We start from the raw sequence: 68,125 nt of genomic DNA on the forward strand, positions 1-68,125 counted from the left end.
GGGGCATGGGGGTCCTTACAGCCTGGGGTCCCCAGTCCCTGGCCTTGCGCAGGGGTCCCTACTGCCTGAGGTCCCCAGTCCCTGGCTTGGGGTGGGGGTCTGTAATGCCTGGGGTCCCTGGCTTTGGGGGGGCCCTACTGCCTGGGGTCCCCAGTCCCTGGCTTGGGGTGGGGGTCCATAATGCCTGGGGTCCCTGGCTTTGGGGGGGGGTCCCTACTGCCTGGGGTCTCCGGTCCCTGGCTGGAGGCGACTCTGCTCCCCGACTTTGGGGGATGGCCCTTGACGCCTGGGGTCCTCGCCCCCCCCGCCCCCAGCCCCGCTAGGAAAGCGTCTCTGCTCCCCGGCCTGGGGGCCGCGGTGTGGGGCGCTCTGCGCGGCGCCCGGCTCTCCGCAGTCAGGGGGCAGGCGCCGCGCGGGCTCCCCGGCCGCGGGAGGGAGGCGGATCCTCGGCGGCGGTTCATTGAAGCTGCCGCGGGAGCCGGGCACAGAGGGGCGGCGGCGCCGGGCGGGCGGATGGATGGGCGGCCGCTCCTGGGCACCATGAAGCAGATCTGCCTGTGCGCGGCCGCCTCCTTCGCGGTACGTGCCCCCGACCTTCCCCTGCCCGGCCCGGCCCGGCCTGCTCCCGCTGGGCACCTGCGGCGCTGGCTGCCCCGGCCCCCCTATATCCCCCCGCCGCGGCTGCCCGGCCCCCCAACCCCCCTGCCCTGCCCCCGTCCCCCGGCCGGGCTGCTCCTGCACCCCCGCCCCCAGCTGCTCAGCCGAGCCTCCCGTGCGCCCCTCTCCTCCCCGGGCTGCCCAGCGGCCCCGGCCCCAGCTCCCGCTTCCCCGGCCCGGCTGCCTGTGCCTCTTCCCCGCCCGGCTCCCCCGGGCCAAGCGGGCAGAGGTGCTGCAGCGCCCCCGTCCGTGAGACGCTGGGTTTGCAGCCGGGCTGGATGGCTCTCAGCTCCCCCTTGCGGCCCTGGCTCCTTCTCCCGCCCGCTGGCGGGTGCATGGGGTGCCCCAGCCCCAGCTCCCTGTGCTGCTGCACTCACTCACCTCTGCCCACCAGCCTCCTCCCTGCCCCCTCCTGCTGGGAATCACTCTGGGGGCCCATGCACACAGCCCGCGCTCGCCTCCCGGGTTTCCCCTGTGGCCCCTGACCCCCAGCACCTCGGCCTGCACCTGCTGCCCCTCCGGCACAAGCCCTTGGCCCCGCCTGTGCGAGGGCCGGGGATCACATTTGGTCTGGCTAATGGGGATGACCTTATCTGGGGGCTGGCTGAACCCCAGTCCTGCTCTAACACCTCAGCTTCCCTCCCTGGCCCACCCTGTCCTCTGGTGCCCTGGCCTAGGCTCCTTAGCTTTCTCCTGCACCTGTCTGACCTGGGGGGATACAGCAACCCATCGATCTTCTCATCCCCGAGGGGCGGACCCCCCCATCATGCCCGGCCCCCAGCTACCTGCCCACGGGTCACTCTAGGCTCTTGGCATCAGTGTGCTCATACTAATGGGATCCTTAGGAACAAGGCAGCTGTGCCTGCTGGGATCTGCACCCGAGAGGACCTGGCTGCCTGCAGCTTCTTTTGACTTCCAGATAGATTGCAGGGCTCAGCACTGAGCAGGACTGGGTTGTCAGCACGACCAGGGTGCTCAGGGCTGGCCCATCGAAGGCAGCTAGTGGCAGTATGGGCCTGGTGACCAGGGGAGAAGCATAGGAACTAGTCTGCAGGGAGAGGTGACATTACGAGCTCTCTAAAGGTGACTCCCATTGTTACTGCAGCTGAATGGCCCTTCACAGGCAGCCAGGCTCTAGATTTAATTAGTGTCAGTGCTTTCCCTCCCCCGGTGCTCAGCATCATTGAATCGAACCTGCACCGCACCCCAGTATCTCCATACCCCGGGAGAACAAATGTGGAAACCTGCAGTCCTGATGGGACAGTGATCAGGTCCTGACTGCAAAGGTTTGTGCACGTGCTCATGGGCTCATGCAGCCTCATATGCAAATCTAAGCACACACCTCTCCAGGCTCAGCATCTTAATAGGGACCCGTGGCTGCATCTTGGCTACAGAGGACTCGTGTCCTGTGAATGGTGAAACCCACTGGGTGTTCTTTAATTTGGTGTCACGGATGGGAGGGGGTAAGTGACATGTTTCCATTAGATCTCCGGGGAGATTGTGGGGTAGATTCAACTCCCAGACACTGGTGGCTCCGCTCAAGGCCGATGAGTGGAGTCGTGGTGTTTTACAAAAAAGTAACGTGCAAAGCTATTTGGAGGACAGAAAGAAAACTTCTTGGTCAGAGCCTGACGTCAGCTGGGATTCCCAAGCATCACATTACCAGCCAAACCACAGAGAGTTCAGAGAAGAGCACCAAAGTGACGGAGGGGGTGGCGTGTGAGCAAAAAAGGAAAGCCCTTTCTCAGAAGTGATTCCTGATTCTGAGCGCCTCATGGGATGTTAGTGGACTGTGAAGGGTCTTTACAGATCATGGTTGCAACCGGTTATATGTTTACAACAAATATCTGTAAAGACAAATCACAGTCTGATAACATCACAGTTATTGGCTGCCTTCTGATCTCCAGAGGGGTTTGGTGACAGAAACCAATCAAATGCTGGGCAGCTCTGGCAATCAGGCACCAGATGTCGGAAGTGTGGATTTTTCACACCCCTGTGCTGAGGGGAGGGGGTCTTTTGTCAGCATAGATTCTCCAGCTTCCCAAAAGATGGAAGAATTCGCCCATCCACCTATCGCTGCTGTCTGCACAGGGAAGTAGGTGAGTTTAGCTGTGTCGCTGCAGGGGGTGTGTGGATATTTCACACCTGTGAGCAACATAGTTATCCTGGCCTCATTCCCTCTTGTGAACCAGATGTAGGTTGGTCTGGATGTTAAGCATGGAGCAAGGCTGTGGCATCCACAGTCACTGGATTGGCCCATATTTGTCTAGTTTGATTAAGTAGACCTCAGCCTGACACTGAAGTGGAAGGGGGTTTTATCGTGTGTGTTTGGTTTCTTACCCCTTGCCCATCACCAGCAACCCCCTGTGGCCAAGGACATAAACACTGAGGAAAGAGCAGACTTACTGAGACTGGCAGCAGGCGGTGAACAATATCCCGCCCCCAAGTCTTTTCCGTGTGGATTTATTCCATCTTGTGCGGAATAAATTTTATATACACTGAGGCATGCATGACTGTGCACCGCCAGTAGAAACAAACACCAAAAACACCAAGCTATGGGTGTTTTGCCAATCAGCTGGGCGGTCTTTGAATTTCTCCCCAGCAGCCATCCAAGCACACAGCTTCCTGGGAACGCTGGTGAGGACAGCACAAGGGGGAATGGGATGATGTGATGGGGTTCTGGGGTCCCCCAGGCTCTGCACCCCGTCCGCAGGCAGGAGTGACTTTCACTCAGCAGGAGAACAGCGGGTTTATTAGCTGACAGGACACAGCATTGTACAGAGGAGTCAGTACAGCAGGCAGAGACAGCCAGTCCAATTCATGTTGGGGAGAGGAGGCCCCGAGGGGCCCCCAGAGCCGGGGCCTTGCCCCCTCCTTGGTCTCTCTCTCCCTCAGCCCAGACAAACTGCTTCCCAACTCCCAGTTCCAATTCAAACCCCTCAGGCTCCACCTCCTCCTTTGTCTGCAGCCCAGAGGTGTTACCTGGTCGTCAAGGTTACCCTCAGCAGGAGCCCCACACCCTCTGTGAGCCACACACACACACACAGGTATCCCCCACTCCATCGCAGATGAACTGAGGAAAATGCAGTGTAAATACCAGGAAAATTGACTCAGACTGTGATATGGTCTTCCCAGGCACAGGGGCCCTCTGAGCCATCCCCTGTCAAACGAGATGGGACAAAGCATGCGAAAATATAGGGGGCAGCCCTGCCTTGCTTGAGGGATGTGAACCGATGAGTCTTTTGCCATCGCAAAGTGCCATGGAGATTATTGCACATGCAGGACATGAGGGTTCTTGCAGCATGAGTGGAATCCCCCTTGCTTGGGGCACGTCAATTCCCTCTTAAGATCTGATTATGCCTAAGGAAGCTCTGCAGACCAGCCTGTGAGTTGTCTCTCTGTGGTGCTCATCTGCCCCATTCCTATGAGTTAATGTCTATGAGTTAACGTCTCTAGCCTCACAGCACCCCTCTGTGCCAGGACAGTGCTGTTATCTCAGTGCACTGATGGGGAGCTGAGGCACAGAGCAGCTAAAGCCCAGAACCTCCCAGGTATTTAGGTGCCTAACAGCAGGATCTAGGCCTAAGTGAGATGCCCAAGGTCAGACAAGGAATCTGTGGCTGAGCAGGAATTGAATCAGAGGCTTCTAGGTCCCAGGCTAGCAGCCACCGCCTGTTAGATGCAGCCTTTACCCCTCCCTTTCCGGCAGGCTGGAGCAGGACTCCAAAGTCCCTGATCCTATCCCTGTTTGGGTTGCAGAGCCATGACTGGGGGAAGCATGATGAGAAGCTCCTACAGGCTGTGGACTACAATGACCCCGAGAAGGTGACATCTCTACTCCTGCGCAAGGGGCTGGTCCCCACCAAGCTGGACTCAGAGGGCAAATCCGCGTGAGTTATTTCCCCAGTTAATGTGACTGGGCCAGAGTTTTTGCCCCGGGCTTGGGGTGATAGCTTTAATGTACCGTTGTGCTCCACCTGGGCTGTGGTGTATGTGAGAGCAACCCCAGGGCTGCTCTCACACACGCTTTGCTTCTCACTGCACCCCAATTCAGAAGGGGCCGTACAGTAACAAAACAATGGGTGTGGCCAAGAGTTGATCGACAACCCTACCAAAACAAACCACAGGGGAAGAGATTGGCCAAGGAACAAATTAATAAAGAGCTGGTTGTTTTCAAGGATTTTTGATAAACATGGAGACTTCTCGGACTCTGGCCTTGTAAGCCAAGCCAGCGTCTGGAGGAGCTCTCTGGAGTATGAGTGGTGACGGGCTCCTCGGTTATGCCACAGGTTCCACCTGGCAGCAATGAGAGGCAACGTGGATTGCTTGGAGGTGATGCTCGCTCACGGAGCGGACCCCATGATCACAGACAGCTCGGGTAGGCAGCACAGCCTGACTCCCCTCCGACAGGACGTGACAGCAGGAACGTTGACTCGGGCCATTAAGGACAAAGCCATAGAAAATCCTCTGCAGGGACTACTCCTGTGCTGGCCAAGGAGCATGAGTTAAATGGGACCTAATAGGTCTCTCTGCCCTCTCTAATTTGTGTGTTTCCCATCCACAGGATCAAATCCATTCCTGTGGAGCTGCCACATTTTCCTTTCTAACTCCTAGGGGTGACTAGCTCTTCTGGGATCCTTTAATCCACTCTTCATCCTGCTCCTGGTTGTTTGCCAACCCTCCCTGGGGAGCACAAAAGTGATGGATTGCTCCAAATCCCTGTAATCTCTGAATGAGCCCCTGAATAATCTGAGTGATCCTTAGAAAGAGGTGTCAAAGCCGCTCAGCTTTCTGACTTTAAAACCTCTCCTGCAGGCTTGAGCTGAGCACGGACAATGAGAAAACTTGTGTTCATCAGGGCCTGGATGTGTGTCAGGACCCTGCATTCCCCCACAATCCTAACCTGAATGGACAGAGCGGTAGTCTGCGTTCTGGGGGGATAAGCAGCATTACACACCTGCTACTTTGCCATCATTGGGTCTGCTAGTGGAGTGTACAAGGCATGTCCAGCACTGACTGTTCCAAATACTAATGTGCTATTGTGTCCTCGGAGCAGGCCCGAGAGGTGCTGTGGAGTGGGGTATTGGCATGTGCTATTGTGTCCTTGGAGCAGGCCCGAAAGGTGCTGTGTAGTGTGTTATTGGTGTGTTCTCTGCATGCTTTAGACCCACAATAAAAATGGCCTCACTATAGTGCCCAGCGCCTGCTTTGTACTGGGATTTTGATGCATCACACAAGATGAGCAAGGTCTGGTCAGTTTCATTCTTTGGGTAAGAGCCCTCCATGAGTCACTAAGATGTTTAAGGAAAGGGGTGTTGGTGATTCACTGACTGGCCAGCTTTTTTCCCCCCACAAGCCGATAATAACATAGGCCCCAGAAGAGTCCTAGGGGTGCCATGCAGCTGGGTTTCCCATGTTGGGCTCCTGACTATCCATGTATCGCGATTCCATGGTGCTTTTCATCACACTGGATTCCTAGTCAAATTCCAACTTGGTAGATTACATTGTCTCCCAGCTTTCTTCATGCAGTTCTTATTGGAAAGCGAAGTCTCCGTATCTTAAGCCATCACATAGCACTGTTGTGCTCTGCCCCAGAGATGGCTGCAATTATTTGGTGGGAGATGTGATCCAGGGATGTTGATTACCTGCCTTGGGTAGGGGCAGGGTTAGGAATAAACTGTTTAATAATGATGGGTTTTTATATCCCTGGCTGCACAGATAAAGTATCACTGTCATCATTATTACCTCTTGACCTGTGAGTCTGTCTCTTTCCAGGGTACAATGCACTCCACCTGGCAGCAAAACACGGCCACCCACAGTGCGTGAGCAAACTGTTACAGGTAAGGCAGCTGAGCGGGAGCAGTGGGAGAGATGTGTTGTCCACTCTTGTTGTTGAGGTGCCAAGGGCTGGAGATCAGGAGGGGTATAGCTTGTAGGGAATATAGCAGGCGTCAGACATCTTGAGGTTCACCTCCTGCAGAAATCCTGGGCATCCAGGATCTTTTCAGTCTACGGAACCACCTAGGCAGGGTTGGCATTGCCACGTACAAGCGAAATCCCCCTAGCTAGGCCTGGTCGCACATTTTCCATCTAAATCATTTGTCAGTGGAAAGTTGGGATTTTGACCAAGTGTTTTGTGAAAGTGCATGCTTGCTGGGGGAGAGACTGAAATCCCCCAAAAAACCAAAATATTTGGATTAGGATATGCTGCCACAGTGCAACATGGGAGCTGTAGTTCAGTTGCCTCATGTTCCTCTTCTCCTTGGCCAAACCATGTCTCTCTTAATGCACTGCGGCCATGGACTCCCATGATGCACCTGCCACCCCTTTCCCCAGAAGGGAGACTAAGGTGCATCATGGGAGTTGTAGTCAGACCAGGAAGCTCTACCTATAGGGGAGAATGCAGGCAAGCACACCCACCCAAACTACATCTACCCTTAGGCACCATGGTGGCACTTGAGACATTTCAATATTTCAGCTAAGATCTTTCCGTGTACAAATTTTTGGTGAAGATTAATCAGAGGCACAAGGGGGAGACCAAATTTCTGACCAGCTCTGTCGGGTGACCTCCGCTGAGCTGTATAATCCTCCAGAGATTATTTCATGAACAGGCCAGCAAGACAGGTTGTAGGTCAATACATCCCCCCTTCAGCCTCTCTTCTACCTGCCTGACTGAACCCAGCACCTAATGGCTGAACACAGCAGGACTCTGCTGCTTTCTGGAAGGTGCCTGGTTATTAGTTCAGGTTCGTTTACCTGTGCCAGTTTAGTTGCCCTGCAACACTGGGAGCTTGGAATGTCCTGCTATGGCTCAGCCCTGACACAATCAGGTAGCAGAAAAGCCTGCTGGTCGCAGCCTGTCTTCTGCTGCCCTGCTACTGTTTGCGGACTGATCCCAACAGGATCCAGTCCGGAATTTTCCCCAGGCCACCTGCCTCCGTAGCATCCAGCCCTCTCCTGAAACACCGACAAGTTGTTAAACGTGATGTCCCTTTAAAGAGAGGATACAAAGAAGCCCGTTAATTTAAGTGGGGTTTGGCAAACACTGACTTCAATCATAGCACTGAACTGGGTTAGAGTAAAAGAAAGCAAGGGTATAGTATAAAAAGCCAGTCTTGTGTGATCCCCCATGTAAGGAATCAACACAGACGGGGTGACAGACAAGCAGAGTTAAAATATGCCTTTGACAGAAATTGATCTGAAAAATCTACAAACTTAGCCTCAGTCGGTTTCTTACCTAAACTTAGTTCCAAGAGCATCAGCCCCCTTGGTTGAAAGGCCAAACCTTCTGTGAAGTCAAGAGCTCTGGCTCCTTGAAACCCCCAAGTGATGGGCCCCTGCGGGATTTACTTCCGTCACAGCCACAGACCCTTCTGTCCCTCACGCAGGAAATTAGCTTGGTCTTCTGCAGGGCACCCTCACCCAGCTAAGGGGTCGAGTGTCATCACTCTACGCTCTGTGCACGCTCTGGTTTCTGGGCCCACATTGCTCCCCAGATCACAGCATCCTCTTCAGGACACTGCCCTCTGGCAGTGCCCACCACAGCCTATCACCTCCCAGGGGCCTCAGCAGTCCTGGCTCAGGGTATCCACCGCTGTAGGCAGCTGCAGTCTCTGTCTAGCCCCTCACCTCAGGGGCAAGCCACCGCTCACAGTGGTCACTCTGCACTGTGGCTGGGTGTGGTACAAGGGGGAAGGGGAGGGACTCAGGCCCACCCACTGCTCTGAGTCCCAGCCCATGGGCACTCTGGTGGTAGCCTGGCCTCTTCCTCTCTCCATTGCCTCAATTTCCCTAGGCCACTTCCCCATGACCCCTTGCACTGTTCTGGCCCTTACATCAGGGCCAGCAGCCCAGCCCCACTCTCCTGCACCTCTGAACCTGCCCACCTCTACCTTCCCCACATAGGTCCTCTCTTGCCAGGAACTGGTCCTTCACCTTCTATAGGCAGGCCCCCAAACTGCCTCTGCTCTGCTGAGCAGCTCCTTATATACAGGGCTGCTCCAGCAAGCTGCCCTCTGATTGGATCCTTTTACTTATTGGCTGGGGTGCTGCAAGGGTCCCTCCAACCCACACTAGCCCCTTCCCTGCAGGGTGGGATGATCCAGGACACTCAGGCCTGCCCGTGGGGTGGGAGGGGGCAAAGGGGGCCACTGCTCCAGGGCCTGGTGACCCATAAGGGCCCAGGAGGCCTGGACGCCGCTGCTGCTGTTACCCCCAGCCCACCCCTTCTGCCTTGGGTCACAGCCCTTCCAGGAGCTCAGAGCTGCCCCCCCCCCACCCTTGCCAAGGGGCCCAGCAATTCTGACCACTAACTCAGACCAAGGCTCGCTCTCTCTGTTCCAAGAGGCCGGGAGGCTTCCTGGCGGGAGGGAGAGGGCAGTCTCCGTTTTCCAGCTGAGTCGTATGTAAATGGAGCTTCCACTGTTTTGATTCCACCCACGCTGCTTAATTTACAATGGAGACAGGCACTGGTTGAATCGCTCTAATCCAGCACCCTCGGGACCTGACCGGTGCTAAATGAGAGAATCTCCTGGACCAGGGGAGGTCAATATTGTCTAGCAGCATCACTAACAATTCCACTGCTTACTGGGCTCTTAGAGGGCATCTAGGGGTAAATTACAGCTAATAACAGCACAGAACAGTGAGAGCCAGGACTGGTGGCTGGAAACAAACCCAGGACCACAGGAAACTTGGCCACACCTGTGATAAGTGGCTCACTGAAATTATGCCGAATTACAGATGTTGCCAGACTAGAGAGGTTCACCCTGTAGCTAGCTGCCTTCCCTCCTTTCTGGGAGACAGCCTGCTGCTGCTTCTCTACCGTTTGGTCACAGACTTCAAAGTGTTACATCAGTGAGTATCCACAGACATATCACAATGAGGTTAATCACCAGTGCGTCACAGGCTTCCATAAAAGACCTTACCTGCTGCACTTTTATAATTAGGGCCCTGCCAAATTTACAGCCAGGAATCACAGACCACGAAATCTGGCAGGGCCCTATTTATAAGACTTAGGCCGTGTCTACACTAGCCCAAAACTTCGAAATGACCATGCAAATGGCCATGTCGAAGTTTACTAATGAAGCGCTGAAATACATATTCAGCGCCTCATTAGAATGCGAGCAGCCGCGGTGCTTCGAAATTGACGCGGCTCATCCAGACAGGGGCCCTTTTCGAAAGGACCCCACCAACTTTGAAATCCCCTTTTTCCTATCAGGAGACAGGAATAAGGGGATTTCAAAGTTCCCAGGGTCGTTTCGAAGCGGAGCCCCGTCTGGATGAACCGCATGGTGGCGAGCTGTGTCAATTTTGAAGTGCTGCGGCCGCCCGCATGCTAAGGAGGCGCTGAATATGTATTTAAGCGCTTCATTAGTAACTTCGAAATTGCCATTTGCATGGTCATTTCGAAGTTTTGGGCTAGTGTAGATGTAGCCTTAACGTTGTAAACCATCCGCTGAGGCAACTGTTTCTCCTGGGCCTCATTCCAACCCCTTCTCTTTGTACTCTCCCACTCCCACTCACTAGGCTGATGGCTTTGTTTGCCTGTTCCGCAAATGCATCTTCATTGTCTCTGCCTGCTACCTGGGCTGGTCAGACACATAAACGCACATGCCTTTATTTCAGGCTGACTGGTCTGATGTATTGCTTGCCAAACACATTCTAAGCCTGCAATTCTGGCACATATAACCCTAAGGACACACCCCGGACATACATGGTGTAAGAATATTAATGATCAGTCAGCCATGTGTTCTCCATTGGTGATTTATAGGCAATCTTTTGGGTCTGTATCATGACAAGCAGTGTGCTGAGTGCATCAGGCCTCTGCTGACACAGAGTAGTAACTTTCCCATGAGTGTCTCTTCTTTATTCACTGCTACACCACTGGGAAGGCGGTTGTCACCCACTCACTGTCTTCTCTGCCCCTTAGGCATCTTGCCCGGTTGATGGTGCTGACAGCGAAGGTCGGACAGCGCTCCACCATGCAGGTCAGCAAGGGACTCTCCCTCCCACTTGTACCCCCTCTTGCCCCGCCAGCACATCTTAAACACTGCCGGTAACTGGACTTACAGTGAGGATTTCCATGGCAGTGGCTGTGCAGAAGGGCGAATGTGCATCGGAGAATGCCCTGGGTACCACAGTGAGGTTCTAGTCTGTTTAGCCAGACGAGTGCATTCTCTACCATGTACGCCTTGGGCTTTGCCCTCCTGGCAATGGGGAAAGGGAATGGGGTGTGCCGGGACAGTGAGCAGGGGTTCACAACCCCTCTCTTCCTCTCTAGCTGTCTGCGGCTGCATCTCATGCTCAGAGGTTCTCTGCGATTTCAAGGCCTCCTTGAACACCAAGGACAAGGTGAGGCGATCATTAGCATCTTTGTTGACCTTCTGGGGTTTGATTTTTCCTGCACAGACAGCCAGCGCAAGGCTAGTCACCCCTTGCATGCCATCAGAAAGCTGTAGCAGAGACACAGAGGAGCGGCGATCCCATCGCCTGTCACTGAAATGCAGCCACCTCTCAAGTGGAACGCAGCAGCTGTTGAACAGAGCACAACAATAACATAGATGCCTATTATAGCTTCAGCCCCTAATGGATGTTGCTGGATAAGTACCCAAGATAAAATAATGCCCAGGGGTCTTGGACAGGAAGCAATGAGGAATCTTGCAGCACGAGCTGTCTCCACATGTTGGCAAAATTGATGGGATGGAAGTTACACTGACATAAGCGTTCCTGTGCACAGGGAACCAGAGAGTTCCTCCCTCCGACCCAGCATTTTCTGCTCTTTCTTATGATGATGGGAGCACTCTGTCCCATTGGCAGAGAGCATCACCACCGGATGCGCTGTAGTAGGGTGGCTGTACCGATTCCCCTGCCCCCCTGTGGCACTGCCGATGTAGGCATGCCCTAAGAGATGCTCCAGAGGAAATGAGGGAGGCAGGACACGCCACCTGCTGCAGAAAGCACCCTGGAATCTTTAATGCCCACGCATGACCAGCCCTGGGGTTTACAGCTCTTTTTAATTTGTTTTCTTTGCCGGTGGTGTTCTCCTTGCAAAATAGTATCTCATCCAGTACCTGCAAGGATGGTCTAGTGGTTCGGGTACTTGCCAAAGCACTGAGAGACCAGCTGCCATTCCCTGCTCTGCCACAGACTTCCCATGTGACCTTGGTCGGGTCATTTAGCCGTCTGTCCTTCCCCTCCCCGTCGCTGTACAATGTGCAAATAGCCTTCCCTTGCCTCACCGTAGCTGCTACCCAGTGAGGAGCACTTTGAGCTCCACCTGCTGGGAAGTGCTGTATGAGAGCCAGGTCTCATCCTGCTTGTGGAAGGGTTGGAAGCAAAAGGCGTGTCCATCCCTGCCTGCCTGGGGATGGGACCGAGTACGGATAGGGACATGCTTCCCGTTGACCTTCCTTCCTTCTCCACCCCCCGCCACAGGATGGCTCCACCCCTCTGATTCTGGCAGCAAAGATGAGCCACTCGGAGCTGTGCTGGTACCTACTGCATCATGGAGCGGCGGTGAACAGCAGAGACCATCAGGGCAGGTGAGCAGCTGCTTGCGGAGGGGCCCTGGAGGGAAGGGAGGAGGGAGAGAGGGTTCGAGCACAGGGGTGGGGAGAGGTGTGGCGGAGAAATGAGTCCTACTAGGGGCAGCCACTGAGAGCCTGGCTCTGACTAGGGGCCAGAGGTCTCCAGGTGCCAACCGCTGAGGGAGCTGCTCAGGGGCTGGATCCAGCTGGGGGGTTGTAATATGACGGGGTTTCTGGGCACAGCTCGGAGAACCAACCCAGGGCATACTTGCTTAAATCCGGGCCACTTACAGCCCTAGGCCATGAATTCCTTCTCACTAAGGCAAATCCAGCCAGCCACAGTCGTACCTCTGCCAGCCCCACGGGGCAGCCAGAAGCCACACAAGCAAACCCACAGGTTCTCCAGCTACTACCCAGCCCCCTAGTCTCAGGTGAGAGGTTATTAAACCTATATCACCAACTCCACACAGATTCTTTCGGGCCCCAAAGGGTCCAGCCACAGTCCCAGGTCACTTACCCAACTCACCACGCCGATTACAGTCCTTTAGAATCTAAAGGTTTATTAACACAGATGGAAAAAGAGGGTAAGAGAGAAAAATTGTTAAAGTGAAGCATCACATACATCCATTACAGCTGTTGATGCAGCCAGAGATGTTCTGTGCTGATTCTCGAAAGTCTTTGCAAGCTTTCTTTTGGGGGCTGGGCACCCAGTCCAGACAGGCTTAAATCACGAGCGCTGAAAGAACCAAGTGGACCCTGCCAGGGCCCCTCTTATAGTTTTTCCCCGTGGAGGGAAAAAGTCCTTTCTTCTTCCCCTAGGCCCCTGTGGGTGGGGGCCATCTGAGCCAGGTAGGCTGCTGTGGCAAACTGCCATTGGCTGTATTCCTGGGGATGGCCCCAAATTCCTGAGATGTGTATTGTCGGTCTGGAAACCTGTTCCTTTGTTTAGCCCATTCCCTGGGCTGGGGAGGGGACCACACCTCCCATTGTGTTCTTTGGGCTCGAGAACATCACTACAGCTACAGAGCCAATGTGTAGAACTTCAGGTACACACATGGAATAACAAGAAGTCCTGCAGCACCTTAGAGACTAACAGATATTTTGGAGCATCAGCTTTCGTGGGCAGAGACCCACTTCGTCAGATGCATGAGTGTGGGGGAGTGGTTCAGAGGAGGATTTAAAGAGGGAGATTCAGTAAAGGGTAGGGCCAGAGCTGACAAGGTCTGGTCAGTCAGGGTGGATGTGGCCCGTTATTGGCAGTTAATGTGGAGTTGTGAACATCAAGAGAGGAGAAATCAAGCCAGTTCATCTCTTGATGTTCACAACTCCACGTTAACTGCCGAATATGGGCCACATCCACCCTGACTGAACAGACCTTGTCAGCTCTGGCCCTCCCCTTGACTGAGACCCCCCCTGTTTAAATCCTCCTCTGAACCCCCCACCCCCCGCCATGCATCTGACAAAGCGGGTCTTTGCCCACGAAAGCTGATGCTCCAAAATATCTGTTAGTCTATAAGGTGCCACAAGACTTCTGGCTGTTTTTGAAGATACAGACTGACTCGGCTCCCTCACTGATCCTTGTCACACATGGAATAGATATACGAGTAACACAAACAGGTTCAGGGCATTGCCAGCTTTCATTAGACACCTCGCTTGGGCCACCCGGCACAAGATTTGGTGCCAATTACACCCCGGGGTAATGTATATCACTTCCAGTTTCAATTTAAAATCCAGTAATGTCACAGGGGTCTGGATGAGCCAGGCAGGCTCTGGATGTGAGAGGAAACATCTCATTTAACCAGAACCCCCTGTGCGGGCGGGGGGGGGGGTGCAAGCAAGCTCCCCACCTGGAGATGGGGTTTCCACGGGCAGCCTCTGCTGGAGCCTGGAAGGGGCTCTGTCACTGAGGGATACCCTGGCTGGCTGGTGGTAACATGGCTGTCCCAAGCCTGGTTACAGACCTAGGCAGTGGTGTCCTTTGGGCACAATGGAGAGTGAGTGGGAAGCTGAGGGGGAGAGAGAGGCTTGGAGGGCAGGACCCAGCAGAGAATCAGGGGTCCCACCCATTCATTCACCAGCCTCCTGCTGCTGGCTCTGGAGGGTGAGCGGGGCCATCTCTCTCCCTCTGCTCTGCTTAGAACAGCCCTGATGCTGGCTTGCGAGAGCGGCAGCGTGGAGACGGTGGAGGTCCTTGTCCACGCCGGGGCCCGGGTCGGCATGGTGGACGCCAGGGGCCAGGACGCAGCCAGCTACAGCCTGGCCACGGGGAACGCCTTGATCCAGCATTACCTGCAGGATGTGTCCCAGTGCCACTCCTTGGCCAGCGGTAAGGAGCCTGGCCAGGCCCGGGCCAAACCCTGTTCTTCCTGAGGTCCCAGAGCACATGCAGCGTCATTCCGCCTCTGGCTGGGGGGAGGCGGTAACATCCCTGCTCTGCGGGCGGGGTCACCATGCTGGGTGGAGTCGGGGAGCGGGTGCATTTCCCTCCCCCGGCTCTAGAGCCCCTCCTTGTACTGGCCCTGCCAGCCCCCCAGGCTCCGGATGGGAAGTGCCTCTCCCTCCACTGGCCAGAGGGGCGCTGGAGAGTGATGGGCGACGCTCCCTTCCCAGGCACTGGGTGTGTCTCTGCTTTGGTCCCATCCTGGGTCTGCCCGGTGCCCCAGAGGGGGGCCTGTCTGCTCCCCCGCGAGCTGAGGGGGGCCAGGCTGCAGGGGGCCTAGTGCCCTGGCCCCTCTAACCTCCTGCTGGTTTCTCTTTCCTTCCCGCTGGGTGTCCTGCAGAAGAGGAGGCAGCTGAGCGGACATCTCAGGTAACGGTGCTGGGCCTGGCCCAGCAGAGACCCCTGTGGTCGCCACTGGGGTGTGTTTCAGCAGCTCAGGGGCTTACACAGAATCGGGCTGTCCTGGCTCAGTCTGGCACCTCCTGGGGGAGCAGGGGAAGGGCTCCCCAGGCTCAGACTGCTGCCCTCCGTGGGCCCCCAGAAACCCTGGTGGAAACGGGGTTGGGAGGGAGAGGGGTTAGGAGCCCTGGGAAATGCTGCTCTGAATTTTTGCCCCCATCCTTGTCGGGAGCTTCTGGAGCCCTCTCGCCACGGTGTCTCTGCAGACGTCATCGCCGAGCCAGCCTCTGCCCACCGAGAGGAGCAGCACCCTGCGAAAGAGAAAAGCCCCTCCGCCACCTCCCGGCACCTCCGGCCAGGTCTGTGCTGCCTCACTCCTTACACGCCCCAGCTGACAGCCGCTGGGGAGCGGCCCCGAGCGTGCTGTCATCTTCCGGCGAGTGGTGGTGTTTGATGGGAACCCTGCTGGCCAGGCCCAGCCCAGGAGGTTGCCTGGTGGTGGGGACCAGTGTTCCCTGCAAGCTGAGCTCTTGGACAACTGCCCAGGAGAGAGTCAGCTGCTGCCCAGCTGGTTAGCAGAGTGCCCACAGCTGGCAGCCTGTGTTTCTCTTGGTGGTGCACATCCACACATGCCTTGATGCATGTAACAAAACTTATTCCACCCATGGATGGAAAATTCAGCCCGTACTCTAGTGGTGTCGCACTCTCTAGTAACCGCTCCAGCTGTAGCATTAGTACACAAATGGGGGGACCTACATAGAGAGATTTAACCTTAGAGCTTGCTAAGGAACACCTCTGGCCACGATTCCCCTCAAAATCCTCAATGGATTTTCCTCACCACACTCCTGTGCAGTGGGTCCCATTTTGCAGATGGAAGACTGAGGCCCAGATCCTCAAGGTCAACTCTTCCATTTTCACAGGCATCAGTCACCAACAGATCTTTGCGGATTGGGGCATAAGTGACTTGCCCAGAGACATGCAGGAAGTCTGTGGCAGAGTAGAGAACTGAAGCTGGGCTGCCCGCACTGTAGACTAGCGCTCTAACCATTATGCTTCCCTGCCCCTTGAGTCACTTCCCCCTATGCGGCCCTGTCCAGCTGCAGAGGTGATCTGGCATGGGACGCTCCTAGCTGGGGTTTCTCATTAATTTCTCTCACCCTGGCCTAGTCACTCGTCTGCAAAGAGGGTTTCCCCCTGTGCCGGTCACTGAGTGATGTCCCCCAGCCCATGGGGGCCTGGTAGCAGCACTGGCTGCTGGATGTCTCACTCAGTGTGTTTCTAATGACAATGTTCTGATAGAGAACAAAAACCCCAGCCCCTGCCTCACCTCTGGATTTCTCAGTGCTGTCTTAGCACTTCTGCCTTGCACAGAGCGCTACAGCCTGCCCGGGGGTTCTGCGCTGTGTCTCTTAAGCTAAGCAGGGACATACCTGGTCAGTGGCTGGATAGGGAAGGCCATGGGAGCTGTTAGACACAGCACTGGTGGGTGAATGGGGTGCTGTTCTCTGAGGCTGGTTTCATAAGACTTGGTGGCAGCCTCCAAAGAAGGCCAGGAGTAGTACTGTCCCATTTTACAGCCAGGAAACTGAGGCACAGACCCACGCCGTGATTTGCCCAACATCACTCAGCAGGTCAGGGGTAGAACCCAGGCCCCAGCACAGGGCTCTGATTACCAGTCAATACTCCCAGCGGCCTGGCCAAAAGCCAGCTGGCAGGGCCAGTCTGCTACCTGAAATCCCTCTATCATCCCCTGTTGAGTCCAAGCCACTGCTTTATTCCCATAACCAAAGTGCAGTGTGAAACCGCTGCTGTGCTGCACCCCAGAGGTAGCTGCATGGGGGAAACGATCCCTGGGCGTGTCCATAAACCCACTGTGACCATTTAGAGTGGGAGGGGGGAGGTGTGTGGGGACTTCTGCAGGAACAGAGCTGGGGCTTGGGATGAACTGGCTAAGCCAGCCATCCTGGCAGCTTCTCATTCCGTCTGTAACAACTGTTCCTGTTTTCAAGTGTGTCCCAGGCTCTCCGGAGCACAGCTCCCCTGCCACCGAGCGGAGCAGCCGGATAGTCACCGCCAAGCCCACCAGGGCTCGCCCTGGCCCAGCTGACACGGTAAGGATCCCTTGGCAGGGACAGTGCGCTGGGGTGGGCTGGGTACCTACCGCTGGGCCCTGACTGCAGGATTCCTCGCAGGAGGACAGGGAGGCCTACGAGGAAATCGTCCGGCTGAGGCAGGAACGGGCTCGGTTCCTGCATAAGATCAAGGGCCTGGAGCAGCAGCAAGAGAAGCAGAGACGGGAGGTATTGATGTGATTCCCCCATACTGGGAGGAGCTGGCGTCTGGGTGCTTTGGGCAAAGGAAGATAGGAAGGGAGGGAGCTGCTGCTGGGATCGGCACGGCTACTGCTAGGGGGTCCTGCTCTGGCAAGGCGGATGGGGAGCTGATTGAGAGGGGATGACTGGGGGATGCCCAGGTGTTAACCATCTTGGATTCTCCTTGTGTTCCACTAGCGGCAGGAGTTGGAGGAGGGCTCCCTACGCTCCATGGAGAAGCAGGTAGGTCAAGTGTTAGGAGCCTGGACATGGGGAGCTCTGAGACGGGGTGGGAAGGAAAAATGGCTTCATGCGGGCGCTAAGGAGAAGGAATCCTCATGCTTCAGGGCATGAACTAGTCATCAACTGGGGGTCAGGAGGAAATTTTAGGCTGCCAGTGCCAGATTAGGAATAGAAGGGGGGTTATCGCGTCCTTCTAAGCATCTGGGGTCTGCCACCATTGGAAGAGGATACAAGACTAGATACAAGAAGTTAGACCAAGTGAAAATTACTTTAGACGAGTGAGATGTTCTTGTTAGCCTCTGAGGACAGGACAAGGAGCAATGGGCTGACATTGTAGCAAGGGAGGTTTAGGTTGGACATTAGGCGAAACACTGGACTAAGTTGCCTTGGGAGGTTGTGGAATCTCCATCGCTGGAGATATTTAAGAGCAGGTTAGATAGACACCTATCCGGGGTCATCTAGATGGTGGTCGGTCCAGCCATGAGGGCAGGGGGCTGGACTTGAGGAACCTCTTGGGGTCCCTCCCAGTTCTAAGGATGTATGGATGCGGGCTGCTCTCTGGTCGGGCCACCCTCTGGTCTGGTCTGACTCTAGGGCCTCCTGAAGGGCCTCCCGCTCCCCCCGCAGTTGTTTGGGATGGGACGGGCAGGAATCGGAGCACGTGTCCAGATCTGATGGTGCGCCCGATTGTCTGATCCAGATCCAGGAGCTCCAGCGGCAGCTGGCGGAGAGAGAGGGGGAGAAGGAGCATCTGGGCCAGGAAGTCGAAGTGCTCCGGAGCCGCCTGTCCTCGCTGGAGGTAGGAGAGCCGCCCATGGGGGGCACGGAGCTCTGTACCTTACTGAGCTGTGCGGGAGGCCAGCGAACTGTGGGTCTTTCCCTGACATGGGCTCAGCCACGGTAGGCTCAGTTCAGCCTTGTCTCAGGGCATCGGCCGCTTGCCCACCTGGCCTTGATGCTTTCCTGGTTAGCACCCGCTGCCTTGGGCGAGTGCAGGGAATAGGGGGGCTCTGGTCTCGGGGGGGGCGGTCCCTGACTCCCTGCCTGTCTGCCGCAGAACGAGAAGGACACCACCAGCTACGGCATCGACACGCTGCAGGACGAGGAGGGTGACCTGCTGGAATTCCCAGGTCAGGCACCGCGCCCTGCCTGTGCCCCCAGGCGCAGGTGCTGTTCTGCGTGGAGGGCGCAGCCGCTTGGGGGCCCAGGATTGGCCCTGGGCTCTGCAGCTCTGAGCACCAGTCCCTGCGGCCTGGGCCGGAAGATGGGGCAGGCCCTTCCCAGAGTGCCAGGCCCAGCCCCCACTGGGGTGGGAGCACTGCGGGGGGGATGGGCACCTCCCATGGGAGAAGATGGGACCTTGGCACCTTGTGGGTTTGAACAAGTGCTGGAAATTGCCTGGAGGGGGGTTTGCATTCAGCACGTGGTGGAGGGAGAAGTGGCCCGGTGGGGCTGGGGGAGGAGCAGCACTCGGGGGCGAGGGTCACAGACGCATGGGTGACAGGACCCTCGGGCTGGGGTGGGGGGCTGCTCTTCTAGGGGCGGAGCTTCTGCTGTCCAAGAAGACCCTGAGTCTGTCCACGGAGGAGCTGGTGGCCACGCTGCAGGGCCAGGTGCAGTCGCTCACCCTGCAGAACAAGGAGCTGCTGGAGAAAATTCAGGTACCGGCCCGTCTCCCCTCCAGCACGGCGCACGCTGCAGGTTTCGCCTCCCGACAGCCCCTGGAGGCCCTCAGGGTGCCCCTCCCAGAGCAGCATCTCCTTAACGCACCGCGTCAGGGCTGGGACCCAGGGGCTGGGGCTGGGGCTGGGCGAGCCAGCGGCTGCTGCCTTGTGATGGGCACAGACAGCGGGTTGTTCACCAGTCACACCTGGCAAATACCGGCCCTGCCTGTGTGTAGCTCAGCACCCCCCAGCCCGGTCTCTGTAACAGCTGCTGAGTGCGACAGGTTGGAGCCCAGAGGGCAAGCCACTGAGCCCACCCACCTGCCCTCTGGTGTGCCCCACCACTCACCCTGCTGGGCCAGGAGCTCTGGTCTCACCCAGCCAAGGCGCAGAGTTGGGGTCACAGCCGCCAGCAGAGCAACACAGACACTGAATCAGCTCAGTTCTGGGATTGGTCAGCACCAGGGCCGGTGGCAGCACCGTGGAACGCAACCCCCAGAGGGGACAAAACCCCAGGTAAATCCACCTTACTCTGTAGGAGTTTTACACAGAGGAAGCTGAGGCCAGCCCTTGGTATCTGTGACAGAGAGCAGCACAGCACAGCCCCCCGCCCCAGTTATTTACACTGGGCTTGGTAACAAGCAAAAGTGTTGTATTAGGTATAAAAGGTGGGATTTAAGTGATGGCAGTTGCAGACAGACAGACCAAAGTTACCAAGGCAAAGTAAACAACACACAACAGGTAACCTGAATCCTTACCCTAGCTGCAGTTCGGGTTACCTGGTGTTCCCTTTCCCAAGACCGGCAGCCCCCTAGCTTGGGCCTGATCCTTCCCCATGTTCAGATGTAGATGTTTCCAGCAGACATCTTCAGGAGCAACAGGGACAGGGGTGGGGCGTCCTGGCAACTGGCCACCCCCTTAAAACCTCTTACTGCCCTTTGTGGCTCAGTTCAAACTTTTCTCCCCTTGAGTGGGAAAGTACCAGATCCGTAATGGATTCCAGGAGCAGGTGACCTGGCCAGGTGTCTCTCTAGGGCCAGTCCTAGTCTGGGCTTCCAGGTCAAACAGAACCATTCGCAGGTTGTTGACGTGGTGACTGAGCCAGCAAGTTGCTCCGGGCTGTTACTGAAGTACAGGGACCAATAAACCAGGTTTCCGACTCATATTTCTAACCCCCCTACATGAAGGATCCCTCCACCGGAATGGAATAGACACATTCGGGGGATCACGGGCTCTGGGAGGAGAGGTTACATGACCTGCTTTGCATAAAGGGTTTTCGAGTTGTGCATATTCATAAGGCCATTTTCATAAAGTGGGGGCGGGGGACAGGGAGTCCTCCCAGCTCTCTTGCCAGCAAACGTTCCTGCTGCCCTCACTGGCCCAGACTCGCTGATGCCGCCGATGCTGTTCCCTTCTCCGTGAGCTCCCCAGGCTCCGGGAGATGCGGACGCCGCCACTTGCCCAGCATGTGCAGAGCCCTCAGCCCCCACTTTGCCATCGGACCCAGTTTGAATGTGCTGGGGGCTCCTTCAAGCCTCCTGTCTGCCCCCACCTTGGTCACGTCTCCGGGCCGGGGCTTCCTCCCATGCAGCTCCTGCTCTCCGGTGGTTCCCTGTGCCAACTCCAACAGTTCATATCCTGCCTCCTTTGCCTTGTACTCACCCCTGGGCTCCAAGGCCCTGCTGTTGAGTCCTGGCTCTGGAGGGTGGCCCTCGGTACGGTGAAACTGCAGAGCCTGGGTCTTCTCCCGTGCTCATGTAACTCAGGAGTGACTCTTCTCACCTCCATGGAGCTGGACTGGGCTCGGGCCCGAGGAAGCATCTCAGGGTACAAGAGCTATGGGCCGGGGGAGCTGCAGGCCGGGGGGCTGCGTATGGTGGCCCGGTGGGGGTTGTGTTGCTGCGACTCCCCTGCGTAGCGGGGGGTTCAGGGTCCTAGCGAGGGAGTCTCATGTTTGATCCCTCTCTGCTCCCTTCGGCAGATCCTGGAGAATTACGAGAGAGACGAGAGTGATATGGGCCCATCGGAGGATTTCCTCCCCGTCACCCTCTACGACTCTCTCCGGTCAGAGTTCGACCGGCTCCAGCAGCAGCACGCCGAGGCCCAGGCTGTCTTGAAGGCTCAGGAAGGTAGCGGGCCCCACAAGGCCTCCTGCGAGCTCGTCCCGGCAGAGGCTTCCAAGCAGCTGAAGGCTGACTACGAGGCGCAGATCCGGGCCCTGGAAGAGGCGCTGCAGAGCGCCCGTGCCCCAGCGGAGCCCGAGGAGAGAGGCCAGGAGCTGGGCCAGGCCGAGGTGGAGGCAGGAGGAGGACCTGCGGCTGTGGAAGAGCTGGCCAGGCTGCTGGCTGAGACGCAGGAGAAGTATGAGGTGGCCGTGGCTGAGGCGCAGCTCCTGCGGGAGCAGATGCGGCTGGGTGTCCTGTCTATGGAGGAGGCCGAGAGCTCCGGCAGCGAGGAGGCGACGGTGAGGACACCTCTGCAGGAGGCCCAGGCAGCCGTCCGGGAGAGCGAGCAGAGGGTGACGGCCCTGGAGGGGCGCCTGGATGCCCAGGAAGATGCGGCCAGTGGAGGCTGCAGCGCCGAGGAGACGAGGGCATCTCTTGGCGTCTCCTTGGGCGTCGCCGCGGAGGAGCAGGCCGTGCTGCTGATGCGGTGCAGCCAAGCGGAGGCAGCTGCGGAGGAGCTGAGGAGGAGCCTGGAAGAGAGAGCTGGGGAGCTGCAGCGAGTGATGGGCCGCCTCGCAGAGAGCCAGAGGTGGGAGGAGGCGAGCCGGCAGCTGGGCCGGCAGCTGGAGGAGCTGAGAGGGCAGCACAGGGAGGCCCAGGCCCAGCTCCAGCAGCTCCGTGAGGCTCACGGCCAGAAGGAAGAGCAGCTGAGTGCCCTGAAGGAGCAGCTGGCTGCCGAGAGCAGCTCCAGGCACGAGCAGGAGGAGGTGGTGAGGGAGCTGGGAAGGTCTCTGGCCGAGTCCCACGAGAAGCTGCAGGAGCTGGAGCAGAGGCACCGTGCCGCCCAGCAGGAGGCGGAGCGCTGCAGGCGGGAGTCGGTCCCGCTGGCCGAGCACACCCGAGCCCAGCAGGCCCTGGAGGGCAGCATCCGGGAGCTGAGGGCCAGAGCCCAGCATCTAGAGCAGCAGCTGGCTGCCAAAGCCCAAGAGGCCTCGCAGCTGCAGGGCGAGCTGGAGAGCCTGCGCCAGGGCACGGTGCCCAGGGAGGAGCACGAGCAGCTGCGGTGCAGCCTGCAGGCGGAGGTGGGTGCGCTGAGCCTGCAGCTGAGCGACCTGGGGCGCAAGCACGAGAAGACCTGCACGGAGGTGTTCCAGGTGCAGCGCGAGGCCCTCTTCATGAAAAGCGAGAAGCAGGCGGCCGAGGCCCAGCTGGCTGCCGCCGAGAAGCAGCTGCAGAGCTTGCAGGCCGAGTCGGAGAGGGTCCAGGAACTGCACGGCCGCATCGAGGACTCGGCCAGGCTGGTCAAGGAGAAGGACAGGAAGGTGGGTCTGGAGCCCGGTCAGATGTGGCCTTTTTCACTCCTGCATCTTGGAGCGTTGGCCATTGACGACCATTCACCGGCGTCCCCTGGCCTGGGCGATCGTTTCCACTTCTGACCAGGTGCATCCCCTCTTGAGTGTTGGCTTTTTCATGCTGGTTCCAGGGCCCAGCCCCAAAAGGTATCATAGACTCCTACCTCCCCTGGGAGCTAGGCTCCTAAATACTGCTAAGGATCTGGGCAAGCATGCCCTGGCCCATTGCCTTCTACCCCTCCGGCCCCCGTCACAGCAGAAGCCCAGGGGTAACCCTGGTGCTTGGCAGCATCAGGTCTCTATACCAGGTGTCCGTGGGAGTGGGGACCCCTTATTCCCGCCCCTAGGAGGGCCGCAGGCTTCGGGGGTAACATTTGCATCTGGTCAATGTCAGAGACAGAGGGGTGAGACGTGGGCTTGGCAGTCTCAGATCCCAGGAAGCCTGTGGTAGAGCCATGTGAACAGGGATGAGGTGGGTCTGGGATCCCAGGTCCCGGTCCATGATAGAGCTGGAGGTGGGGTTTGAAGGGCTGGTGTGAGGAATCCCAGCCTGTAACAGAGCCGTGGGGTAAGCATTAGACTGCAGGGCCACAAAAGGAGTTGTCTCTGGCTATGGCCCAGAGCTTCTGGAAGGAAGTTTTCCTGGCGGGAGTGAACCGTTTTCATGGGAAAGTTTCGTTTTGGTGGCAGATTTGTCAGTTTCTTTTTCCTAAATGTTTGGTAGTTTCGGAGGGGAACTGCCACGGCCTGGCACGCCTTCCTGCTAAGGACCGGGTGGAAGAGAGATTACAAACGAGGAAGGGGCAGGTCCCCCCCCGGTTGAAACACAACCAGATTTTTCACAACCTTTGGTCACAGAGTTAAAAAAGGCCCAAGAAAAGGAAGGGACAAAGCCCTTTGCGCCAGTCTCAGAGCAGCCGTGTTAGTCTGTGTCCGCAATAGCCAGCAGGAGTCCCAGGGCGCCTCAGAGACGAACAGGCTTATGTGGGCGTAAGCGTTCGTGGGTTAAACCCACGTCAGCCGATGCATCTGACAAGGGGGGGTTTGCCCACAAAAGCTTAAGCCCAAATAAATCCATTCGTCTGTGAGGTGCCGCCGGACTCCTTGCGATTGTCATCGTTTGCGGCAGAGGAGACCAGATGGCTGGTGAGCAACAGGCGTTTGCTCCTCTGGGTCGGTAGCCGTCGCTCTGCCACCCGCACCATGCGAGTACTCAGAGAAGAGGGAGCAAAAGCAGCCGAAGGGTTAGCTCCGGCCCTGGTGAGAAGGAGGATGACGGGCTGAGGCCTCCTGGTGGCTCCATTGAGGCTGCGTGTCTGCGCAGGGCTGGCTGGGGAGCCGGGTGCTGGGGAACTGGGATTTTGACTCTGTTGTGCTGCACACCCTGTAATCATGCGAGACTTTGCCCCAGATTCGAACCCGCCCCGGTGACCTCGGCTGGCCCCTCTGCCTTTGCAGATCACCGAGCTGTCCAAGGAAGTCTTCAAGCTGAAGGAGGCCTTGAGCAGCCTGTCCACACGCTCCAGCCAGGCAGAGGCTCCACCCCAGGCAGCCCCGCAGAACCCGCAGGAGGTGGTGATGCTGCAAAGCAGGATACAGGCCCTGGAGCAGCAGCTGGCCGTGAGTACCCGGGTGCAGCTGGACCTGGGGGAGGGGAGGAGCAGAGCGTACCCCCAAGCGGGTCTCTGGGCTAGCCCCGTTGGGCCTGGGACAGCTGCTGACCGAGGCGGTGCCTAGGGCTGAGTCTGGAAACTGACATGAAGCCTGAGGAGCTGGAGGGGAGCAGCGGCGCCGTCGGGGTGACAGCGCCAAGGCCTGCGTGGACCATGCTGGTTCCAGGGCCCAGCCCCAAAAGGGATCATCTGCTCCTAACTCCCCTGGGAGTTAGGCTCCTAAATACTGTGAAGGATCTGGGCCAGCCTGCCTTGGCCCGATGCCTTGGGCCCCTCTGACCCTGGTTGTAGCAGAGGCCCAGGGGTAACCCCTGTGCTGGAACATCCCCGTCTGTATCCTGCACCGAGGGCGCTGGGTACTGGAAAGGGCAGGGAACCAGCCCCCCTCGGCTGTGCCTGGTGTGAGAGCCAGAACAGGATCAGACACCCCCAGCATTGTGCTGAGGCTGGCGGTGGGGAAGGAGCAGCTCGGAGGGGCCAGGAGCGGCCCGGTCCCGTTGGTACCCTAGTGTGACCCCTGCTCTTGCCTGGGTTCCAGGAGTCGGAGAAGCACCACCACAAGGTCGTCTCGCTGTACCGCAGCCACCTGCTGTGCGCCATTCAGGTCAGTGTGTGGGGCTGGGCCGGCGTGTGCCAGGAAGTGTGTTTGCGAGTCGCTGCATGCGTGTGCTGACAGACGGGGTCAGTGCAGCTCTGTGTGTGTGTGTGTGTGAGTGAGGAAAAGTGAGTGTTTGCACACGTGTGCCAGCATAAGTGGGGGGGTGGCTGTTTGCACACGGCTGGGTGGTTGCACGTTTGTGGAAGTGGGCAGGGGGTATTGGGTGATTGTCTGAATTCGGAGCATTTCAGCCCATGGTTCCTGGCCTGATTTGGAGCTGCAGAAACCACGTCCCTTCCTCCCACTCGCCCCCCGCCCCCGAGCGCCGCAGCCTGGCAAGGACTGGACTTGGCAGTACCCTGCCCCGGGGGATGTGGAATCCTAGCCTGGTTCCTAGGAGCTCAGGCAGGAGCGTGGGGGAAGGGAAGTGGGTCTCAGCTCGCACTGGCCAGGAGCTGACGGGTCGTGCTGATTAGGCCACTTGTGCACACGCTGGAGCCTGTGACCATGTGCAAGTAGTGTATGTCAAGCACACATTCCTCACCACAGCATGCCCCCGTGCCCGGGATGTGTCAAAGACGTGCAACATACACATGACGATGTCCATGTGTGTCCATGTGCGGGACATGCAGCGTGTCACAGGCGTGCAGTGCACACATGGCGATATCTCCGTGTCCATGTGCAGGCGTGCAGTGCGCACGTGATGATATCTCCGTGTCCATGTGCAGGACGTGCAGTGCGTCACAGGCGTGCAGTGCGCACGTGGTGATATCTCCGTGTCCATGTGCAGGACGTGCAGTGTGTCACAGGCGTGCAGTGCGCACGTGGCGATATCTCCGTGTCCATGTGCGGGACGTGCAGCATGTCACAGGCATGCAGTGCGCACGTGGCGATATCTCCGTGTCCATGTGTGGGACGTGCAGCGTGTCACAGGCGTGCAGTGCACACGTGGCGATATCTGCGTGTCCATGTGCGGGACATGCAGCGTGTCACAGGCGTGCAGTACACACGTGGCGATATCTGCGTGTCCATGTGCGGGACGTGCAGCGTGTCGCAGGCGCGCAGTGCACACGTGGCGATATCTCCGTGTCCATGTGCGGGACCTGAAGCGTGTCGCAGGCATGCAGTGCGCACCTGGCGATATCTGTGTCTGTGCCAGTGAGACGCCACATGTAGCAGGCGTGTGTACCCATGACGGTGTGCATGAAAAGCAGTGGATGTAACGTCAGACAAGCCTTTTCCTCCTTCTCCTGAGCTCCTGACTTGTCCCGCTGGGCCAGCCCCAGCCCCAGCCCCAGCCCCAGCCCCCAGCACCCACCGGGACCTGGAGTGGAACTCTGCACCCTGAGCCCATTTCTCGGAGAGCGAAGAACTTCCTGTATTTCTCTGGGCACCTGGCAGGGGCCACGTGTGCCAGCCTCGGGTGTGAGCAGGAGCACATCAGCCTCCGGTGCAGGGGCCCGGGCTCTGCTCAGCTCAAGAGCGTCTCTGCTGCCAGGACCAACCACCTCTGGTGCTGGCGCCGACGGCTGTGGGCGGCCCTGGGTGGGAGTCAGGGCAGAGGCTGACCCGCTCTCAGGAAGGCTGGCGGGTCTCCCCCACTTCTCGTCTCCATCTCCATTGCAGGGCCACATGGATGAAGATGTGCAGAGGCTGTTGTGCCAGATCCTGATGATGCAGAGGCTGCAGGAGCTGGGCAGATGAGCCCCCTGAGCGAGGGAGCCCGGCCCGGTTCCAACTGGGGGGAACTTGCACGCCGACCGCCTGGGCTCTGCTGAAAGCCACTTGGCGAGGCCCTGGGGCCAGCCAGCCCCTTTCGCACGCAGCTCCTCACCAGGATCAAGGCGCACAAGTGTCCGGTGCCCGCCGGGGCAGCCCCTTTGCACCCTGTTCCTGGGCAGCAGGTGCGAGGAGATGCCCGTGGGCAGCAGGTCCAGCTCACACTGCCCTGTCCATGGGCGCTTGCACCTCAGCAGCCTCTGGGAGACCCCTGGCCGGGCCCCGGGGCGAGGGGGCGCAGCAGAGACCGGGCACTCCAGCACCCCCCGGGCAGAGGGGGGCAGGTGGCGGTAACTCACCTGCTCCTGCCTGCACCTCACAGAAGAGCACCCGCAGCAATAAACGGTTTGTACGCACTCGGCGGAGGCTGGCTGGCTTTCCTGCACGGGGGAGCGCGTGGCTCTGGCAAGGGGGAGCTGGCGCCAGGGAAGTACCAGCAGCTGCCAGGCTGAAAGTCCCACTCCACTGCTGTGAGGGGCACTGGTAGAGCTGAGCGTGGGGGAAGCCCAAGGCAGGCTGCAGTTTGGGGCTGTTCCCGTCAGGACTCTCCCCCCAGCTCAGCCCATGCACCTCACTCCTGGACTGTGGCTCCCATTGCACCAGAGATCCCAGTCCCAGCCGTCCTGCATGGCCTTCCCACACCAGTATCTGCCAATGCAGATCAGCCCTGCCCTGCAGCCATCCCAGCTCTGCCGGTGCCCCTCAGTCCCAGTCTGCAGCGCCAGCTCTCTGCCCCAGGCAAGAAGGCTTTGCCGGTGCTGCTGACCTATTAACCAAGGCTGGCTGGCTTGTTTCACTAGGACTAGGCTGAGACCCCACTAAACTCATTTCACTGGTGGCTGAGGCCAGCTCCCTACCCCAGCTTTCCCAAGGCAAAATGCTCCTTTTCTCTTGGCCAGTTGGGAAACTTCATGACTAGCATCCCCCAAAATGGCTCCGTGTGGGAAACTCTGGGGTTGATCCCGATGTCACCCAGGGACCCACTCCCAGCTGTGGATCGGGCCCCATGCTGCCCCGAGGGAGCTCACAGCTGGGGACTGACACACTGGGGATGGTGCAGCCTCGTACTAACGGAGCATGTGAGCAAGTCCAGGGGGGCCAAGCCCCAATCTGACTGGGCGAGGGCTGGGGCACAGAAGGGGATGGTTTGTGGCGTATGGTTTCACCTGGGATTGGTGAAGCGGGGAGGGAGTCATCTGGTGTGGGGGTGGGGTCGCTCAGACACACCTAGCAGGGGGGTCCCTCATACGCACCTGGTGGAGGGGGTCCCTCACACACACCTGGCGGGGGGGTCCCTCATACGCACCTGGCAGAGGGTTCCCTTAAACACACCTGGTGGGGAGGTCGCTCACACACACCTGGCGGGGGGGGTCCCTCACACACACCTGGTGGGGGGGGTCGCTCAGACACCTGGCGTGGGGGGTCCCTCACACACACACCTGGTGGGGGGGGTCCCTCACACACACCTGGCGGGGGGGAGGGTTCCACCGGGGAGTCCAAACCAACCTCACTGAGAAAAGAAGGTTTTGCAGCACCCGTGGCTGCGGTGGCCCTGGCTGGATCCAGACCCCGGGGCCCAGCTGTGCCTGCCCTGCGGGCAGCTGCGGCCCCGTGCTCTGCACTTGCTGAGGACTCTGCTCACAGATCCCGCTGACCGAGCATCCCAAGAGCCTGCCCCCCGCCCCCCAGAGTCACACCATTTACTGCCCTCGGTTGGCGAGGGGCAGGCCAGCGCTGGGCCCCTGAAGAACCAGCCGCTGCCTTGTTGAAAAGGCTCTTTGCGCAGCTGGGGCTAGGCCAGCTAAACTGCCCCCCAGCTGCCCCCCGGCGAGCCCAGGGCGCGCACACCCCGTTCTCTCCAGGCCCCGTTCCAGGGCCCCTGCCAGGCTGGGGCAGGGAGGGCACTCATGGGCTTGGTGGGTTGTCCCGAGCTGCCTCCGGGAACCTCGGCGGGGAAGGCTTGTGAATTTCCTGAGCGCTCTGTGTGCGAGGAAGTGAGCGCGGCAGTGCTGAGGTCAGACGGGGACTTCGCTTCCCGAGCCCAGGCTGCTGCAGTTGCCTCTGGTCCGGAGCAGCCTCAGGACGCTGAGCTGTGTGCGCCGGGTAAGTCTCTCGTTTCCACCGGGCTTTGGTGGCGGGGCTGGTCGGTGCCTGGCTGTTGCTGAGAAGCTAATCCATCCACTTGGCTGCGCTCCAGGTGCCCCGCTGGGCTGGGGAGAGGGGTGGGCGACATCCCGGCACCGGTGCTCAGCCGTTGGCAGCCCTCGAGCTCAGTGGGGGGGCCGGTGAGAGACGCCCCCTAAGTCACCAGCTGTTTGGATCCAGCAGTGCCCCTGGATCTCTGCTGGGCCTCGGCTCAGTGCTGGACAGGACAAAATCCCCCTGCCACTGACCCTCCCGACTGGGGCAGGCAGCGTGTTCCAGTGGCCAAGGCCTGAGACTGGGTCTTAGACAGACCCCTCCCGCGTGTGTCCCATCACTTGCAAACACAGGGATGATCAACCCCTACCTGCTGGCGGAGGCGAGATCCCCTTGAGGGTGGAGGCGCTTGGGCATGGGCTCACCCTGGGCAAGGGGGGGGCCTCGGCTGAGCCTGCGCAAGGGCAACATGGGTGCGAAGGGCTGTGGAGAGCGAACAGGGACCCCAGGACCAGAGCAGGTGCCCCAGGAGCTGCTATCCCTCACCCGCCAGGCTCTGCCTGGCAGAGACAGGAAACTGGACGCTCGCCCCCTAGCTCTGAATTCACCCCACAAAGGAACAGAGCTCTGGGCCTGGGGGGGGGGGCGGGGGGCACTAGTGCTGGGCCCCAGCACTTAGCTCCCGTTTCCCAGCAGCAGATCTCAAAGCTCAGCATCATCACCCCATTGTTTGAGTGATGGAACCTGAGGCGCAGTTGGGGAAACTGAGGCACGGATCGGGACTGTGGTTTGCCTAAGGACACCCTGCAGGCCAGGCCCAGAGCTTGGGGTGCAATCCAGGGTTCCCGGGTGCTCTAACCAGTAGGGAAGGCTGCCTCCCAGAGTGGTTTCACCATGCTCAGATAGTTTCAGTCAAAAACTTCCCCTTTTCTGTCCCTGCCTCGCTGGGCTGCCAGTAAATCGATCCAGCCTCAGAGTGACAGCTGGTGCCCTCGTGCGCCCCCAGGCTGCGCCTGACGCCGGCCCCCTTGTGTAACACACCAGATCCGCGTACATCTGCCAAACAACGGGGGAGAGGCACTTCCCAGCCCTGCCTGGGAAACCCCGGCCGAGACTGGCCCGCACTCATGACTCCAGCTGCCACTGGGTGTTGTTTCCTGAGGGGCAGTGCCACACCCGCCTTTTAGCCCCCGTTAACCCCTTGCGCGCTGGCCAGTGCCCCCTGGAAAGAGCCAAAAGCTGGTGGTGCTGCAGCCTCTGGGAGAGAAAGGGTTACATTGCAGGGCTCACTCCCCTCTGGTCTCAGGCCGTGTGAAGCCGGGGCCAGGTCTGAAGTCCCCATGGAGACTGGGGGGCTCCAGGCCCAAATGGAAAGAGGCCCCCTGTAGTTTCCTTCTAGTCTGGCCTGTCTCTCTCCCCCAGGAGATGCTACAGGGCCCTTGGGTTGAGGAAAGCCCAGCTGGGACCAGCTTTGTCCTGGGGGCATCCTTTTGGGTCCTCTTCCCCCGGCCACGCAGCTGGCACTGTGCCTGTGGGGCTCGCTGGGGCCTGACGGCAGCAGAAGCTATGTGGAGCTGTCAGGCCTGCCCCCAGGGATGGTGCCTCTCCTCTGGAGCACAACCACCAGGCACCAGTCAGGCTGGACCAGACAGCCCTTGCTGCAAATTGCTCACAAAGGGGTAGGGGAAACTGAGGCAAGGGGGAGAGCAGGGAATTGCCTGGCTGCTGGACTCAGCAACCAGGTGTGAGGCCCTTTCTTCCACCCGCTAGTTGCTGCTGTTGCCTTGAGGGGACCCAAACCCATCCATCAATGAGGTCAACCTCTTGCAGCAGCCCCTGGGCAGGTCTGTTCCCAGCCACACCCACTTCCAGGGGAGGGGTAGCTCAGTGGTTTGAGCATTGGCCTGCTAAACCCAGGGTTGTGAGCTCAATCCTAGAAGGGCCATTTACAGGTCTGGGGGTGGAGGGAAAGGGGGTGGTGCTGGGTCCTGCCAAGAGGGCAGGGACTGGACTCAGCGACCTCCCAAGGTCCCTTCCAGCTCTACAAGATGCCATGTGTGTATCTCCCAGGTCTGTTTAGCTGGATCAGCCCCTCTGTGGGGGACGGTGCTTCCTCCAGGTGCTGACCGGCTTCTGCTGGGAGATGAAGTGGATGGTGATCCTCGCCTGGGTCCTGCCAGCCTGCTCCACCCCCTGCAGCAGCACCGCCCGGAGCGATGGAGAGGAGGGTATGAGGAACAGGCCCCTGTGAGGCTGGTGTATTTCACCAGCCCTTTGGCAGTTAGGGTGTTGGCTCTGGGCTGCACGGAGCAGATGGTCCCCTCTACACCCATGTGCCATCTCGTCCACTGGCCTGACTTGGTCCCCGTCCATGGCAGAGGGAGCTGTATACCCTCTTCCCCACGTGCCTGTTGGGTGGAAGACCTCCTCCCAACCTGGCCGCTGCCCAGCGCAGGCCCGATGCTGGCAAACAGGCAGTCCTGGCAGCTCAGTCCCTGCCAGGGGATAAAAGCACATTAAGGGTGAGAGAGGGAAGGCTGCCACTGGCCCCAGCTGCCTCCTGCAGGAGCGGGAGCAGGGAAGCACATGGCTTTGCAAGCCAACGAGTCACAGCTCCGTTTAGATGGGACCACCTGCCTTGGGAACAGGGACAAAGTCCGGAAGCTAAGCCGGGTGCCCTGGCTCCCTGGTTGGTGCCCTGGCCGGCAGCCCTGGTTTTCAGAAGCAGCTAAGGGAGCTTGTTTGCACCAAACAGTAATGAAGATAAACTTCACCACGGGGAAGGTGGGGGCTTGAACCCACAACTCCTGGCTTAGGAGGCCAATGCCATAGTCATTACGCACTGAGTTAGGTAAGTTTAATTAGGGGGGAAAAGTAGGACAAGAACCAGCCGCTGGGGCAGAAGCCAGACACTTGAGCTGTAACCGGGAGGGTGATTAACCAACAGGACAAGCTCCAGAGCAGGTGGTGGATTCTGCATCCTCACCTCATGCCAGCAGCCTCGCCGGAAGAGGTACATTGTCCAAAAGAGTTTCCAGGCTCACTCTGGGGCCGTGGCCTGTGATACCCAGCTCAGACCGGGCGAGCTCCTGCTTCCTTCTGACTTTCCCGAACTATTAATGGGATTTAAGCACTTAACTCCCCTGGGGGCTTTTCTCCACCCTGCAAAAGCAGCTCCCACTGCCTGCCCGAGCACCAGGTCATGCCCTGTGCCCCATGACAGCTCGTCTTTCCGTTCTAGGTCCCTGCCATGTGCAGCATGGTGCACTCGGCTCCGACCTGCTTCTCCGCTGTGACGTGGCTGCCAGGGTGGAATGGCGAGTGAACGGCACGAAGGTGGACGCTTCCGAGAATGCGGCAGCAGGAGACCAGGGCCAGCTCTTGCTGAGGAACGCCAGCCTGGCCCAGGAGGGGGAATACACCTGCCACCAGCCTGGCTCTGTGAAGACCCTGCGTAGGATCCAGCTGCGGGTGGGCTGTGAGTCTGCTGTCTCTTTCCACTGGGGCTGGGCAGTGCCCCTCATTCTGTTCTTGCATCCACTGCAGCTGGGTAACAGGCTGTCAGGAGCCGGGGATTGAACCGGGGGCCGATATGCACCTCCCTCTGCTGCCTGAGCTAAAAGAGCCATGTCTGTGAGCACAGGCTGGGAGCAGCTGATGGGTATGGCCCCCCCAGGGACTGAGCCCCTTGCAGAACTGGGCGGCGGGTGTTGTGCCAGGATTTAGCAGCCCTGAATGCAGCCTGTCCTCCCCTGCTGTATCTCTGTGACCATCCATCTGTCCCCCTCCTGCAGCACCGCCCGAGAAGCCTGACGTTGAGTGCTGGGCTGTCAGTTACCCCCAGACTGTCAAATGTACCTGGAAGCTGCAGTCAGAACCACATCTGGAGACTTTCTTCATCACCACATACAGGTAAAATCTTCCAGGAGCCAGGGCCCAGCTGCGGACATGGGGGATGGGGAGTGAGATGGGACCCGACCTCAAGGTGGACTCCAGTTCAGTCCCCAAGTGCAATCAGCTGTCCACTCCTGGGAGCTCGCTCCTTGGCTGGGGTGAGAGCAGCGTTCCCTGTAAGCTGCCCAGGAGAGCTTCAGGTGCTGCCCAGCTGATTGGCAGAGCACCCACAGCTGTCAGCATGTGTGTGTCTAGCACCAGTGCACAGCCGCACATGGCTTGGTGAACAACAAAATTTATTCTGCACATGGATGGAAAAAGGAAATGTGGGGGCTTGTTGGGTGAGAGGCAAGCGCAGACTCCTGCTCGCTGGGGAGCACAAAACCTGGAGCTCTGCCTGTGGGCCGAGGATAGAGACCCTCCATGTTGATATCGCTTGTGACTGAGCTCTCAGAGCGACAGGGAACAGGGCGTTGAGCTGTGCCCTCCCACCCCGCAGACACGGCAGAGCGGCCCAGGAGAACGAGTGTGTCCAGCCAGGGGCCGGGGCCCGCAGCTGCACCATCAGCGACATCCAGATGTTTTCCATCACCCCCTATGTGCTGAACATAACGGCCGTGAACCCACTGGGCACTGCCATGAACCTCTTCCCCTTTGTCGTGGAGCAGATCAGTAAGTGTTGGGGATGCAGCTCAGGGGTAGGGAAGGGCAGGGGACCTGGCGTGCAGGGGGACGGGCAGGGTTCCACGTGTAAGGACCCATAGCACTGTGGTTAGTACAGGGCACAACTCTTGGGTTCTGTACCACCTCCCGCCTTGTGTTTCCCCTGGGCTTGGTGACCCTGGTAATGGGGTTGGGGTGGAGGGTTTCCTTGTGGCATGTGAAGCATTAGAGAAAGAATATTTTAGTGAACCCAGCCATCACCTTTCAGATACCAGAGGGGCTGGCTGGATTAGGGGCAGAGGCTGGGAATCTCAAAGGAGCCTGCGGGACAGACCCACCCCGCTCAGGCTCCATGGGGAATCCCAGCTGAAACATGCCAGGTCCTTGCGGGTTCACACAGCTCATCTGGGATGGAAAGTCCCTTGGGTCTGCCAGCTGCTTGGACGCCTTTGTGCAAAGAGCTGGTGGGTCTCAGCCCCATTCTTCAAGGGGCAGGCGCCACTTCCCCAAACACATCACCGCAGGTGGAGTCTGAACAGGCCACACTTCGGAGTGTTCCCTCCAACTCCAGCGGGGCGCTGTGCACGGGGATGCCTCCCCTGGCTCGCCCCATGGTGCCATGACAGAGGACTTCCGTCTCCAGCTTTGGCTGGCTGGAACTTCCCACGAGCACTTTGGGGCCCTGGTAGATTTCAAAGAGCACAGCCGGGGGACGCTCCTTGTGCTGGGCTCCCCACCCAGCGCTGCTGGGCACAGCAAGGAGGCTGCTGTCGCTGCTGGCAGACTGGGGCTCCTGGCCATGCCAGACGCTCTGGGGTGTGATTGCGCCGTGTGTTCTGTTAGTCAGGCCAGATCCCCCAGAAGACTTGAGGGTCTCCCCCATCCCTGGGGAAAGCAGGAAGCTGCTTCTGGAGTGGCAGCCGCCCAGTTCCTGGCCCTTCCCGCAGTACTTCCCGCTCAAATACCTGATCCGCTACACGAGAGAGGGAGCCAACAGCAACCGAACGGTGAGAGCCTGCCATGCTTGGCTTTGTGGATGGTACTAAGGGTAGCCGGGGCACTCAGCCCCCGGGGAAAGGCCTCGTTGGCGTCCCATAGCCAATGGCCCAGGCAGGACCCAGCTGGGTCGAGTCACAATCTGTTTTGGCACAGAAATTGCCCCAGTCACATCCTGCCTGCTGCCTGCGCCAGGGCTGCTGGCTCCGAACCGGGGCAGTCGCCTCTTACCATTCTGAGCCCTGTGAAGAGCCTTAGAGAGCTGATCTACAGGCAGGAGGGGGGCTCCCCATCCCCCCAGTTCTCCATCCCTTGGCTCTGTTCCTTCTGGGGGCGGAGATCCTGCCGAGGGATTCTTACACTTTCTACAGGAGCAGTGAGCACTGACCACTGTGAGAGGCAGAAGGCTGGGCTAGACAGGCCCTGGGACAGATCCACTCAGGCTGTTCCTCTGGTCCGTTCTGTGCACTGCCTCCTACAGCACCCAAGCTCGAGGGCGAGTGCAGGGTAGAGTCAGGCACACACCGTTCCCTGTTTCCCCCTCGGCTAGGCAGCCACCTCCCTTACCCCCTGCCAAGCGCGGCCCTGCAGGATTGCTGGGGGGGGCATGTTCCCAGCCTAACCCCACCTCTGCTGTGTGTGTTGCTCCCAGATCGGGCCATATGAGCAAACCTCCTTCATCCTGACCGGGATCCGACCCAGAGCCATCCACCACGTGCAAGTAGCAGCCAAGGACTTCACAGACTATGGCGAGTACAGCGCCTGGAGCCCACGGGTGTCTGGCAGCCCCTGGACACAGCCGTGAGCAGACGGGGTGCCTGGCACAACCAGAAGCACTCGCACCTGCCTCCTCGGGGGGTACAAAGTAGACTTGCTTTAGCCTTTGCCTGCTGCTGAGGCCTGACAGATAACACAGGAGCTGGGCTGGGCGAGGGTCCCTACGTGGTGACCCTCCTGTCTGCTGCTGAGCTCTCCAAGCCTCCCTGGCCTTCTCCACACCCCAACCCCTGCATGGCTTACAAGGCCCAATTCTTGCCAGCCTGGCTGCTGGGACCTTGTTGTCATTGCTGTCCTCAGCGACCCACTAAGCGCTCCTGCGGGATTCAACCTGCTGTGGGCCTCAGACGCTCGGGATGAGTTTCCTCGGGGAAGAGGAGTTACATGGGTGCGGGACACACCCGGCTGAGCTGATTTGTTGAGGACCTGAGTCTAGTACAGACCCATCTCCAGAGCTGTAACAGTTCTGGCTGCAGTGTTGGTGCTCTTGGTTCCGGAGGTCCCCAGCCAGCTGTCACTCCTGCACTGTGTTCACATAGGCGGCCCTGCGACGGGGTCAACTCAGAACGTGACTCCCAAGAGAGACGGGGCTGACGTTCAGCCCAAACCCTTTCCTTTAGACTGAGCGTGGCTCAGACACTGATTCAAAGCCAAGCCCCTGCTGCAAGGCTGGCTTTGGCCAGTTCACATCGAAGGTCCCTTCTGTCAATGTCACATCCTCCTCCTGATTCCTGGTGCTGGCTGGTGCTCTTCCCAGTTCCCAGTGACATCTGGTTTTCTTGCCCCTTTGCTGGTCAATTCCCCACCTTACATCCTGCCCTGCAAAGGACACCCTCCTCTCCCTGTGTCCCTGCCCTTTGTGGCAGATGCATCACTCTACTCCTAAAGAGGAGACAGGCCGGGAGGCCCTAGGGTTAAAATCATAGTGTTGTGCCACCCACTTTTAATAATCCATCTGTCAGTCCCTCAAAAGCATGCAAGTGTTTTCTGGCTTTGCAGTCTATGCCTAGTGAGCAGCCGCTGATCTTGTAACACATTGACTTGTGCGCTGATATCTTACAGGGGTAGGAATAATCCATGTCCTCAGGTGTAGGGAAAAGCTTGACTTTCCGATGGAGGAGGCACCCTGTAATCAGGTTAAAACATATTTAAAATAACCAAATCAAAATTGCACTTTTTAGCCAAAGAAGTCAGAAGGTAACAGGTCTGGATTTGCTCTGGCATTCTGTCCAAGAACATAATCTTTAAGGCCGAGTGTATTCTGCAAAGAAATCAAAAAGTTAATGGAGGAAATAAATAAATGGCATTTGTATTAAGTGGTCGTCTCGCTGGGTACCTTTCAGCTTTGGGGATTTATGTTTATCACATTTCTATTCATGGTCTATTTTATTAGATTTTTCCACTCGGCAACGGCAATTCAAACAAGTCAAGAAGATAAAGAACATATGACTTTTAAATAGCACCTTTCGTCCATTCCTTGAAGTGTTTTATAGTACAAGGTCCTAATCTTGCAAAGACTTACACATCTATTCAGTAAAACTTCATGTGTATAACTATAAATACACAAGTACTCTGTAGCATCTGAGTTTATGGGCCTGATCCTGCCAGTGCTTTTCCTGCTGTGTGTAGGATTGCTTATTATCATGAATAATCCTATCAAGTAAACACCTCATATTAGAAAGCACTGTGCCTGGCAGGGAATGTCTGCAGGATTAGGCCTTAAAATAATCTACTTGAGCATTGCTGCATGCAGCTACCTCTGGGGTGGAGCCTGGTGGTTGTTTGCCACAAGAGCATAGGGCAGGGAGACGTAAGAACACCGTATCCATTTGAAACTACAGCTTAGTTTTGGCCTCTTTCTTTAGGATATTTTATAGGGCTTTCTTAGATCTTGGTAAGGTTAAATTTTATTTTTAAATTTAGATCATTTGTACAAACAGATATGTTTCAGTTCAAATAGGAATTAATTCAGGGATGCACCATGACCTGTGTTGTACATAGGTTAGGCAATATTCAGCTTTTATTTTGTGATTATTCAATGGATAGTATTGTTGCTTACTTTTAAATATTTTTCCCAGTTTTTATCTATTTCAACTTTCATGGGAAACAATGTTATTTGAGATTCAAAAAGTTAAAGCTATATAACCACAAGAGCACAAATTGTCAAAATCCCATGTAAATATACAAAGTAAATATCCTTATATCAAACTCTAAATTCTTGAGTAGCATTTTTCTTGCTTTGCCTGTCTGCACATTTTGGTTATTATTCATAGGAATATTTTCATCCACATGGATATAGTGAATCAACATTTACCAATAAAACATTTATCAATAAAAATCTAATCCTTGCAAGCCTGGCTAGACAGCAGTCAGACTAGATGATTAGAGTGGTCCTGTCTGGCTGTATAATGCTTTTATTTTGGGACATGCTCAGCAGTGTTACCAGCTTTTGCAATTTTTATCACAAATCTCACTCTAATGGGATTTGCCTGATTGTTTTTGAAAGACCCACCAGCTGTAGTAATGGGAACACACAAGAATCTTGGCTTTAGGGTTTTTTGAGAAAGTTTCTACGGGTTGAACCTCCTAATCCAGAACTCTCATATCCAGCAAACTCTGTAATCTGGCATTATTTTAGTTAGCTGGATGTCCACTTATCATGGGTGTGGCCAAGTTTCCCATGGTCCCATAAAGTTTGTTTCCAGCCACCAGTCCTGGCTCTCAGTGTTCTGTGATGTTATTTAGCTGTAATTTACCCCTAAATGTCTTCTAAAAGCCCAGTAAGCAGTAGAAGTGTTGGTAATGCTGCTAGACAATATTGACCACCAGCAAATTCTCTCGTTTGGCACCAGTCAGGTCTAGAGGGTGCCGAACTAGAGAGGTTCAGCCTGTAGTCCTCATGGCTGGGGAGAAAAGCATGAAAATGAAACCCTAGTACCTCATAAAGGCTCAAAAGCCAGAAGACAAAATCCCAAAATGTTTTCTTTTTTAAATAATCTCATGATTTTCCACACCCATCTTGTGACTTTGGAAGGACGGGGATTGGCAATACTGGATCGCATTGGACCAGCTAATGGTAGAGAGTGTGTATAGAATAGGTGGAGCATTGCTATAATACGCTTTTTTTGTAGGGTGGTCTTTTAAGAGACCGTGAGAGCTTGTGCTGGGTTAATAGAATCTTAGATTTGGAAGGAACCTCAGGAGATCATCGAGTCCAGTCCCTTGCCTAAAGCATGATCGACCCCGACTAAATCATCCCAGCCAGGGCTTTGTCAAGCGGGGACTTAAAAACCCCTAGGGGTGGAGATTCCACCACCTCTCTAGGTAACACATTCCAGTGCTTCACCACCTCCTGGGGAAATAGTTTTTCCTAATATCCAACCTACACCTCCTGCACTGTGACTTCAGACCATTGCTGCTCGTTCTGCCATCTGTCACTATTGAGAACAGCTTCCTGAGGCTGGGCCCACTCGTCCCTGAGATGCCAAGTGTGAGACCGGTGTGGCATAGCTCTGTCAACCCTGCAGAGCCCTCCACATGTCCTACTTGCAATGAGCAAACTCATGAGCAGGTGCCTTGCTGCCTGGCTTCTGTATACACTACATAGCAGACACAACGAGAAGTCTTGTGGCACCTGGTCGACTAACAGATCTTTTGGAGCACAAGCTTTCGTGGGCAAAGACGAAGTGGCTCTTTGCCCACAAAAGCTTATGCTCCGAAAGATCTGTGTCTATCCGGTGTCACAGGACTTCTTGTTGTTTCTGTGGACACAGACTAACATGACTACCCCTCTGATGCTACATAGCAGGGTGTTAAATGCCCTAGGACAGCAGCCTCTAGGTGTGGCCAATATACTGAAACTCCAACAACCTCTAACCATCTCTCCAAAGGGCCTGGCAGACTCCAACAGCCAGGAGTCAACTGCACCCGGAACGCTTCTCGGCAGCGCTTGAGGAGTAGGCGGACCTCTTTAGCTGGAACACACAGGCCAGTGGGCGGGATTGGCTCGTGAGGAGCGGCACTAAGAGCCAATAGAAAGCAACTCTACTTGGCGCTCTCTCGTTTCAGGCCAATGGGAGGGTGAGGGGTCGATCCAGGAAGTGCCCGTGGAGCTGTTGTGGGGGAAAGTTAGAGGGGAGGAGCGAGCTGGGCACAGACAGGGGGGCAAAATGTCGGAGAGGAAGGTTTTGAATGTGAGTGAGGGGCAGCCGGCGGCCCGGCCTGGAGACGGGGAGCCCCGGGTGAACCTGTAGTGGGGGAGGGGAGAAGGTGTGGCCCGGGGGTGTCCCAGAGTGGGGGAGAAGTGAGAGGGAGCTTGAGGGGCCGGTAGTGGGGGAGGGGAGAAGGGGAGACCCGGAGGGCCCGTAACTGGGGAGGCCCGGGAAGCCCATCGTGGGGGAGGGGAGAGGGGGAAATTCGGGGGAGCCACAGTGGGGAGGGAGCAGCTACGTCTGTGCTTCTGAGATGCCTGATAAGCTTTGTGTGTGGGAGGCAATGGGTGGGCTCCTGATGTGATCGCAGGTGCAGGCTCTGATTCTCTGTGAGTCCCAACGTGTGAGAGCAAAGGGTAATACCCTTTCCCCGCTATTTTACGCTATTTTATACCCCACAGACTCTGCTGATGTCTTTGTGCTCTGTTCTTGTAGAAATACTACCCGCCCGACTTCGATCCATCTAAAATCCCAAAGCTCAAGCTCCCAAAGGACCGTCAGTATGTTGTGCGGTTGATGGCACCATTCAACATGAGGTGAGAGGGATATGGTACTGGCAGTAAATGCCCTGGAGAACCTGCTGAAACGGTGTTCAGTCGTAAGAGTTTGGCAGGTTTCGTATGATACCCCTGCTCTGCGTTCTTGCTGTGTTTCCATCCAGCTGACCATATATTTAGAGGGAGGGTGAATCCAGCTACTTGCAGAATGTACTGACTGGATTTTGTTGATACGGAACGCTGTGAGTCTTGCTTGCTTTCCTTTGAGCAAGTTACCATGTGCATCAGAATATATACAACTGACTTAACTCTTTTGGGGGTAGGTTGATCATGTATAGCTGTAAACTGAATAGCAGAATCTCTCCGAGAATGGCATAATCTAAACACTCCCAAACTGTTATATGATGCTTAAATATTACGCCTGGTGAAGTGGGCTTTAATCCACAAAAGCTTATAACCAAATTAATTTGTTAGTTTTTCAGGTGCCACAGGACTCCTTGTTGTGTTTTTCTCTAGTTTTTGTTTATGCATTGTGGACCTAATTCACTTCCCCTTTTGCTTCTTGTAGGTGCAAGACATGTGGTGAGTACATCTATAAAGGCAAGAAGTTTAACGCTCGGAAGGAGACTGTTCAGAATGAAGTGTACTTGGGGCTTCCCATCTTTCGCTTCTACATCAAGTGCACGCGCTGCCTGGCAGAAATCACTTTCAAGGTGAAAATTTGGAGTGTTCTGTCTCAGCTGGGCTCTTGTTCCTTTTTTAATAAGTTGTGAAGTATTTTATCCAGTCAGAATAAGTCACTGTTGTGCCTCACATATCTAAGTACGATAAGTGTTTCTGGGGTAGTGGTTTTTAGCCGGTGTGCTGCGAGAACTATCCCAAGTGTGCCATGACATTTTGTGAATTTGCCTCACCACTGCTCTTTGGAGAGCCACTCTGCTGGGGGAGGAGTCCCAGCAGGCATGGGGTTTGTCAGTTTCCCCTCGCACTGGCTCTTTGCAGAGGTACTGCTAGGGGAAATGCCAACCCCACAGGAGCCCCGTCATGCTGGGAGGCAGCTGAAAGGCTGCTTCCTGGCCCAGATGAGCTGGTGGGGAGCCTGCCTCCCCTGGCCCGTGAGAAGTGGGGAAGAAGGGAGCCTGATGGTGCTGGGACATTATTTAAATAGTTGTGCCTCCCCCGTCACAAGTAAAAAGTGTGTGCACCATGGAATTATTTGTCTTGTTGAAGTGTGCCCTGTTACTGAAAAGGTCGTGAACCACTGACCTAGGGCATAATCATTATTTTGACGGCTGGCGCATTGATGTGAATAAAACAAGGTTGAAGTGTTTTCTATAGCTTTCTGTGTTGCTTTAAAAGTCACGTAAGTTATTCATAGCCAGCACTGAACAGATTAAGAATGCCTAAAGCGCTAGCGGCCTGTCTCGCGCGTGTGGAACGTCCCCAATAAGTCCCTTATGTTGCTCATGTCTTCCTCAGACAGATCCTGAGAACACGGACTATACCATGGAACATGGCGCCACTCGGAATTTCCAGGCGGAGAAGCTGTTGGAGGAAGAGGAGAAGAGAGTGCAGAAGGAGAGAGAGGAGGAAGAGCTGAACAATCCCATGAAGGTATTTGAATGCACTCTTTCCTTTTCCCCAGGGGGAGTGAGCAACTTAAATATTGGGCTTAGATTAGCAGGTCTCAGGCTACTTGTCTGCTGCCCCAGTTCTTCAGCAACCCTTTGGAACTGACATAAGCAGAGATGATATCTGAGGTTTCTGCTGTCAGTGGGTTCTCTTATATCCTAGAATGAGTAAAGAGATTCGACCACAGTCTTTCACTGTGCTTGTAAAGACCTGAAAGAAAAGTGCCCTGTATTCCTGCTTCATGCCTAGTACTTATGGTAAACCTTCACACTTAGGTACCATGGCAGGATGGAATTGCCATAATAGTAATGGAAGCTACAATGCTTGAGTTGTTGATGTGGCTCATAGTGCATCAGGAGCTCTGTTTTCTCTGCTAGGTCTTGGAGAACCGAACGAAGGACTCCAAGCTAGAGATGGAGGTTCTGGAGAATCTGCAAGAGCTGAAGGAGCTGAACCAGCGTCAGGCAAATGTGGACTTTGAATCCATGCTGAAGCAGTATAAGGAGTATGAGGAGGAGCGGAAACGAAAGGAGATGGAGGAGGATGAGGAGGAGATGAAGTGAGTCAGCTGATAGCATAGCTTTTGTTTGCATTCTGGTTGCACCTGGATGCACGAAACTTTCCAGGGTATCACCTATGGGCTGCACGGTCTTAACACTTCCTCCCCCAGAGATCTCAAGAGAGACAGTACATGTAATCTATGAGTTGTGAGATTTGTGTATGGTACAGCTGCAGTGTGAACTGGGATGTGGAGAGATCTAGGAGGGCTGGTATCTGATCTATCTAGACATACAGGTAAAGGACACGCACAAGGTATTGAAGCAGGTAGGGGAAATGTAAGTTACATGGTCCTCCGCAGAGAGGTGTTTGCCGACCAAAGATCACTGTCCCATCTAGCACCTTTGGCAAAAAGATCAAAGAAGGAGTTGGCCTCTGTGACTGAACTCGCCTCTTCCAGGGTGTAGGGCTAAAAGTACCTTTGTATCGGGGTGTGGAGTAAACTCCTAGCTGTGCCCATGCTAGTGTTCTAGAGCTAAGTGACAGACCTTTCAGCAGCACTGAACTACACCTAAAAATGGGACTTGGAGCAGTGCGCAGATCCCAGGTCTGCCACGCTATAGCAGCTAACGGACTGGGAAGGGAAGAAGGTGTTAAGTGTTTCTGCAGAAGCTGTTGGATTTTGGCCTAGGGGCTGTTGTAGCATATCAGAGCTACATCATGTGCAGGGCTCACAAAAGTAGATGGATTTCATTGAGTCAGAGTCCAAGGCCAAAAATCCATGGTGATTGTCAACTCAGACGTCCCACATACTGCCCCAGAATGGATCCCAGAGCTGATCTGTTAGAAAATCATCCAGTCTTGATTTAAATGTTACCAGTGATGGTGAATCCACCACCACCCCGACAAATAAAAATATAACACCTTTTGCAGTAAATGCTTTCATATCTGGTGGTCCTGGGACTGGGAGGTTGCCAGATATTCAAATACTCTGGATAATAGAGAGGTGCACATAGCAATGCATAACGCTAAAGAAAACAAGCCTAGATGTTAAGAAACAAACAAAAATGTATGCAGAGTACTTTACTGACCAACAACAGTCATATTATACACTGGAAACTTACACTGTATTTTTTGTGTTTATTTGCATTTACTTTCACTTTACTGTCCTTATGGAAAATGTAACTAAAATTTACTTATGGATAAAATGCTGGTTATTTGAGAGTTCTGGATAATAGACTATGTCTAAAACAGCAAAAAGTCCTGGGGCACTTTATAAACGAACAGATATTTTGGAGCGTAAGCTTTCGTGGGCAAGGACCAAGCAGGTCTTTGCCCACAAAAGCTCATGCTCCAAAACATTTATTAGTCTGTAAGGTGCCACAGGATTCCTTGTTGCTTTCGAAGATATAGACTAGCACGGCTACCTCTCTGAATAAGTCTCGTTCAACTTCCAGCCATTCAATTGTGTCCTAGTTTTTGTCTGCTAGATTGAAGAGCCATTATTGAATACCCACGTGGGTACTTCTAGACCATAGTCAAGTCATTCCGTTAACCTCCATGGGGGGGATCCCTTTGCTTTGCAGAGCTATGCTGGAACAAGCCCAGAGCAGGCGATTCCTGGAAGACTCTGACTCTGATGAGGAAGCTGCCCAAGAGCCCTCAAGATCAGTACTGAAAATGAAACCCACAGACATCTTACAGGAGGTAAATCCTGAGGTCTGGGGCTTTTCCAGCAGTGTGGGGTACAGGAGTGGGAAATTTTCCAGAGGGGGACAAATTAAAACCCAGCAAACCATGTTGTATGTGAAATCCCTTGTTTGCCAACTTGGAGGCACAACCGCCTCTTTGGTGTGCAGAGGGTAGGACACAGTGCTCTTTGTGTATGGGACTGGAAGGAAGAAATAGGTAACTTTCAGCCTGTATGAACTAACAAGGGGGCTCATCTCCATGGGAGTGAGCCTACGCTCCAATTTTCATGCCTGGTGCTTCTTAGTGTTCAGCCCAGTGCTGCTGGCTTTGCTCTCTGTTCTCAGCTCGTGCCGGGAAGGATCAGTATGGTGGGATCATTGTATCGGTGTGACTGAAGTTAGTACAAGTTGAGCAGTAGTGGAAGATGCCAGCTGAACAGTCCTGAAGCCCCAGGTTCATCCAGAGCAGGGCTCATGAGCTACCTAGCATGATCCAAGCCTGTTGTTCTGATGGCTGCCCTGGGGCAGAAGGAGCTCACTCCTTGGTGTAAATCACCACAGAGAGTCCACCGGACAGGCCAGTTAGTACTAATTGGGGATGTCTTTTTGATGTTAATCGCGATCTGTTGGCACCTTCAGATACTGAAAGCTAATTTTTCTTCCCACCACAAGTGTGGTAAACCCAGTGGTTAGGCAAGCAGCCAACACTCGAGCCCACGGAAGCTGGAGACTTAAAAGTCCTGTGGCACGCATCTGGCTCGCCCCCTTGCCATTGCAACTATGGCAGCTTAGCGGTGGCAATTCCAGACTAGCTGGGGATGCACCAAGCACTGGGGCATCAGCCCTCAAGGAGGCTTTTCCACAGCCCCTTCTTGATCTCCATGAGAGCGACCTCTGCCTGGCATTCAGCCTGAGTCTTTCTGTGCTGATTTTGTTCCTGTACACCTGACAAATGTTCTGTCCCAACCTAGCCAAACCCTTTCTTTGCTCCTTTAGATGCCCAGGTAAGGGCTTTCTCCTCGCTGCTCTGGGACATGATTCCTCTGCATATGTAGCTCCAGTCCACCCTTGCTGCTGTTGCGGCATTTTGCATAGCCTCTCTGTTTCCGCCAGCTGCCGGAAGACAGAACACTAATGTCTGTGCTCCTTTCTGTAGGACGCTGAGCCCCAGAGGAAGAAGCTAAAGCCTGAGAGCTGGGAGAAGAGCGTGGGCAAATTGAACAGCAAGTGCCAGCTGGCCGGCCTGGTCACTGTGAAGAAACAGACCCCAGGCTGCACCGCAGCTAACGGCGAAGGGAAGCAAAATACACTGCAAAGCTCAGGTAACTTCAGTGCAGCCTCACCTGCACTGCTATCCAGGATCTGATTAGCCACTTAACTCCAGGTCACCAGGGTGGTGACATCAGACAGCTTAATCACACGTCTGTGTGTTGTCTTCAATCACGTGTCTCACGTGAGTAATTCACGACCCAATAGAGCTTTCTGCCAGAATGGCATCGGGTCTGGTGTTGGATTTCCAGTAAGGCCAATGCCCAGCGTGTGAGAGGAAGCAATCTGCTCTCTCCTGCCTCCCTTATAGCGCATTGTTGGGGGGTATTAACATTCCTTCATAGCTACTCTGGCAAAGCTCCGGTGCCCTGAAGCATGAAAGCTGATTGCCAGTATTTCAGCTTCTGTGTTCGCATTTTGGTGCTCATGGAAGAGTGGCAGTGTGGTCTGTACAAGTACCAGAGTAAAATGCAGTTATTGTTCATAACATCACTCCTCTGTTAGTTCGTTGCTTTGTTCTCTTGGACAGTGGCTGTATTCTATCACAGAGCTGGCTGCATTTTGATGGTGGGCAAAACGATCCTGGCCCCGCATGTAGGTAGTTAATCTTTTTGAATGACAGGAGCTGTATAAGATTACATTGGCTGCCAAGCTAAACCTGGCACCTTATGAATGGCCCAGTTAAATGTTTTCCTTATGAGATCCGTGCACCAGTCCCTCCGCGCCCCCTTGTCCGTCTTGAGAGCTTGAAGCGACAGGACGGTTCTGCGTACTAGAGGCCGTGTCACAGAAGTATCTGCCTTAGACTGAGATTTGACTAACCTCACCTCCTTCAGTGCTCATGCACTGGAGTATCTCACCCATTTCCATTCTCTTACTGCACCACAAGGGGGCAGGACGGGAGCCTCAGTAGAAACGCAACTGACTCTTCTCCCAGCAGCGTAAAAACCCTTTCGTCCTCATTGAGATTCAAACACGGTGCTGAGAAAACAGGTTTGCTGGGGTCCTGATGCTTGGTGTTGCTGTGGATGCTCCAGTCAGGGCAGGGCAAGGGAATGGCATAGCCTGGGCCAGGCAGGGTGATAGAAGCCCATCCGTGCAGCAGCAGGAGTGCTGTGACTCCTGATTTCACCAGTCGTCTGTGTGCAGCTCTTTGTGCAGTGGGCGTGAGGTGTAAATAATTGAACCTGCTCTGTTTGGCTCCTAGATGCTGGATGTCGGAGCTCCTCATTACCTGCTGTGACCCAGTCCCAAGCAGCAGCCCAGGGCTCTTCCCTCAGCCTGCTGGGGGCATATTCTGACAGCGAAGACAGTACCAGTGATTGAGTCTGTAGGTCTCTGCTAAGAGCTCTCGCTCTGCTTCCCTACCCAGCTGAAGTAGAGCAAGGCCAGGGGTTGGCAGTGGGGTGCAGTGCAGGCACTTTTCATCCCACCACCAGGCAGCTACTGTCCTAACAAGCAAATGCTGCCCTAGAGCTGACGTCCTGGGGCGTAGAAGAGCCCTGGGAGCTTCCCAGGCAGTTTGTACATGTGACCAGCCATGTGTAATCGGAGCTGCTCTCCCTTCCTGGAAAGACCAAAGACACCATCATGTGGCAGCGTTCCTTCAAACTGGGGTACAGCAGTACCACTTCCAATGCAATCTGATTGCCTCCAGGAATCCCTTCTGATTACATGTCCATCAATCCAGGCTCCTGTCAGCTTGTCACCAGCGACGGTGGCACCAGCAAACCAGAGCCACCCGGGGAAGAATCTCGATTAGATCAGACAAGCTTCCTCTTTTCAGCCACGTTTCCAGCATCTCTGGAGCTGGGTTCCTGACCCTGTATTTGGGAAATCGGGGAATGAAAAGTGGCTGCCCAGCTGCATAGCTGGAGCAGTGCCCCTAAGCATGTCAGAAGGCCCTGGGAGCAGCAGGTCACCAACAGTAGCTGGAATCCGTCGTGCTGTGTTTATCGAAAGCCTTGTCATCAGCAGTTAAGTGGACTGTAATGAAGCGTGTGGCGAGGGAGATGCTGGAATGGAGAACCACACAACAGTTTCTTGGCGTTCATCTCCAGACTCCTCTGTCTGCTCTTACCCTATCTGTAATCTTGGCTTGGGGCCATGGTTTAATGTGTAAGGTTTTTTTGCTGGCCTCTTGCGTTCTCCCCAGCATTGCTACGTTTGGCCTGTGTGTCCTGATATAAGCTAGTGCCTGGTATTTCCCACAAGGATCATTCTATTTTTACACAGCTGTTTAACTTAGATGTAATAAAGGATTCTGAAGCGCATTTTTCCCTTCTTCATAAAGCAGTCTCCAGTGGGAATGTAAAATCCCATTTAATTAGTTAACCAGTTATACATTAAGGTTAGCTGATTAAAGGATGGGGGGCAGCTGAGCTGTAACACCCCCTGCCTGCAGCGCTCCTGGGACCACCATGGGTCAGGTCTGCTTTGGCCGGGCTGGAGAGCCAATGCCTGCAGCATACCCTGGACCAGGGCTGCTCAAGCGAGGCTGGAGAGCCCCTGCCTGTAGCACTCCCGGTCTCCCCAGGGCTGAGGGCTGCTCTGGCCACAGTAGAATGCCCTGCTGCCCGCAGTGGGTCCTATGGGGCTGGAGTAGCTCCCTGCCCACAGCTGCTGGGGGCGAGGGGTCTGCTCCAGCTCCCACTGTTTAACCATGACCAGCAAGCCTCAGCCATTCATGGTGAGGCTTACTGATTAACGTTAACATCCCTAGTCTCCAGATGGTATTGCCTAATAGCGAGTGCCGGAGATTGGGCGTCAAGACTTCTGGGTTCTCTTGCTGCTTCGGTATGTGACCTTAATGGAGAAGCAGAGAGTCACTAAACCTGCAGGAAGGTCTGCAGGAAGGTGGTGTGGGTGGAGTAATTCACAGGCTCGCTGGAGTCTGGGGATGGAAACGATTTTCCTGTCCTGGAATACTCAGGATGTGGCTGAGTGTCCTTCGGTGGCTGTTTCCCCACGTCCCCCCTCCCCCCCAGTTCTGTAACCCTGAGTTCTCACAACCCATACTGTGCTTCTGGCTTTGAGCACCCTTGGGGGGTTCTAAACCTCTCCCCTCTTCCCCCTTTCTGTCTCCTTAGGGCCATCTAGCTGGAGTGTGTCAGAGAAGAAAGAGGAGGTTGAACAACTTGCTGATACTCAGGCAATAACCCCTTTGTCTCAAGTAATTTCCTGACTTTGGCCTTAGGGCCCCCCACTCCCCCATCCATCAGAGCAGCTTTTTCCCAGACACTCAGGAACAGGCAGTGGTGAGAGTGGTTGCGGGGGCCAGAGGCAGCTGGGAGTATCCCCTCTTGCTGTGGAGGCAGAGGGAAGCTGCTTAGCTGTAGCTTTATTGAAGCCAACCCCAGCACAGAGGCCTAGGAGCATGCAAGCATGAATCTGCCAGAAGCTTTGATTTAGGGGTCTGCAAAGCCGGAGGCAGCCCACGCTACAGCTGCAAGCCCTGCTCATGGGGATGGTCACAGCAGAGCTCTGTCTGATCCCTGGCAGGCGTAAGGCGGGCGAGCTGTGCGCTGGAGCAGTTCTTGGAACTCCTGCCAGGCTTACGAAGGTCAAAGCAACAGCTGCAGGGAGAAGAATCCAACCCAGTGCTGTCACCTAGTGCGGCTGCCTCGTCTTGCGCTCATCTGCCTCCTTTCTGGGAGTGGGGGCTGGCACGGGAGAGGGGCCTGCCTCCGGAAAACCAGGGCTTCTTTGGACCCGGCTGCTCCCATTGTGTTGCCCAGGTCTGAATCGCAGCGAGGAGATACTGACTCCTCTGAGAGACCTTAATGGGTTTCAGAACTCTAATAATTAGATTAAGCTAAAAAGGATGAGGAAATGCCCAGGACTGGGTGAAGGAGGGGGCTGAGGGAGTTGCCGACAGCCTTGTTGGCTTATCTCTACCATGCTGAGGCCAGTCGGCATCTGCCAGACCTACTGGCTCCATCCATGTAGGAGCCCTTCACTGGCAGCAATCACTGGAATTACTGTCTCTTTGGAATCCCATTTCCCTTGGGCCTCGGTCTCGTTTCTCTTTTGTGATGCCAGCAGGCAGGACTCGGTGCTCTCCCCCGCAGGAGGCAGGTTATGGCTTTGCCACTGTGGGAGGACCACTGGGGCCATTGGCAAGGACGACTTGTCAGCATTTCTGCGATCAGGCTCCCTCGGGGCAGCTGGTGAGAACAGCTGGGATGTTGTGCACACGTGGCAACAGCTGCTGGGTGACTCCAGAAAGATAATGAAGTCTGGAGTAACCTCTTGTTTCCCATGTGCCAAGCTCCCCCCCTGCCCATGTTAGCCTTTGTAACTCACTTTTAATTGTATCACAATAGCACCGGCAGGCCCCTAGCAAAATCAGAGTCCTGTTGTGCTAGGTGCTGTACGTACTTCTGCAGAGGGGCTGTCTCTGCCCCAGAGAGTGCGGGGGGAATGGCAGCTAATGCCTCTTTCACAGGTCAGGGAGCAACCCTGGGCTCAAGTAACTGTCTTCTGAGGCAGTCCGCCTCAAAGATGGAGCATGAACCCAGTTCTTGCGAGTCCCAAGGTGATGCCTTTTTCCTTCGGCTTCTAGGGCAGCCTATAGCAGTGGTTCTCTGCCAGGGGTCTGTGTGCCTTTGGGGCGTTCACAGAGGTCTTCCAGGGGGACACACCAACTCATCTACATATTTGTCTAGTTTTACAACAGGCTGCATAAAAAGCACTAGCGAAACCAGTGCGAACTAAAACGTCACATGATGACTTGTTTAGACTGTTCTGTATCATACCCTGCAATGTAAATACCGTATTTGTATTCCTCTTGATTTGTAACTGTGTAGTAGAAATGAGAAGCCGTTTTCCAGGGAGACCGCGCTGTGACATCTCTGGGTTGTTAGGTCTGATTTTGTGAGCGAGTTGTTAAGTCTGGGGGGGCCTTGGGGCACACAAGACAAATCAGACTCCGGAAAGGGGCACAGGAGCCGGGAAAGGTTGAGACCCACTGACCTGGAGCTCCAGGTGGCTGCTTGGCGTTGGGAGGTCTCAGTTCATTGCATGTAAACAGAAGTGCCTGCTAGCCCCATTGTCAATGGGGGGCTTCTGAGCCCTCCCTTCCTATGAGCTGTCCTGCCTGCTATGGAGCTTTGTCTTTAGAGACTCTCCCATGTGTCTTCACCACTCCTTCTCCATGGGGGGCCTCCACTCTGCCATGGCCACTGACGTACCTACTCCCTCATTTGAACCCATGCTGCGAGGGGCTTTCCATTCTACCGCCCGGTGCGTGGCATCTGTCTCTGTATCATTGCATCCCCACTCGTTCCGTTCTTCACCACCCTGTCCTCCTCGATCCTTAGCATCCTCTTCAGGCAGCGCTTGTCAAACTTTTATCGGAGATGGCTTCCGTCAGGCTCGCGTTTCCCTGGGTCTCCCGGCTGCGTAGCACCGGCTCGTAGCGCAAGCCTCCCATTTGCAGCTGCGGTAGCTGCCTCCTTTCTGTTCAGCCATCAGACTCACGTCATGGGAAATGGGAGGGGGATTAGCTGAAACCTGACATGACTATGGATCGGTCCGAATCCCTGCTATTTTCCCATTCGGTGAGAGGGAGAACAGTGATGACAACAGTAGGGCTTATGGTTTGTGATAAAGTACAGGCCTGGAACCAGGGGGGTTCTAGCCCAGGCTGTGCTGCTGACTGCAGATAAACCACTTGCCTTTCTTGTGCCTTGGTTTCCTTGTTTGTGTAAAGGTGACGCTGACCTGCCAGGATGAGCAGGGTGACCCTTGGTCAAACGTGTCTTCATGGAGTATGTTGAGAACATTGGCTGGCAGGAGCTAGAGAAAATCAAAGCAGTATGAAGGGCCTGGAAACACCAGTGAAAGTGTAACAAGCGTTTATTGTAATGACTTGGAGACCCAAGGCAAGTTCTTTTTGGCCATCCCCAAATGGACAAATCAGTGGCCGGCAGGAGCCTTGTAGACCTCCAAGGAGCTGGGCCTTTGCATTGTTCTGCCCCATGCCACAGTGGTATGAACTGCTGCGACGTTCTTTCACTGCCCCAGCTGGCCCCTGCTGCATGAGACCATGGTGCTGTTTGAACCAAGACCACATCAACACAAGCGAGGTTCCTTAGGTTTGCCCCAGCAGGCTCCATGCATGCAATGCAGAGCGCTCCTCCATTCGCAGCCCTCAAATGTGCAGTGTGGACAAGCCCTCAGACTGGCAGTTTAGGGCTTATCCCGCAAAATTGTCCTATAGGTTGCCTGATACCTCCCGGTCACGGAGCCGCTGGAGTGGTGCTGAACAGAGTGGGAGGGTGGGCCTGAGCAGGCTAGATTTACAGTGTCTGGGCAAGGAGTACGAGACAAGGAGATCCAATATCGCCAAGTATCTTTATCGCACATCCGGAGAGAGTGATGGACAAGATCAAGGAAGAGGTAGAAGGGATGTCTGTGCACGGGAAAAGAATGAATAAGGTTTCAGGTTAATTAACAAGGTTTAAGGTTAACAAGGTTTGAGGTTTACCGATGATTTAGTTCTCATTGAGGAAGATGAGGAGAAGCTAGTGAAAATGGTGCGGGTGTTAAATGAAGAAGGGAAGCGGTACGGACTGATTAGAAACATCGATAAAACAAATCAATGGTATTTGGAGGTAAGGAAATAGGAAGGAAGATCAGTGTAGATGGGATTGAACAAGACAACGTAGAGAAGTTCACCTAGCTGGGAGCAACGTAACGTACGATCTAGCCTGTAAGAAGGAAATAGTGACTAGAACAGCGAAAGCGAGAGCGAGTTTGAAGGCGATGGATAAGATCTGGAAAAGCAAAGCGATTAGCTTAGGAACGAAGCTGGGCGTCTTGAAAACGTGCGTGTTCAGCAGCATATTGTACGGGTGTGAGACACGGGCGTTAACGAAAGATTCGAAGAGAAGAGTATTGGCATTTGAAAGGAGTTGTTCTAGAAAGATTCTGAGAACAGGAGGGATGCAGAAGCTCACCAGTGAGGCATTATATAGGAAGATACAGCCAAAAGGGAACCTGCTGCAGAAGGTTATAAAATGGAAGCTACAACTATTTGGGCATATTTGCAGAATGAACGACGAAGGAAAAATCAAGGCCCTGGTATCTGGCATAATGGACGGTTCGAACAGGAGAGGCAGGCCCCACAGAGAATGGGTAGATGATATAGTAGATTGGTGCAGAGCTAGTCTACGGAGACTAAGGCACTCCACACCGGACAGGGAAAGCTGGAAGGCATCAGACACTGAGGGGTGCTGAGCTCATGGTTATTGACGATGATGAAGGTAAGGAGAGGGTAAATGATTGAGTCCAGCCCTCCAGTGCAGCCTTGTTACCACGGGCCTCTGGCTGGTAGTGTGGAGGATGGCCCTTTAACAGCGTTTCAGAAGATCATTGGCCCATGGCGCTTAATGTGTTAGTTAGGGGTTCACCCTTGGGGCTGTGCGCATCTCGTAGTGCTGGGAGGGACCTTGAGAGGCCATTGAGTCCCATTCCTGCGCTCACAGCGGGATCTACCACTGTCCCTGATGGGTTTTTTTTTTAATCTAACCTGCCCCAGCCCCTCAGAAGGCCCCCTCCCCCCCAGCATTGAGCTCACAACCCTGGGTTTACAAGGCCAGTGCGCTAACCACCGAGCTATCCCCCTCCCCCCACTGCTCAAGCTGGCCTCAAATCTAAGCAGTGAAATGTGCCGCTCACCCCGCACAGGAACAGCCGCAGAGGAACACAAACCGGGCCCCAGGGGTGACTGTCCAAGCAGGACGTGCAAGAGTTCAGCTCAGCGGTACCGTAACTGGATCTGAAAAGGAGGGTCAAAGCCGGCTGTGTCCCCTCCACTCCCAGCCCCTCTACCTGCCCAGCTGCCATCCACTGCAACAGGAAGTGGACGTGCAGCAGGATCAGTGTCCCCACTGTTATTCCCATCTCCACCTACGCTCACAAAGAGCGGCTGACTCCGCCGAGCCGGTGTGCATTCTGGTGGCACCTCTCTTTACCCCCTGCCTACCCCCCAGCCCCCGAGGCGCTTTTCATTACTGCTGTGCCTGGCACAGTCTTGCTCCATCTTATTACCTTCCCAGCCCTGCTCAGCCTCCACCGGGCGAGCAGCTCCCCATGGCGTAGCCTGCCGTGTGATAGACCCATATGGAGGCTTTTGATTTTGCCAGCGCAATCGCATTACTCCCTGTTAAAAATGGCCGGGCCGGGGTAATAAATTGGATGTGTCAGAGCTGTTTGCTTCTTCATCTCCTTTCATTACCCACAGCAGCAATTGATCTCTTCTGTCGCCGTCCTCCAGCTGTGCCGGGGGGAAGCAAACGGGAATTGCCGATGCCGATGATGCCTTTAGGGGGCGGGGGGTTGGCAGGGGCACAGCTGGGTCTGTTTGGGGGGCAGACGGGGAACGGTCCCACTCTTCTACCCCACCCCCGGGGGGACATTTGCACAGCATTCGAGCAGCCCGAGAGAAGTGAAAGATCCCCATGAGGCTCTGTCTGATCGAGCCCTCAGCTGCCACCGCAGCTGGGTTGCTCCCCTGAGTGCCAGCTTAGAATGACTCAATTGATGCAGCATCCGCTGGGTCCTTGGCGAGACCGTTCCACCAGCTCCATTTCCCTCTCCGTCCTTCAGCAGCGGTGGGGCGTTTCGGGTAACGCAGGCAGGGGCAGAAGTTATTGTGGGGAGGTTAGTTCCAGGCTGGACTCACTCCACATCCTGTCTGGTATCCGAGCCAAGGCACAGCACGCACATCCCGCCGGGAGCGCACTTCTCTTTCTTTGCCAAGGACACCCAGGCAGAGGTGGACTGAGGCACCAGTTGATTGTTCCCCACTTGGGCCCACATAGGAGGCGCATGTAAGTGAATTTCCAGACGCTGGTCCAGCTTTGCAGCCTCATGGCCTTGCCAGCTTCCAAGTTTCAAAGCCCAGTGCTCCCGCAGTCCAGCGGCTTTCAGGTACATCCGCACTGCAGTCATGGGGCGTGTCCTGCTTGTGCAGATGTACCTAAGCTAGCCCGAATCGAGCTCACTTGGGTGCTGGGTAGCACAGCTGCAGTGTGACCCTACGACAGCCGTGCCCAAGAGACATTCAAGGATCGTCACACTTGTGGCTTCTGTCCTCCCCTGTTCACCACAGCACCCTCTCCACCCGCTCTAACCGAATGCCCCCCCCATCACCCAGTGCCAGGCGCCCACAGCCCCCCCTCAAAATAAATGCCCTCTCCCTCCCCCAGAGACAGGTTCCCCGAGCCCCCCCCACAACTGAATGCCTTTCCCTCCTACAGAGACAGGTACCCCCAGCACCCCTTGGCACTAATGGAACACCCTTCCCTTCGCTCAGAGCCAGGCGCACCTCCTCCCCACGCAAACTTAATGCTGGTGATTCACCACAGCTGCAGCCAGAGCCGCACTGCAGCTGGGGCTGAGCCGGAGCCGCACTGCAGCCGGGGCCGAGCTGGAGCCGGAGCCGGAGCCGCACTGCAGCCGGGGCCAAGCTGGAGCCGGAGCCGGAGCCGCACTGCAGCCGGGGCCGAGCTGGAGCCGGAGCCGCACTGCAGCCGGGGCTGAGCTGGAGCCAGAGCCCCACCAGGGCCAGAGCCACCGCTGCGGCCATGCACTTGCCCACCAAGCACTGGTGCACGTGTGTGATGCAGGAAGAGGGCGCTCCATGCGTGTGGCTCTGAGGAGCCACATCGAAAGGCTTTGAGAGTCGCATGTGGCTCCGGAGCCGGATTCGCCACACTGCAGTGTCCTGTTCACCACATGCAGCGAGTGGTGAATGTATTGGACACTGTGGCTGTACAAGGCCACCTGGATCCCTGGTTAGTTACCAACAGAGAGGGTATGTCCGCACAGTGACGGTATTTTGGAATAGCTTCATTCCAAGATAAATGAGTCTGGAATAATGAATCTGCACTACAGGAAAGCCTCTAAATAAGCAAATCTGATTCCAAAATAGTGTGTCCACACACGATAGAGCCTGCAACAGACCCCTGACTTCCACAGGGCTGGCATTCTTGCAACCCTCAAGTAAGTAAAATTTCAGGCAACTCCACAGAGCCAGAAAACTGACCAGGGCTGCAGCCCTGGTCACTTTCCTGGGTCCAGCAAATGGAGGGGAGCTGAGAACCAGGTGGCATCCTGGTTGCCTGCCACCCTCAACTTGCAGAGCCAGGAAACTGACCCGGGGCAGCTGCTCCGGGTCAATTTCCCCACTGCAGTCAATGGTGGCAGCTGAGAGCCTGACTCTCAGCTCTCGCCACTTACAGGAGCAGCTGCCACCCCTGACAGGAGCAGGAAACTGCTCCTGTCGGGCTGGGAGTCAGGCTGCAGCTGGGCATCTTGGCCGCTGCCACTGACAGGAGCAAGAAAAAAGACCAGCGCTGGTCAGTTTCCCTGCCATTCAGTGGCGTTAACCCAAGATACATGCAAATTGAGCCATTAGCTGCACTATGGCTCACTTCAAAATAGACCTGATTCCCTGTCCCCACAGCTCCTATTTCAAAATAGGCGCTACTCCTCGTACAATAAGATTTACCAATTTCAAAACAAGCTGTCCACTATTTTGAAATTATTGTGAAATAATCAAACGCAGTTGCAGTGTGTAAACGGTCAGTCATTTCAGACGAGCGGCCGTCATTTCAAAATAACTTTGCTGTGTAGATACACCAGTACAACCCTGCCTGGATACAAAATTGTACCTGCATCTGCAAAAGCGAGCAGCGGATGGCTGCGCTGACATCCACAGAGGCTGCTACCTGTGGACATAAAGCAGATAGATAGATGTCAGTGGTTTTGCTGGGCTCTATTAACAGAGCTGAAGCACACGGCATACCCTGAGGCTTCAGCTGTGCCAATAGTAGCTTTGCCTTCCTGCACTGCAGAGGGGTTTGCAGTGGTTGGCGGACTACCAGTCACTGATCAGGGCAAATCTTCAGCAAGGATGTGACTTGAATTTCGGCTCCATGTTAACTCCAGAAGCCTCTTTGGAGGTCCTGATCCTTCCAGCTGATGAGCACCTCTCAGCACCTTCTGCTTCCATCTCTAAGTCCACAGCTAAAATTCCACCCTTGGTTCTATGGGCCTGATGCAAAGCTGCCTGAACTCAATGGCTGTCTATTGACTTGCCCAGAGTTGGAATCAGGCCCTGTAGTCCTAGCTGAAGGCACCCAGCCCTAATTAATGAGCAGGATTTCACTAATTAACCCTCATTAAAAACTGCAACAGGGACCTACTTCAGCATGCATTAAAAAACCCCGGGATTATTTTGGGTGCGTGCGCTCGCCAGGGGAGATGAGACAGAGAAATGTTAACCGCCTGCATTTAACGAAACAAAGATAAAAGGTTAAATCACATTTTTCCCTCTTGATTCTTCTGTTCCTGGAACAATTAACATTCCTGGCACATGAATTATAATTAGCAGCCTCTTCAAACATTAATCCTTCAGATACCGGGTATTTATATAGGGTTCTGGTATTTATATTTGATGAGATCTGTCAACAACTGTTCTGCTAGACAGCATTTTTTTTCAGCCAAGCACATTAACCGGGACAATTAGCCAGCTCATATGCTTATTCCCTTTGGAAACACATTTAGGCTACTTCTCAATTGCTGATTGGGGAGAGTGGGGGGGGGGAGTGGGGGAGGTCTTTGTTCTGAAACAGAGGAATAGATTAGTGTCCCAGGAGGTGGCAAAGAACAGTACCGTTTTTATGAATACTAAGTACAAAAAGATACAATGAGGTCAGGATGACAACTTATCAAAGGCAGAACCTTCAAAGTGAAGGAGAATAGAGTTCAGGGCCTGGGTTGAAAGGCCACAGTCTCTGCCTTAAAGGAAAAATAATGAGACCAGGCCCTTTTTGGCTGCTTGATGACGACAGAGGATTTGAAAGATTTAATTTTCTTCTCCAAAAGAATATTTGTGGGAGTTTTAACCTTAGACATCAGAAAGATTAAATCTGGTCTTTCCTGGGTATCACCTTGTAGGACAAGAGAATGGAAGAGAAAGGTCTTGCCCTTTTGTTTAAGTGGGGAAGAATCTTTAAAGATAGCTTTTCTCCAGAGTGTTTGTCAGAGCTTTGAGTTAAATAATTGTAAACTAAAACAAGTAAGCCCAGATCTTTGAACAGACTGGTTCAGACAACCTTCCCCCAGGGGCCTGAGTTTCACTTCCTGGGTTGCTGTGTGGTGGAAGAATCCTACTAGTTTCCAGCTGTCCACAGAAACCTCCAGGAAAAACAGCAGACAAGCCCTGAATGTATGGTGTTAGGATGTCATACATCATAAAAAACAAAGCAGTCACTGACCAATAACAGCCACTGGGAATTGGGCACCTAAATATCCCTGAGAATCCAGCAGTAGGGCCCTGCTCCTGCTCTAGGTAGGTGGACCCTACAGTATGGCCTTGTCCTGAGCAGATACTTCGGGAGCATGGTGACAAGTATCAGAGAGGTCGCCGTGTTAGTCTGCAGCTTCGAGAACAACAAGAAGTCTTGTGGCACCTTATAGACTAACAGGTATTTTGGAGCCTAAGCTTTCGTGGGCAAAGGCCTGATCTGCATCTGATGAAGCGGGTCTTTGCCCACGAAAGCTTAGGCTCCAAAATACCTGTTAGTCTATAAGGTGCCACAAGACTTCTTGTTGTTCAGGAGCACTATTGCTGGAGTCATGTCTAACTGCCACACCGCACATTGAATGCTAGGAACAAGTAAGACTCCTTGTGTGCTTGCCCACTTCACCTCAAAGGACACTGGATAAGGACCCCCTCCCTCCCCAGTCCTACAAGTAGATCCCTGGCTATGCAGAAACCCGAGGTATCAGTGCCACAAGGAAGAATTTGCAGGACTTCATTCGGAACACAGCTCAGGAGGTGATATTTTAAACATCCAGTTGTCCAGCTGGCTTCAGTGTTTTCCAACCAGCTTGAAGTAAGCGCTTGTTTCTCTTCCTTGTTGTTACATTTCATAGCATACAAATAGAGAAGTGTGATGAAAACATAAAAGAGTTTGCTGGAAGGTTTCAATGTAGCTCTGCTTGGTTTTGTAGGATTCATATAATTCACAGAATGATAAAAGCAGAGAGAGACAAATCAGGCTGCTCCCGTGCTACAACTTGCCCCACCTTCTTATTCTCGGCTGGCAGGCTGGGCTGCATTCACACTTCTTTACAAAAACAATGAGAAGTCCTGTGGCACCTTATAGACTATCAGATTTTTTTGGAGCATAAGCTTTCACGGGCAAAGACCCGCTTTGCCAGATGCATCGTCTTTGCCCACGAAAGCTTATGCTCCAAAAAAATCCTCAAAAACAACAAGAAGTCTTCTGGCACCTTACAGACTCGGATGTTTTGGAGCATAAGCTTTTGTGAGAAAAGACCCACTTCATCAAAACTCTCTTAGTCTATAAGGTGCCACAGGACTTCTTGTTGCTTTTGCGGATACCGACTAACACAGCCACCTCTCTGATACTTGTCACACTTCTTTACAGAGCCTGCAGGAGCAGAACACGCCTGGGCATTTAAACTGATAGCTCTCCAAGTGTAAAACTCTTCCATCCACTGCACAGTGACCTCTGTTTGCCAGGGCTTGTAACATACAAGCACACGCATCCCACCCACTCAGCCCCCAGGATCTGCACTGAGATATTTTTGAAGTGATATGTTGTTATTCATGTGTTTTTATCACAGTAGCACCTAGAAACCCCAGCGGAGGTTATCTCTACACTGCAGCTGAATTGCATGGCGGGGACGAGATAGAGCTTGTGTAGGCAAACCCACCTTAGTTTTAATCTAGCTAGCACAGCTGAAAATAGCAGTGAAGATGTGGTGGGATGGACTTCGGCACCAGCTGTCCAACCCCAGCCATGCGCTGGGCTATATTTGGGTTTGCTTTGCTAGCCTGGGCTGACACTGGTGTCAATCTGTAGCCAGGTTAACTAGATTAAAGCTAAACAAAGCAGCAGAAATGTAGCACTTTAAAGACTAACAAAATGATTTATTTGGTGATGAGCTTTCGTGGGGCAGACCTGCTAGATTAAAGCTAATCTCAGAGGCGTAGCCATGTGAGTCTGTAGCTTCAGGACAAAAACAACAACAAGCAGTCCTGTAGCACCTTAGAATCATAGATTGCTGGGACTGGAAGGGACCTTGAGAGGTCATCGAGTCCAGCCCCCTGCCCTCATGGCAGGACCAAATATTGTTTAGACCATCCCTGATAGACACTTGTCTAACCTGTTCTTAAATATCTCCAGAGATGGAGATTCCACAACCTCCCTTGGCAATTTATTCCACTGTTTGACCACCCTGACAGTTAGGAACTTTTCCCTAATGTCCAACCTAAACCTCCCTTGCTGCAGTTTAAGCCCATTGCCTCTTGTTCTATCCTTAGAGGCCAAGAAGAACAAGTTTTCTCCCTCTTTTTTAAGACACCCTTTTAGATACCTGAAACCGCTATCATGTCCCCCCTCAATCTTCTCTTTTCCAAACTGAACAAGCCCAATTCTTTCAGCCTTTCTTCATAGGTCATGTTCTCTAGACACCTTACAAACCAACCGTGTTATTTATTAGGTCGGGGTGAGCAAACTTGTTACATCAGGCCCCACTTTTCATACCTGCAATTAGCAAGGCCCCCAACCTGTGCAACGTAACCCAGACCGATGGACACTTCCATTACGGTCACATGAAAAAGAAAAAAAAACCTTTCGGCCCGTGTAAGAAAATAAGTGTGAAAAGTAAAAAGGTTATTGGCTGGGGTGGACATGTGAATACACGTGTATAAAAACATGTTTAATGAGATGAATGAGCAGAGATGCAGCAGCCTAGCCTGCTGTGTTCCCCTTCCAAAATTTCACACCCCCCCGGGAAGGTCTGCGTCCCACTTTGCTCACTTCTGCATTAGGTCATGAGCTTTTGTGGGTCTGGCCCCCTTCTTCACAATCTGGAGCGGAATCTGAAGAAGTGGGCCTGACCCACAAAAGCTCATGACCTAGGAAATAAAATTGTTGGTCTTTAAGGTGCTGCAGGACCCCTCGTGTTTTCGGCTGACGCTGGCTCGGGTAGGTCTGTGTGCTACACCTTCCACTGCGACCTGGGCCGGCTTTGAGTTCCTGGCCTCATGGAGCTCCAGGCTGTGCTTTTCCCTCCCAGTCTAGCCAGCAGCAGGAGAGATGACTTGCCCAAGGGCACTCAGCAGGTCACTGGCAGAGGTGAGGTTGGGACCTGCTGCTGCCAGCTGGGCCCCCCCCCGCCTCCGCCACCCCCTGCTGCTGTACCTAGCGCTGATACAGCCTCCAGCGAGAAAACGTGAAGTGACCCCCCGGGTGACACTTGGCTGGCGGAGTATTTCATCCCCCCTCCCTCCACCAGCCCTGGCAACAGTCAGAGCGCCAGCTGCGCCTCCCCCCACGACAACCAGCCGCCACTACCGCAGACCGAGCACCCCCCTCTAATCTGTCCATCCAGCTGCATTGTCGTGTTTGTTTTCTCTCCCTCCTATCGGCTCGATTTCTCTCTCCACCCCCCGCAGCTGCCTCGCCTTAAATCTCGCCCCCCCGATCCCTGTGCTTTATTTACAGCCGCCCTCCACTCGGGCGAGCCCGTTTGCAATTTCACACCTCAGGCTGGGCTGGGCGCAGCCGGGGGAAAAAAATCCGGGGGTGGGGGGGGAAGAGATTTAACCTCCTGTCCAGCCACCTAGACAACTTTCTCCTGCCTGTTCAATTTCAGCTGGTCAATTTCACTCGGCTGGGTCCTGGGGGAACTGGAACCCGCTCGTGGCCATGCTCCGGAGATCTCAGGGTGCATTTCCCCTCCTCCTTGCAAGGGAAAGCCCCTCCTTTGGGAGCCTGGCGTGGCGGGGGGCTCGGTGCCTGCCCCTCGGCTTCCCGCTGAAGGTCTCTGTAACCTTTGCAAACTAGAGGGAGCTGTGCATGTGAAAACCTGAGGGCCAGGAGGCGGAGGAGGAGGGGAAAAAAGCCCTTTGACGTATCAGGAGCAGCGATTGCGAAGAGGCGTCCAGACCTTCCAGCCACAAGGACTTCCACCGATTGTTGTTTTTGTTTTTTTTTTTTATAACCTCCCGCCTTTCCCCCAGTGCGCCCAACTCTGCCCAGCTCCCCGACGCGGCAGCTCCTTCCCCCAACGCTAGAAAAGTAGCTCTCAGGTCCTGGGGAACAGGAAAGAACTGCTGGATGCAGGAGTCTTCCCCCTTCGCCTCCTCTCCTTTGTGCAGGCGCCTGGCAAAAAAAAAAGCTACTGGTGTTTGGAGCTCACTCCTGCTGCTGTTTGGGCTGTGTCACGTTGTGTTTGCAGGCTCTTTCCTGGATCCCTTAAAGGAGGCGAGCTCTCAAGGAAAGCACAACTAACCCTCTCCAAAGCTAACAAAGAAGACAGCAGCACCTGGACTTTTCCAAGCTAGACTTTGGCTAAAGTTTTCCACTCCTGCTTTTGGGAATGTCTCTTAAGAGGGAGGAGGTCAGGTTTTCTTTTTTGTAAGCTCCTTGTTTATCTGGGCTTCGGAATAAATCAGTCTCTCCCCCCTCACACACACACACCAGAAATAAAACCTGGCTGATGGATGTGTGCCAGTGGGTGCTGGAGATTGGCTTGTTTTTCCAGGAATTGCCTGTATGGATTTGACACTTCAGCAGCCTTAACTGTAAACCAAGGAAGTTTCTGATGGTGATGAGAAATAAATATCCACACAGCTTCAGAGGTGACAAGACAATGTAGCTGGGCTGTGATTCCCTTGCCTGGATCTCTTAAAGGATTCTAAGTGAATTGACAAAGAATTAAGAGACCAGCTGGTTATATATTTATGTAGTGAAGGTGAACTTTGTGAAAGCAGTTTTAAAATGGACACTGATGTGCCCGGCTGGTGTTTGACCTGGTGAGGTGTTCATTGTCTAGGGTTGTGGTTGGCTTTGTTCGGTTTTGGTGGTTTGAGATGTTTCTTTCCAGATCATAGAAAATTGTCTTTGTGGGATGCTCTGTTGTTGCTGCGAGCTGATGGGTCCATAATGAACTGGTAAATTTCTTTTCTCTCTTTCTTTCTCCTTTGAAAGCACTAATGCTTTGTAAATGCTCGGTATCACAAATCCGTTTTAGGGATTAAAGCTGATCTCTTGGAAAGACGCTCCAAAGCGTTCATTTCTGACAGATTTTTGGCTCTGCATGTCTATTTTTGAAGCCTGGAGCAGAGGAGATTAATTTTTTTTAAAAAAGACTTTTTTCCCCTCCTCATTTTTCCTTTTCATTTGAACTGGTAATAGACTGAAACCCTTCCTTGATCCAACACCCTCCCCCAATCCCCCAAGATCTGATTTGATGTAAGTGTCTCATTGTACAGGGTCTATTGGCTCTCCAGGCAGGAGGGGGTTGCTTTTCGTTTTCCGTTAAACACCTTTGGAACCCTCTTCTATTAAAGGGAGAGAGGAGATTTCATTTGCAACTCCTGAAGCAGCGTGCTCTGGGGTAAGACCTCAGTCTGAGACATAAACATTGGAGGCCCCTCATCCCTCAGGGTCTCCTGAAAGGAAGATGAATGACTCCCAATTTGGATTATACATCATGGGGATCCACTGAGGCTTATCTGATGGCAGCCTGAGGATTCTTCCCATCTCACTTGTTCCACCCGGCGAGGTCGAGCTGCTGTCAGGCTGGTACAAATGGCCAAATGGCTGAAAGATTACTTGAGTTTCGGGAGCAGGAGGTCCCCTCCACAGCCCCCCAAGCCCGACTACACGGAGAGTGAGATTTTAAAGGCTTACCGCGCACAGAAAAGCCTGGATTTTGAGGACCCCTATGAAGACAGTGACAATAAACTGGAGCTGGATCCTGGGGGACCCGTCTCCCCAAACATGGCAGCTGCTGGAGGGTGCACAGAAGGGAAATACACCTCCCCAAAACACAGGCTGATCAAAGTGGAATCCACTGACCTGAACCGGAGCAAGGCTCTGTTGGCCATGGTAGCTGAGGAACTCAAAGTCAGGCAAGAGCAGGTAGGTGTTGGGAGGAAGGGGCTTTACTGAGCAGGTACCTCCAGGCTCTGGTCACCTTCGGGCCATGCCCTCTTGCCCGGTGGTCACCTCAGAGTTCTTGTACGAAGCAATACGGGTCAGCCTTGGGGACTTCCAAGGTGCCGCATGCAATGGGGGGTTCGGTAACAGGTGCTCTCCCCTCTGAGTCGGTGCTCTGGGAGGGCGCACTGCACAGCGGATGTTTAGCTAATCCTGCATGCTTTCAGCGATGCTTCAGTGGCTGCAGAGTGGTACAGCGTGTTGCGGTGAGCTGTTAGGACTAACCAGCTGTTGGCTGTGCCCCAGAGGTGGCTGCATTTTGGCAAGGGATGAAAGTACTCCTAAGGGGAGAGGTTGCCAAGTATTGCATGATAGTCCCCTGCAGTGGAGGAAGGAGGGGAGCAGAGAGTAGCTTGGGGTTTCCTGGGCAGTGAAAGAGCTCAGGTTGTGGCCAATGTTCCCTCTAAGCTTTTCCACCCATGGGCAGAATAAATTTTATTATGCACACCGAGGCATGTGCAAATGTGCACCACCAATAGAAACACACGCTGCTGGCTGCAGGCAGCAGTGGGTGCTCTGTTGATCAGCTGGGCAGCTGCCCAAGCGCTCAGCTTATAGGGGAACACTGGCTGGGGGGATGCATTTTGGTTTGTTTCGCCTTCTGCCAGGAAACACCCAATAAATAAGCCTTCCGACAGCATCACAGAAGAGGCGACTGCTTGGCTTCATTGCCGTGGAGACCTGGACTGGGGTCCAGGAGACCTGGGAGCGATTCCCAGCTCTGCTACATTGTGCGGGTCCCTTCCCCTCTTCAGGCCTCAGTTTCTCATCCGTGATATGGGGCTAAAACACCTCCCTTTGTCCCACCGTGTGTCTGTCTCGTCTGGGTAGATTGTAAGTGGCTCACTGTGCTTGGGAAGAATGCCACCTGGAATCCTGGTTAGCAATAGTACGGCTTTGTAATACTTCCCCAACGGCTGAAATGGCATTTTCTGTACTGTTCCTTGGACATTTACTGAGCCTCCTCTCCCATCCTGGCCCCCTCCTTGGGAGCCTTCTGGAAGTGCCTGGGCAGACAGCAGACTGCGTCCCTGGGGCTATCCAGCAGTCACTCATCTGTGAGTCACTCTGGGCACGTCCATGGTGCCGGCACAGCCTGCAACAGGCCTGGATCGACGGGGTTGCAACCTGCTACACTCAGTAGTCCATGGACCTTGAGTGTGTTCGTGCATAGGGATGGCTGGGCCAATGGCTACCTGTTCAGGAAGCGTCCAGAGGCCCAATGGAAGGGCACTTCTGCCCTATCCTTCACACTGGCTGTGTCCTTTCTATTACCCGCCGAGCTGATGGCTCTGACGTTACACAAAGGAGATGGGGGACAGTGAGTACGTCTGCCCTGCAGTCAGGAGTTGTGACTGCAGCACACGGAGGCGTACCCCAGAAAGCACAGCAGCTCAGGGTTAGCTGGTCGGTGCATTACAGCAGCTGGTGTAGTACCGAGGCTCCCAGGTGAGCTTGCATCCAGGATTCTCCAGTAAGCAGTGAACATGGGCAAAACCAGCTTGGCTACATCTCCTGATGGCTGGGCAGTACGTGGCGGTGGGTGGCAGAGGGGTATGGGGAAGCAGGGCCCCTTGGGGTCTGTTCTGCCACTGCCTCGGCCTGCAACAGGCTGCTGCATAAGCTCCCACCCCTCCGTGCAGGCTGCAAATAGTGGGGATGGGTCTGCAGAGCCTTTGGCCAGGAGGGTGGGCTGGCCGTAACTTGGGACAGGTGCAGCAAGCTAAGGGGATGGTCAGGGCACCAGCCGCAGGGCTGGGGGAGGCTCCCAGAGGAGGGTGTGAAATCCAGACCAAAGCGTGAGGCTGTTGGCAGACTCAGCCTCGTGACTGCTGCCGCAAGCTCAGGCTTCTGCCCTCCTTAGCACCCCTGCGCTCAGCCTTATTAGCACTGATGGGAGGCAGGCAGAGGTGTCGATGGCCTGGAGGGATTTTTCACGCCTCTCTCCACAAGGGCCCTCGTGGTTCCTGTGGCCTGTGTTTAGCAGTGGTGGTGCGTGATTGTAGCTCAGCATGCCCGGCAATGACTAACGAACCCCCCTGGGGGAGAGATCGGGGGCGCCCCCTCCCCAGAAGTGAGGGGCGGGGTGGGGGGGAAGTGACGGCGCTCTGTCTGCTTCTCGTAATTAAAAGCATCGGCCACAAATTCCCCTCTACCTCTGCCTTGAATGGCTAATTCCCTGGTGGCGAGGTTCAATACAGGGAGCAACTGAGCTCCGGGTGCCATGCCAGGGGCCAGAGGTTTCTGAGCGAGACGTGGGGCAGAGCAAGGTGGAAGGATGCTGTACCTGGCTCATTGATTCAGGCCATCAGCGGCTGGTTGCCAGTCTCCCCCCCACCCCACGCCCCGGCCTCGTCCCTGTAACGTGGCCATTCTGTGGGGGGTTGGCAGCGGCTGCAGGTTATGCCACAGGCCATTGGGAAGGCCAGCTACTCTACAGGCATAAACGACCTACATATGACCTTGACTGCCTGAGATTCTAACCGTCTGGGCTAACATGCAGCAAAGGCTGGCCGGGAGCTTATGGCCGTGGGGTTATGCAGAGGAGGAAAGCCCCCATTGGTGTTTAACAGGTAGTTACTCTTCCATGCCAGCACAGCAGCAGCATGGTTAGAGGAGAAAGCAGTGAGCTAGGACACCTGGGGGCTATTCCTGGCTCCGCCACTGTGCAATCCCATGGCCTTGGGCAAGTCCCTCCCCCTCTGGTGCCTCATCCATCCGATCTATTTAGATCAGGCGTTTTTCTGGGCTGGGGGTGTCTGTCACGACTGGAAGAAGCAGCACGCAGGGCAAGGAGGCCCAGATCTCGGTTGGAAATCTCTGGGCGGTTCTGGAATAGTACGACATTTATGCGATAGTAACTCGCTAAGCTGTACATCCTGTCAAGGGGGTACGTATTGAGATCCCCACTTTCTGCAAGAGATTCTGAAGCTGTGCAGAGCCAGGCCCTGGTAGGCCTGTACTGTCCACCCCGAAGCTCGTGCAGCCAGTTTGTTTGCTGTTGGGTCAGAGCTTGCTCCGTGCAAGCCACCCCTGGCACCTCTGTGAGTGCTGGGAGCAAGGTCCTTGCCTGCAGTGTAGACCTATCCTGAGATCGCCTGTGGCCCATGCTACAGCCGGGGAGAGAAGTCAGGAGTGCTTTGTGCTTTGGTCACTAGACCAACGCACCTCCCCCCAAAGAGCCTGGTTCTTGTCTCATTTACACCAGCGTTTCCTCTGCAGAGACTCTGGTTACTGCCGATTTACGCCAGGGCCCTGGGTCCTTGCTGTGATGATATCAAGCACATTTCTGCTGTTCCTTGACCTTGTTTGTAACGTCCTCGGGTCCATTTTGATTCCCTTCTGAACAGGGCCACATCTTCCTCTCTGCTTCTGATTGCCGTGAGTTAGAGACCGTCCCTCCTGGATGTTAGCCTTTGCTGGCCGTACTCCTCACTGGGGGAATTCTTTTTCTTTACCTCTATCAGTGCAGCTGTTGTATAAATGTGTTACACTCATGCAGCGCTTTCATCCCAAAGCATGTGACATAGCCAGGAAATGCTAACCCAGCACTGAAATGCGGCCACCTCTGGGGGGAAAATGCAACAAGTATTTAACACAGGGATCACTCCTCATCCACTGCTTAAATACAGCCACCTCTCAGGGCAACTGTGACAGCTGTTTAATGGTATTTCTGCCCCGGAATCACTCACTGAGCACTGATATGCAGCCATCTCTGGGCTGGAACGTGCCAATTGGAGCACAGAGCAACAGTTCGGGGCAGGAGAAGAAGAAGCTAGACAGGGATTGCCCCAGCTAGAATTTGAGGAGGACCCTGGGGCTAATGGCTTGCCCCTGGCAGGGAGCTCGCTGGGGGTTGTAATGAGCACAGGTGCTCAGCATGCTGGGGTGGGTGACTCATGTGAACCACAGCTCCTCAGTGCCTGTGGGCATTGGCTCAGGGCTGGCCTCACCTCTCCTGCTTTCCTGGGAGATTTGCTCTCCCACCCAGATTTCCAGTGGTTGGTGGGAGGAGCTCTGACGGGTGTGGTGATCCTTTGGAGGGCTGCTCCTTGCCAGTGGCCCTGTCCTAGCAGTAGCTGCGAGTGCCAGGTCTCCTGCATCTGAAATTCCCAGCCTGGGTGCCATATATTCTGCCTTCCCTGTGTCCTACAGAGGGGCTGGGGTCCCCATGCCAGTCGGACAGCTCCCCTGTCTCCAATCCCAGGCTGTCAGGCCTCATCCCCTGCTCTCGGCTGGCTGCCCCCGACGGTGCGTTAGACACACTCAAACAGCCCGCCGAGGAAATGTTTTGAGAGCTGCAGGCAAATGAGACAGGCACCGGGAAATTGCCTCTCCACAGCTCCTCCAAGCAATTACCTCATTTCTCCCCTTCTGTGGCTGGGAATTGAGCGCTGGGAACAGAGACAGATTGACAGCACCATGAGCTGATGTGCTGTGTACACACACGCCCATGTGCACACCCACCCGTGTGCACGCACACACGCCTGCATGCACACATGCTCTCGTGCACGCACACATGCCTGCACACGCACACGCCCTCGTGCGCACGCACACACCTGCACACCCCCCCATACACACACAGGCCTCACACACGCACACACACACTCGCTCTCTGTCGCTGTCCAGCAGACCGGGCAGAGGAGCCTCTGTGCTGCTGCCAGCTGTGAGCCCGCCCTGAGAGTCAATCGTGCCTGGAGCGTCTCCTCGCCCCCCAGCCCAGCCCCCGAGCGTGTCTCCCCACGGCCCCCCTCATGGCTGTGCCTCCCCTCACCCCTCCAGCTCCCTATCCTGCCGGCGCTCCTCTGGCCCAGGCATGGCCCTGCTGGCTGCCTCGGGCCGTGGGATGATCTGGGGCTTGGCACCTTCCTTCTCCATGACCCTGCAAGGCTCCCCCAGCAAACCTTCTGGAAGCAGGGTCAGGCAGGCCGGCATCACTAGCCCTGGGTGCAGCTGGGGAAACTGAGGCCCAGAGAGGCGCAGGGACTTGCCTGA

At 55.1% G+C, this 68,125-nt stretch overlaps 4 protein-coding genes across 7 annotated transcripts in view; all 4 read left to right on the forward strand.

Moving 5' to 3' along the window:
* Positions 1-513: 513 nt before the first annotated feature.
* ANKRD24 (ankyrin repeat domain 24) lies at positions 514-26,995 on the forward strand. Its single transcript, XM_074978522.1, has 20 exons — positions 514-579; positions 4,417-4,547; positions 4,947-5,035; positions 6,433-6,497; positions 10,586-10,643; positions 10,937-11,007; positions 12,091-12,197; positions 14,321-14,508; positions 14,963-14,991; positions 15,288-15,380; positions 17,031-17,132; positions 17,214-17,321; positions 17,532-17,576; positions 18,277-18,375; positions 18,634-18,706; positions 19,116-19,237; positions 21,222-22,727; positions 24,216-24,377; positions 24,969-25,034; positions 26,655-26,995. The coding sequence occupies exons 1-20, from the start codon at positions 514-516 to the stop codon at positions 26,730-26,732; spliced, it is 3,258 nt and encodes a 1,085-aa protein (XP_074834623.1). The 3' UTR covers positions 26,733-26,995.
* A 1,843-nt stretch (positions 26,996-28,838) lies between these two features.
* EBI3 (Epstein-Barr virus induced 3) lies at positions 28,839-36,560 on the forward strand. Its single transcript, XM_074978532.1, has 7 exons — positions 28,839-28,910; positions 31,017-31,174; positions 32,188-32,424; positions 32,741-32,858; positions 33,340-33,512; positions 34,347-34,510; positions 35,152-36,560. The coding sequence occupies exons 2-7, from the start codon at positions 31,090-31,092 to the stop codon at positions 35,302-35,304; spliced, it is 930 nt and encodes a 309-aa protein (XP_074834633.1). The 5' UTR covers positions 28,839-28,910; positions 31,017-31,089; the 3' UTR covers positions 35,305-36,560.
* Positions 36,561-39,412: 2,852 nt separating this feature from the next.
* Positions 39,413-47,341, forward strand: YJU2 (YJU2 splicing factor homolog). The gene is made up of 8 exons (XM_074978336.1): positions 39,413-39,469; positions 39,923-40,023; positions 40,553-40,697; positions 41,464-41,598; positions 41,994-42,175; positions 43,701-43,821; positions 44,962-45,127; positions 46,282-47,341. The coding sequence occupies exons 1-8, from the start codon at positions 39,446-39,448 to the stop codon at positions 46,398-46,400; spliced, it is 993 nt and encodes a 330-aa protein (XP_074834437.1). The 5' UTR covers positions 39,413-39,445; the 3' UTR covers positions 46,401-47,341.
* Positions 47,342-60,745: 13,404 nt separating this feature from the next.
* Positions 60,746-68,125, forward strand: part of SHD (Src homology 2 domain containing transforming protein D) — a 14,979-nt gene continuing 7,599 nt past the window's right edge. Inside the window, exons 1-2 of one of the 4 annotated variants that reach the window (XM_074978476.1) lie at positions 60,752-62,079; positions 62,479-63,052. In XM_074978476.1, coding sequence (XP_074834577.1) covers positions 62,720-63,052 — 333 coding nt within the window. In that variant the 5' untranslated portion in view covers positions 60,752-62,079; positions 62,479-62,719. Of the gene's footprint in view, positions 63,053-68,125 lie in introns of all 4 variants that reach the window. The other 3 variants (XR_012642663.1, XR_012642662.1, XM_074978477.1) reach the window with 3 other exon arrangements.

The sequence above is a fragment of the Carettochelys insculpta genome, chromosome 27, assembly GCF_033958435.1.
Source record: "Carettochelys insculpta isolate YL-2023 chromosome 27, ASM3395843v1, whole genome shotgun sequence".
Taxonomy (NCBI): domain Eukaryota; kingdom Metazoa; phylum Chordata; order Testudines; family Carettochelyidae; genus Carettochelys; species Carettochelys insculpta.

Excerpts from the sequence above, each read along its gene's own strand:
- EBI3 (XM_074978532.1), top strand. The coding sequence starts at position 31,090 with ATGAAGTGGATGGTGATCCTCGCCTGGGTCCTGCCAGCCTGCTCCACC. Across the intron at positions 31,175-32,187 it reads CCGGAGCGATGGAGAGGAGG|GTCCCTGCCATGTGCAGCAT; the intron begins GTATGAGGAACA and ends TTTCCGTTCTAG. Across the intron at positions 33,513-34,346 it reads CTTTGTCGTGGAGCAGATCA|TCAGGCCAGATCCCCCAGAA; the intron begins GTAAGTGTTGGG and ends GTGTTCTGTTAG.
- ANKRD24 (XM_074978522.1), top strand. The coding sequence starts at position 514 with ATGGATGGGCGGCCGCTCCTGGGCACCATGAAGCAGATCTGCCTGTGC. Across the intron at positions 11,008-12,090 it reads CCTTGAACACCAAGGACAAG|GATGGCTCCACCCCTCTGAT; the intron begins GTGAGGCGATCA and ends CCCCCGCCACAG. Across the intron at positions 15,381-17,030 it reads CTCCCGGCACCTCCGGCCAG|TGTGTCCCAGGCTCTCCGGA; the intron begins GTCTGTGCTGCC and ends CCTGTTTTCAAG.
- YJU2 (XM_074978336.1), top strand. The coding sequence starts at position 39,446 with ATGTCGGAGAGGAAGGTTTTGAAT. Across the intron at positions 41,599-41,993 it reads AGCTGAACAATCCCATGAAG|GTCTTGGAGAACCGAACGAA; the intron begins GTATTTGAATGC and ends TTTCTCTGCTAG. Across the intron at positions 45,128-46,281 it reads AAATACACTGCAAAGCTCAG|ATGCTGGATGTCGGAGCTCC; the intron begins GTAACTTCAGTG and ends TTTGGCTCCTAG.